Source organism: Jaculus jaculus, chromosome 1 (assembly GCF_020740685.1).
Source record: "Jaculus jaculus isolate mJacJac1 chromosome 1, mJacJac1.mat.Y.cur, whole genome shotgun sequence".
Classification (NCBI taxonomy): Eukaryota; Metazoa; Chordata; class Mammalia; order Rodentia; family Dipodidae; genus Jaculus; species Jaculus jaculus.
In genome coordinates this window covers 210138541-210210629 of record NC_059102.1, presented here as the reverse complement: position 1 = coordinate 210210629, position 72089 = coordinate 210138541, and positions in this window count along the sequence as shown.

The window sequence follows — 72089 nt, the reverse complement described above, 5'->3', positions numbered from 1 at the left end:
AGACAGTCAGCGTGTCTAGTGCCACAGGACGCTACATGGGCTACTGGGGGAAACGACCAATATCTGTCCAAGAAACTCATTGTCTAATCTAATTAGCAACAAATAACCTGACGTGATGCCCACACAAGTGCAATAGTGGCACACAACCATGGTGAGGAACCAACTACTCTTGATTTGGCTAACTGATCCACTCTGTGGTACTAGACCCATAGCTGGAGCTGGGAAAGAAGTCAGGACCATACCCAAACACAAGCCCACTCTACAATATCAAGCTATCATCAATCATGGGCTACAAGATGGCCTACACCTATCAAACTGTCTATCAAAAAAGTGTTATTTCAATTTTCTGGGTGCTAACTTACTCTCCGTTGGAGAATCTGTTTCTCTTTTTCAGATTGATGCAGATCCTATGGACAGAGCTGCCCCAACATACCTCAAAAGGGGCTCAACTGAAACTAAGGACAATTGGTAAAACAAGCAAGGGTGATGTTTTCCTGTGAACTGGATACCAGCACAAAGGGGAAGGAGACCAATGCAGAGGAAAATCAACTCCTACCAAATCAGAGAGCCAGAGCCTCAGAGGCCCCCAACACCTCAGCACTGAAGCAGACTAAAAATGAACCCAACATGGCTCAGGGAAATTTTGCGGAAGAGGGGCTGGAAAGAATGTCAGAGTCATATGTTGGGTCATGATTTGCAGAGACATTTAGCATACCAATAAGTGGGGACTAACTCCACAATGCACGACCCATTTACATCAACAAGGAGAGTCTAATGGGAGGGGTAGATCATAGATCAGCCTAAACAATGGTACCAAACTGCCTGTATTTGATGAAAAGAAAACTAATAAATCAAATTAAAATAAATAAATAAATAAAAATAAAAAATTTTAAAAATGCTTTTACACAGAGGTGAGGCAATTGAGCTGTGTAACAAAAAATAAATACATTGCAACTCAAAAAAAAAAGACTACATTATAGAAGACACAATCTAGATTAAGCTGTTTTATTACTTAAATAAGTCATTTTAAATCATCTCGCCATTTAAATTGCATTTACTTTGTCTTAATCTGCAACATGAATTATCATATTTCAATCTCCCAAATATTAAACAGAGAATCTATAGTAGAGTAAAATTATACAAAAAGCACTAACTTTTTACTCTCAGCAACTGGATTTGTCTTAAATAACCCTTTAAGCATGTCATTATGTGCTGGGCTCCCCCCGCAGGTAATGCTGAGGAAGGACTAGGCCTGCTGGTTCCTCCCAAAGGGTTGAGGAAGAGGATGAGTATAGACAGCCAGGAACACACCACCAAGCCAGGAGTCTCATCGAAGCAGGAACTCACTTTATTGTTACAGGCAGTTGCCTATATAGCATTGAGAACAAGGGTGGGGATTCTAGGATGGGGGGAGAGGTAAGGGTCAATAGTATACCGTGACTTTTGAAATGATTGGTTCTAAGTGAGTGCACATTACAACTCCTATGCAGAAGTAACAGGCCAGAGGTCATTAGGCATCTTGCTGAGTCATAGCTGGCCAGAGGCAAATGCCAAACTTTAGCTAGGCTCAGGAAGTTCCACTAGGCCTCACGTCCGGGCCTTTCACGACCCAACAACTATGGAACTAAAAAATGTATGTAGTTCTTATAATACCATGCAAGTTATAGGAATTGCAATCAGCTAATAAGGCCACAGTTTAACCATCTCAACAACCACAGGGAAAAAAAAAAAAGAAATATTTGGTTAACAATTTAGATGACTTAGCTGTCACATGTAAAACAAGGGTACCTTTGAAAGTCATTTAATTCTGGGGAAAGAAGGATACTGAATGGTATAACTAATACTAAAATAATAATAATAATAACAACAACAACGATATGTATGGGGCTGGAGAGATGGCTTAGCGGATAAGCGCTTGCCTGTGAAGCCTAAGGACCCCGGTTCAAGGTTCAATTCCCCAGGACCCACGTTGGCCAAATGCACAAGGGGGCACACGCGTCTGGAGTTTGTTAGCAGTGGCTGGAGGCCCTGGTGTGCCCGTTCTCTCTCTCTCTCTCTCTGCCTCTCTCTCTCTCTCTCTCTCTCTCTCTCTCTCTCTCTGTCATTGTCAAATAAATAAATAAAAATGAAAAAAAAAATTTTTTAAAAATAATAATGATATGTAGCCATTGCATTTTTTTAAAAAAATCAATAGGCTGATTCTCTCCTTACTTAACAGAACCTGTGTTTCTATGTGTCCCATGAAGGCAACAATCCCTTCATTTGGTAGGTCAATGACTGTCAGAAGCATTACAACACTGACCCTCATAGCATGCCAGGTGGCAACACAAATAATTGCCATTTGGAGATACTGAAAATAGGGCACAGAGGTAACATGAATAAAAATACCTGATTTGAGTTCAGTGCTTCTTATTGTCATTGTGGCTTCCACTGTATTTCTTTCTACAAAGGCATCTAGACTCCTTAAGTCACAGTCTCAGAGTAAAGAAGCTGCTAGGGAACTAAATGGCTGTGAGTTTTTGTTTCATTAATGTGTTCATCTAATAAGGTCACCACTGTCTTCTTCACACCTTTTGTAAACTATTTTTTTTCTTTTTTATATTTTACTTATTTATTTGTTTGAGAGAGGGAGAGAGAGAGACAGCGAAAGAGAAAATGGGTGTGCCAGGTCCTCCAGCCACTGCAAACAAACTCCAGATGTGGGTGCCCCTTGTGCATCTGGCTTACGTGGATCCTAGAGAATTGAACCGGGATCCTTTGGCTTTACAAGCAAATGCCTTAACCACTAAGCCATCTCTCCAGCCCATTGTAGACTATTTTTAACAATACTTCTTGATCATTACTTCTTACTGTATATTTAAATAGTTCCTGACTTGCCTATCATGGGGAACAGGCTAGGCATTGGCATTGTTTTAAAATCTCCCTGAGTGATTCTATGTACAAAAAGGTGAAACAACTTTTTTACTTTATACATTCTGTAGAAAAGTAAAAGCACACATGAATCTTGGTTTGTCCATTAATTTGTTTAATCTTTCACTTTACAAGATAATATAAAATTTGGTCATCATTATAAGCAGTAGTAAATATTATTTCCATAAGATATTCATTTATCCAGATCATTTCTTTATAGATCTATATAGACAATGTGAAAATGGCAAAACTTCAACACTGCATAAGAACAATATCCTTTATGTTAGTCAACTTTACTTCACTGTGACAAAATACCTAAAAGAAAATCGGCATAAAAAGAGGAAAAGTTGGCTTCTAGTGAAGATAGTGGAGTAGGAGCCACACCAACAATAACTAGAGGGAAGAAAGATCCAAGATAACATGTAAGTACTCTAGTACTCTTCTACCAAAAAAGAAGGCATGTAAGGAATTATTTCCCTTGGGGAATCCAGGAGGAAAGAACACCCAGCAACCGCACAACCACGCTACCAGTGAGTGCAGTGCCAGAGTTCTGAAGCAGGGAAGCCCCAGCTGGAAGCCGCAGCTGGGATCTCAAGGCCCTGCTTGTTAAGGGCTCCCACCAGCCAGGCCAGACCTTGCTTCAAACATCAGCAGGTCTACTGGGAAAGAAGTCTCACACTGAAAAAAGAATAGAAAACAGTCCAGAGGGGTGCATGCAAAGAGCAAGGGAGACTCCGAGCTAGCTTCCAGGGGCATCCCCCTGAACGAATCTCATCCCCAAACTTCCAGTGTCCACTACAACCCACAGGAGAGATCCCTGCCCCCCAGGTGGGCTTTCAACCCCCACCCTCTCCTGTGCAAGATCTAGGAGCAAGATGACACTCAGGAATGTAATTGCCTACCCACAGCTCAGGGCACCCTTTTGGGGTCCCAGTCAGGCAATGCCAGCACTACGGTCCACAAGGTCCGTGGGCTGATCACACATCAAATGGCAGGTAGCCAGTGGGTAAGACTGCGGCTCCCGACCCCCACCCCCCCCCCCCCCCCCCCCCGCCCATCCTCCATGTACTGGGTCCTGAAAGCACTGAGAGTTGGGAACTGGGAGCTAGAGCAGTATTCCCTGCCTGGTGCTCAGAACACCCTCTTGGGCGATTAGGCAGCACCTGCACTGTGGACACAAGGTCCCACGATTGATTAAGCACCAAATGTCAAATAGTGGGTCAGTAAAGCTGGATGCTCATGCCCAGGGGAGCTTCTTACTCCATCACTGAACCAGATCCTGAAATTGTTGTAAACGGGGAACAGCCACAACAGAGCTGAATTGCTGACCCATAGCACCCTACACCTTTTGTGGGAAAGACAGCACTGTGGCCCACAGTGTTCTGAGACTGATCGCACAAGAAAAGCCAGGCAAGGGGGTGGGGTATCACTGAGCGTCCAAGCCCAGGAAAGCTTCCTTCCTAACCCCATGCATACGGATCTGCACCTCCAGTGACCAGACAGATGCCATACTAGCAGGAATTACCTTATCACTGTGGAACCCCTTTCCATCGTCTACTCCTGGTGTGCTAGCACTGTGGCCCTCAGGATCCTGGGGCATAGTACACACCAAAGGTCAGGGAGTAGGTAGATAATACACCACCAAATCCAGGTGAACTCCACACCCTCCACAAGTACCCACCCCTGTTATCACTTTAAGCAGTAAGCTGCTACACTACCATAGAACCATCATCCTGCAGCCTGGAGCTCACAGAACTATTGACCTGCTTAGCGGCCAACACCAACCATAAGACTCAGATCAGGTCTGATCTAACTCCAAATCTCAGGCAATAAATAGCATTGGGAAAACAGGGCCCTGTTCTAACACTGAGCAGGCCAGACCTCCCAGGGCCACTCTCAGACATGCCTGGATACTACTCACACAAAGAGGAATCTCAAATGCAACTAGCCCAAGCAGGTAGATAGATGATGGAGTCAGGTTCAAACTGCTGGCAAAAATCACCTGACCAAGAGAAGCTTGTGGGGGATAAAAGCAAGAATGTCTTGGCTTATAGACTCAAGGGGAAGGTCCAAGATGGCAGGGGAAAGTGATGGCATGAGCAGAGGGTGGACATCACCCCCTGGCTAACATCAGGCGGACAACAGCAACAGGAGAGTGCCCAACACTGGAAAGGGGAAACTGGCTATAATACCATAAGCCCTCCCTCAAGAATACACTGCCTCTAGGAGGCTTTAATTCCAAAATCTCCATCAGCTGGTAATCTAGCATTCAAAGCACCTAAGTTTATTGGGGACACCTGAACAAACCATGACAATAGACAACCCTCCCCCCCTTCACCTCTACCAAAGATATCCAGGCCATATAGCAGGTACCATAAGAGCTACAATTGCTACACTGATAACAAAACAAGAGGGCATTCTTAAGATGGGCAACACCAATGCAAAACAAATAAAGCAAGACATCAAGCTGAGAGATCCCCACCACAAATGATTAGTCACTTAAGGGAAACCTACAATGAAATAATAGAGGAAACTCCACACATACAGTCCCATAATAAAACTATGATAAGCATATTAAACAAATTCAATGAGGCTATGAAAAAGCAGCTGAATAAATTAGAAAAGAACCTTCAGAAAGAATGTAAAATAGAATTTCAAGCATGGCTGAATGAAGAAAGTCCACAAAATGAGCTCAAAGTATGGATGCAGTAAATTCAAGCAAACCAGTAAGAAGAATTAAAGAGACATCTGAATGAATTGGAAAAGAACCAACAAAATATTCTCAATAGAAACCTCAATGTAATTGAAGAGAACCAAAATGAACTTTGCATATTGATAAAGGAAATGAAGGAGAATCAACAAGAACAAAAAATGAACCCAATGGTAAATAGAACAAACTCAAAGAGAACACAATCAAATGAAAATGAAATCAAAGAGACAATAAGAAAGTCAACCAGACAATAAGAAAGGAATTCAATAAGGAGATGGACATAATAATTAAAAATATAATGGTTAATAAAAATGAAATGTCTCTTTTAAAGGGCTCCCAAGAAAGCCTCACCAACCAACAGAATAAAGCATACAAGGGAGAGAATATTAGAACTTGAGGACAAGACAGAAGAACTAGTGTGAGAGTCCAAAAGTAATAAGTTCAAAAAAAAAGTACAAAAACTATATATATCGGAAACATGGGGCACATTAAAAAATATATATCCAGAGTATAGGTGTACATGAATGGGAAGAAATACAAACCAAAGGCATAAGTAAAATCTCCAAAAAACTATGGAAGAAAAATTTTCCAATCTCACAAAAGAAAGACCTATCAGATACAGGAGGATCACAGAATACCACACACACAGGATCACAGAAAAAATCCCCCAGGTCATATTATAGTTAAAAACTCTAAAAAGACACAGAGAGATTACTAAAAGCTATAAGAAAAATAAAAAGCTAATTACATACAAAGGTTAGCCAATCAGAATTACCTCTAATTCCTCAACAGAAACTCTAAAAGCCAGAAAGACTTGGAATGACTATGGCTGCCAACACAAAGTACTATACCCAGCAAAATTATCCCTCATAATAGATGATAAAAAGGAACCTTTACATGATATAAACCAGTTTTATAAATATATGAAAATGAAACCAATCTTACAGAGAATACTGTGGGTAATACTCCACACAAAAGACATGAACAAACATACTCAAGAAGCCAGAAGAGGGATACAAAAAAAGCATACAAAACCCAAGGAAACTCCAAACTCCACAAAACTTCCAACATGACAGGGATTAACTCAAACCTCACAGTCATAACTCAATATTAATGTACTTAACTCCCCAGTCAAAAGACACAGGTTGCATCAGAAATATTTATCGTTCTATTTGCTGTCTACAACCACCTAACTATCTGTGGTAGTTTGAATGTATGTCCCCCATAAACTCAAATGTTGTATTAAAGCTTGTAACTTGGATTTACAGCTGCCTGTCTGGAAGAGGTGTCAATGGGGAGATCATAGGGTCCAGTCCTAAGGTGTGTTTGGGAACAGATCTGATTTCCAGGCCAAAAGTATGCAGAGCAGTCTGACTTCTGCCTGGGTCCCTGCTGCTTGCTGTTTTTTGGGGCATGTGTGTGTGTGTGTGTGTGTGTGTGTGTGTGTGTGTGTGTGTGCTGGATCTGTAAGGTTGAAATAAACCCTTTCCTCCCATAAAATGTGTCTATCTTAGATGTTCATCTTAGCAATGTGAAAATGACTACAACACTATCAAAAATAGGCACCTCCTATGGGTGGAAGGTTGGAAAGTTATTTTCCAAGCCAATGGAAGCAAGAAACAAAAGTTGTAGCCATACTAGTATCTGATTTTTTAAAAAAGACTTTAAACCAAAAGTAATGAAAAGAGATAAAGAAAGCTACTTATTACTCATTAAGGGAAAAATCCAACAAAAAGACATTACAGACTTCCGGTTAAGATGGCGGCATAGGTACCATGCCAAAGCAGCCTGGAGGGAAAAAAGACCAAAAATTCTCAGCAAAATACACACTTTTACTAAAAAGCGAGGTGTATAGGAAACTGAAGTGACAGCGGAGAAGTAGTAGAGACCCAGAGCATCCAGAGCCCGCACAGGTCGGCAAAAGCGGCCCCAGCAGCTCCACCAACCACCGCCGCCATGGTGGGGCACACCAGAAAGCCGCCAGACTCGGCTCCAGCTGCAGGAAAAGCCAGGTGCAGGAGCTTCCCCTCACACCGTACTCTCCACAACTCAGGAATCGTGAAGGGAGAGCAGCAGTGAGCAACGGAGGAGCAGACCACGAGGTAGAAGAACACGTGGAGCAGCGAGAGAACCAGAGCAGCTGCGGCTCCCTCCCCTCCCCCACCGCCTGAGCCCAGCTCCAGTGAACAGAGCAGCATCCCGGGACCCGGCCACGCCAACTTGAGCCGACAGTGGGACCCAAGCAGGAGCAGAGTTCGGCAGCAACATTGGCAGCTCCGGAACTGGTACCAGCAGCCCCAGCAGCAGCAGACCCAGGAGCGTCAGCAGCGGCAGACCCAGGAGCAGCAACAACAGCAGACCCAGAAGCAGCAGCAGTTCCAGCAGTGGGGGTGCTGATCTGCCGGGCCACAGTTGCCAAGCTTGGTTTGCCCCGCAGGAAAAGCCAGTGCCCAGCTCCAGAAATCAGAACAGCAGCCCGACAACCCAGGCAGCAACTTGACTGAGACCAAAATCATCCAAAGTAACTGGGTTTGCACCAGGGAAGGGTCTCACTTGGTCACAAGCTGACTGGGATCCCTCAACAGATGAGAAATCTTAACCTCTGTGTTGATAGAGGATCTGGTTGTTATAATAACTACTCCGGCATACATACTTGGGGCTGTTTTGAACTGAATGGGTACAGTGTTTAGTTAACTTTTAGAATCTACTGGCATTTTATTCCACTCAGCCTACTTGAATACTCCCATAGCAGGGAAACTCAACCCCTAGGAGCACCTTTGTAGATACTCTGAGAGTCTTAAGAGCCACATCTAACACCTTGAGCTCCTACCCTGAAAATATATAATATCAAATCAATTGATACAGCTAAGAATACCCAGCTAGCTAGAAAATCCAAGCATTAACTTAATCCAAGATGCAAAAATATATACATTATAACACAAGAAACACTAAAAAGCAAGACGATATAAATCCACCTAAAAGTATTAATGCATCAGAAATGACCTCCAGTGAGAACGAGTTAGAGGAAATGCCTGAGAAAGATTTCAAAAGAATGATTGTAAATGTGTTCAAAGAAGTCAGAGAACAAATCAAAGGAGTCAAAGAGGAACTTAAAGAGGATATCAAAGGAATCAAAGAAGATGCAGGACGCCAATTTCATGAAATAAAGAAGGCAATACAAGACATAAATAAGGAAATAGAAATAATAAAGAAAAACCAGTCAGAATTACTAGCAATGAAGAACACAGTTAATGAAATAAAAAACTCTGTAGAAAATCTCACCAGTAGAATGGATGAAGGAGAGGACAGAATATCTAAGCTAGAAGACCAGGTGGCAGATCTAGTACAGGCCAAAAAAGAGAAAGAAAAACTTATAGAAAAGTATGAGTGGGAATTTCAAGATGTTCAGGACACTATGAAAAGATCAAATATTAGAATTCAGGGCATAGTAGAAGGAGAAGAATTCCAATCCAAAGGCATAGTAGGTGTCTTCAACAAAATCATAGAAGAAAATTTCCCCCAAATTGGGAAAGAGGTGCCAATACAAATATAGGAAGCCTTTAGAACCCCAACCAGACAAAACCTGGAAAGAAACTCTCCTCGCCATATTATAATCAAACTTCCAAACACACACACCAAAGAAAAAATATTGAAAGCAGTTAGAGAGAAAAATCAAGTTACCTACAAAAGTAAGCCCATCAGGATTACAGCAGATTATTCAACACAAACTTTTAAAGCCAGAAGGGCTTGGAGTGATATATTCCAAGTTCTGAAAGATAACAACTGTCAACCAAGGTTACTTTATCCTGCAAAGTTATCCATTCAAATAGACGGAGAAATAAGGATATTCCATGACAAAAGCAGGTTAAAGGAGTATTTTAAGACAAAACCAGCTCTACAGAAAATACTTGATAGAATCCTCCATGATGAAGAAAAGGAAAAGCACTCATATAAGGAACCTAGAAAAAACAAGCAATACTCAAATACTAGTTAACAGAAGAGAGCACAGGTAGAACCAGAACCACAAAAAATAAAAAATGGCAAACATAAATACACACCTCTCAATAATATCTCTTAATATCAACAGCCTCAATGCCCCAATGAAAAGACATAGATTCGCAGACTGGGTTAAAAAGTAGGAACCTACAATTTGTTGTCTCCAAGAAACTCACCTTTCTACAAAGAATAGACATTACCTTAGGGTGAAAGGTTGGAAGACGGTATTTCAAGCAAATGGGCCTAGAAAACAAGCAGGGGTTGCTCTCCTAATATCGGACAGGGTAGACTTTAGTCCAACGTTAGTCAAGAAAGATAAGGAAGGTCATTTTATATTGATTAAGGGCACACTCGAACAGGAGGACATTACAATCATAAACATATATGCACCTATCATGGGGGCTCCCAAATTCATCAAACAAACACTATTAGAACTAAGGTCACAGATAACACCAAACACAGTGGTGGTGGGTGACTTTAACACCCCACTCTCATCAATTGACAGATGATCCCAGGAAAAAATAAACAGAGAGGCATCTGGACTAAATGAGGTCCTAGAAGGAATGGACTTAACAGATATATACAGGACATTTCATCCAAAGGCTGCAGAATATACATTCTTTTCAGCAGCACATGGAACATTCTCTAAAATAGACCATATATTAGGACACAAAGCAAATCTTAACATATTCAGGAAAATTGAAATAATTCCTTACAGTCTATCTGACCACAATGGAATTAAACTACAAATCAGTAGCAAGAACGGCTATAGAGCATACACAAAATCATGGAAACTAAACAATACATTACTAAATGATGAATGGGTCAATGAAGAAATCAAAAAGGAAATCAAAAAATTTATAGAGTCAAATGATAATGAGAACACAACATACCAAAATCTCTGGGACACAATGAAGGCAGTTCTAAGAGGTAAATTTATAGCCTTAAGTGCCTATACTAAGAAATTAGAAAGGTCACAAGTAAATGACCTAATGCTTCACCTTAAAGCCTTGGAAAAAGAAGAACAAGGCAAACCAAAAATTAGGAGATGGGAAGAAATAACAAAGATTAGGGCAGAAATTAATGCAATAGAAACAAAAAGAACAATCCAAAGTATTAATGAAACTAAGGGTTGGTTCTTTGAAAGGATAAACAAGATTGATAAACCCTTAGCAAATCTGACCAAAAGAAAGAGAGAAGAGACACATATGAATAAAGTCAGGGATGAACAAGGTAACATCACAACAGATTCCAGAGAAATTCAAAAAATCATAGGGACATACTATAAAAGCATATACTCCACAAACTATGAAAATCTGAAAGAAATAGATGATTTCCTTGATCTATATGACCTACCTAAATTAAATCAAAATGAGATTAATCACTTAAATAGACCTATAACAAACATGGAGATCCGAACAGTTATCAATAATCTCCCAACTAAAAAAAGCCCAGGCCCAGATGGATTCACTGCTGAATTTTACCAGACTTTTATTTTTTTTATTTTTTTTTTAATTTAATTTATTAGTTTTTTTTTCAGTAAATACAGGCAGTTTGGTACCATTATTTAGGCTCATCTATGATCTACCCCTTCCCATTAGACCCTCCTTGTTAATGAAAATGGGTCGTGCATTGTGGAGTTAGCCCCCAGTTATTGGTATGATAAATGTGTCTGCAAATCATGACCCAACATGTGACTCTGACATTCTTTCCGCCCCCTCTTCCGCAAAATTTCCCTGAGCCATGTTGGGTTCATTTTTGGTCTGCTTCAGTGCTGAGGTGTTGGGGGCCTCTGAGGCTCTGGCTCTTTGATTTGGTAGGAGTTGATTTTTCTCTGCGTTGATCCCCTTCCCCTTTGTGCTGGTATCCGGTTCACAGGAAAACATCACCCTTGCTTATTTCGACAGTTGTCCTTAGTTTCAGTTGGGCCCCTTTTGAGGTATGTTGGGGCAGCTCTCTTCTTAGGATCTGCATCTATCCTGAAAAGAGAAGCAGATTCTCCAACGGAGAGTAAGTTAGCACTCAGAAATTTGAGATAAGACTTACTTTTTTGATAGACAGTATGGTAGATTTAGGCCCTCTTATACCCCGTGATTGATGGTAGCTTGATATAGTAGAGTGGGCTTATGTTTGGGTGTGGTTCTGACGTGTTTCCCGGCTCCAGCTATGGGTCTAGTACCACTGAGTGGATCAGTTAGCCATATCAAGAGCAATTGATTCCTCACCATGGCTGTGTCCACTATTGCACTTGTGTGGGCATCACATCCTTTACCAGACTTTTAAGGAAGAGCTAACACCATTGCTTCTTAAGCTTTTCCAGGAAATAGAAAAAGAAGGAATTCTACCAAATTCCTTCTATGAGGCCAGCATCACCCTGATACCAAAACCAGGCAAAGATAGAACAAAAAAAGAAAATTACAGACCAATCTCCCTCATGAACATAGATGCAAGAATTCTCAACAAAATATTGGCAAACAGAATACAAGAATATATCAAAAAGATCATTCACCCTGACCAAGTAGGCTTTATCCCAGAGATGCAGGGATGGTTCAACATACGCAAATCTATAAATGTAATACATTACATAAACGGGATGAAGGATAAAAATCACATGATCATCTCATTAGACGCAGAGAAAGCATTTGACAAAATCCAACATCCCTTCATGATAAAAGTCCTACAGAGACTGGGAATAGAAGGAACATATCTCAATATAATAAAGGCTATTTATGACAAGCCTACAGCCAACATATTACTAAATGGGGAAAAACTGGAAGCTTTTCCACTAAAATCAGCAACAAGACAAGGGTGTCCACTCTCCCCACTTCTATTTAATATGCCATAGCAATGAGGCAAGAGACACACATAAAAGGGATACAAATTGGAAAGGAAGAAATCAAGTTACCATTATTTGCAGATGACATGATTCTATACATAAAGGACCCTAAAGAGTCTACTAGCAAGCTGTTAGAGCTGATCAAAACCTACAGCAATGTAGCAGGATACAATATAAATACACAGAAATCAGTAGCCTTCATATATGCTAACAACAAAAACACAGAGGATGAAATCAGAGAATCACTCCCGTTCACAATGGCATAAAAAAAAAATAAAGTACCTTGCAATAAACCTAACCAAGGAAGTAAAGAATCTCTACAATGAGAACTTTAAAACACTCAAGCGAGAAATTGCAGAAGACACTAGAAAGTGGAGAAACATCCCTTGGTCCTGGATTGGAAGAATCAATATTGTGAAAATGGCAATCTTACCTAAAGCAATCTACACATTTAATGCAATCCCTATCAAAATTCCAAAGGCTTTCTTCATGGAAATAGAAAAACAATCCAAAAATTCATTTGGAATCACAAAAAAACCTCGAATATCTAAAATAATACTGAGCAACAAAAATGAGGCTGGTGGTATCACCATACCTGATTTTAACCTATACTACAGAGCCATAGTAACAAAAACAGCATGGTACTGGCTCAAAAACAGACATGTAGATCAGTGGAACAGAATAGAGGACCCAGATGTAAGCCCAAGTAGCTATAGCCACCTGATATAAAATGCCCAGAATACTCAGTGGAGAAGAGACAGCCTCTTCAGCAAATGGTGTTGGGAAAACTGGATATATATCTGCAGAAGGATGAAAATAGATTTCTCTCGCCATGCACAAGAATTAAGTCCAAATGGATTAAAGAACTTAACATCAGACCTGAAACTCTGAAACTGCTAGAGGAAAAAGTAGGGGAAACCCTTCAACATATTGGTCTTGGCAAAGACTTTCTGAATACAACCACAATTGCTCAGGCAATAAAACCACAGATTAATCACTGGAACCTCATGAAATTACAAAGATTTTGCACTGCAAAGGACACAGTGAAAAAATCAAAGAGGCAACCTACAGAATGGGAAAAAATCTTCGCCAGCTATATATCTGATAGAGGATTAATATCTAGGATATACAAAGAACTCAAAAAATTAAATAATAAGGAATCAAACAAGCCAATCAAAAAATGGGCTATGGAGCTAAATAGAGCATTCTCAAAGGAAGAAATACGAATGGCATATAAGCATCTAAAAGAATGTTCTACGTCACTAGTCATCAGGGAAATGCAGATTAAAACTACATTGAGATTCCATCTCACTCCTGTCAGATTGGCCACTATCATGAAAACAAATGATCATAAATGTTGGCGGGGATGTGGAAAAAAAGGAACCCTTCTACACTGCTGGTGGGAATGCAATCTGGTCCAGCCAGTGTGGAAAACAGTGTGGAGGTTCCTAAAACAGCTAAACATTGATCTACCATATGACCCAGCTATAGCACTCCTACGCATATATCCAAAGGACTCATCTCATTTCCTTAGAAGTACATGCTCAACCATGTTTATTGCTGCTCAATTTATAATAGCTGGGAAATGGAACCAGCCTAGATGTCCCTCAACAGATGAGTGGATAATGAAGATGTGGCACATTTATACAATGGAGTTCTACTCAGCGGTAAAGAAAAATGAAGTTATGAAATTTGCAGATAAATGGATGGACCTGGAAAGTATTATACCAAGTGAGGTAACCCAGGCCCAGAAAGCCAAGCGCCACATGTTCTCTCTCATATGTGGATCCTAGCTACGGATGATTGGGCTTCTGCGTGAGAATGAAAATACTTAGTAGCAGAGGCCAGTAAGGTTAAAAGGAGACATAAAGGGTAGAGAAAGGGAGGAGGATACTTAATAGGTTGATATTGTATATATGTAATTACAATGATTGTAATGGGGAGGTAATATGATGGAGAATGGAATTTCAAATGGGAAAGTGTGGGGGTGGGGGGGGAGGGAATTACCATGGGATATGTTTTATAATCATGGAAAATGTTAATAAAAATTTAAAAAAATATATAGCTCACAAAAAAAAAAAAAAAGAATTTAGGTGCTAATTCACCATGCTAACCTGATTGGAAAAAAAAAAAAAAAAAAAAGACATTACAACATTAAACTTGTATGCACCAAACATAGGCACACCAAATTTTACAATGCAAAATCTACTAGACAATAAACCAGAAATACATCCTAACACAATAATAGTAGGAGACTTTAGTACCCTGGTATCATTAATATACAGACAATCCAAGCACAAAATTAACATAAAAATAATGGAGCTAAATAATATCATAGATAAACTGGATTTAACAGACATTAACAGAATATTCCACCTTAACTCCACAGAATACAAATTCTTCTCAGCAGCACATGGAACCTACTTTAAAATAGATCATGCATTTGGGCATAAAACATGTCTCCACAAATTCAGGAAAATTTTCACAACTCTTTGCATTATATCTGACCACAACACAATAAAATTAGAAATCAACAGTAAGAGAAACAACAAAAAATACACCAACTTCTAGAGACTTAATAATTCACTGTTAAACAATGGGTGGGAAAAAAAAAAAAACAATGAATGTGCCATTGCACAAATCAAAAGGGAAATCAGTAAATGTTTAGAATTGAATGATAATGAAAACACAATATACCAAAGTGTATGGGACACAATAAAGGCAGTCCTGAGAAAAGGGAAGTTCACAGCATTAAATATTACAAAGTCAGAGAGAGCTTAAGTCAATGGCTTAATTATCCGTGTGAAAGTAATGATAAAGCAAGAACAATCCAAATCCAAAAGTACCAGATGGAAAGAAATAATAAAAGTCAGAGCAGAAATCAATGAATTGAAAATTAAGAAAACAATTTAGGAGCTGGAAAGATGGCTTATCAGTTAAGGCACTTGCCTGTAAAGTCTGAGGACCCAGGTTGATTCTTCAGTATCCACATGCACATGCATCTGGAGTTGGTTTGCAGAGACTAAAGGCCCTGTCAGACCCATTCTCTCACTCTCTCTCTCTATCTCTGTACCTATCTATCTGCCTCACCACACCCCTTTCTCTCCTTCTCTTAAATAAATAAATAAATAAAATATTTTTAAAAATAAAACAATTTTAAAAAATGATGAAACAAAGAGCTGGTTCTTTAAAAAAACAAGATTGATAAACCTCTGATCAAATTGATCAAAAAAACTCAAATCAACAAGTTTACAAATGAAAATGGAGATTTATAACAGATATCAATGAAATTGGGAGTATTATCAGGACATATTTCAAAATCTATGATCCACAAAACAAAAGTATATGGAAAAAATGGATCATTTCCTTGACACTTACCACCTACCAAAAATTAATCCCAGAAGAGAGGAATTACCTGAATAAAGTTATAACATCAAACAAGATTGAAAATAAAATTAAAAGCCTCCCAACAACAAAATGTCCAAACCCAGAAGGTTTCACTGCTGAATTCTACCAAGCCTTTACTGATGAAGTGCAACATTATTCTTGTTATTCCACACAACTGAAAAGGAGGGACTGCTCCCTGATTCCTTGACAGCATCACACTAAACCAGACAAAGACCCAATAAGAAAATGACAAGCTCATATCCCTGATGAACAAGATGCAAAAATTCTGAATAAAATCCTTGCAAACCAAATACAAGAAAACATCAAAAGTATCATATATCTTGATCAAATAGGTTTCATCCCGGGGATGTAGGGATGGTTCAACATACAGAAATTGATAAATGTAATACATCACATAAACAGATATAAAAAGAAAAATCCCATAACAATTTCAGTTGATGCAGAAAAGGCTTTTGACATAATAAAACACTTCTTCGTGATTAAAACATTGGAGAGCCTAGGAAAGATGGGTTCATATTTCAACATAATAAGGGTCATATATACCAGAACTAAAGCTGTATCATTCTAAAATGGGGAAAGAATCAAAGACTCCTGCTACGGTTGGGAACAAGAAAGAGGTGCCTGTTCTCACCACTGCTTTTCAATATAGTATTTGAAGTCTTGGCTCAAGCAAAAAGGCAAGAGAAATAAATAAAAGGGATACAAATTGGGAAAAGAAATTAAACTATCCCTATTTACAGATAACACAATTCTTTACTTAAGTGATCAAAAGTCTCCATCAAAAGACTACTGAAAAAATGCTTACATCAAAGTGGCAAGATATAAAATCAACACATGAAAATCAGTAACTTTTGTATATACCAATAACAAACATATAGAGGAAGAAATCAGCAAAGTAGTCCTTTTTACAATAGCTACCAAAAATATAAATATCTTGGAATATTCCCAGCCAAGGAAGTGAAAGACTTATGCAATAAAAACAGAAAAACTCTGAAGAAAAAAAATGAAAGAAGACATAAGAAAGTGGAAAGACCACCTATGCTCATGGATTGTAAAAATTAATATCATGAAAATTGCAATCCTACCAAAAGCAATATACAGATTTAATGCAATTCCACACAAAATTCCAGCAGCATTCTTTACAAAATTAGAAAAAGTAGTGCCAAAATTCATATGAAAGCACAAAAGGCTTCAGATAGCCAAAAGTATCCTCATCAAAAAGAAATCTTCTGGTGGCATCACCATATATGATTTCAAGATATAATATAAGCCATAGTAATTAAAACAGATGGGTGCTGACAAGAAGACACATAGTTCAATGGGCTAGAATAGAAGATCCAGATTTAAGTTCTTCCAACTACATTTACCTGATCTTTGACAAAGGAGCCAAAAATGCACACTGGATAGCCAGATATAGAATGAATCTGGACCCTCTTCTCTCACCATGTACAAAAATCAACTCCAAATGGTTCAAGGCCCTCAACATAACACCCAAACTCTAAAACTACTGGAAGAAAAAAGAAAAACAGAACACTGTAAGATATAGGCACAGTAAAGGACTTTCTGAATAAATCCTCATAGCCTAATTACACACTCAACCACTGAGATCTCATGAAACTCAAAAGCTATTGTATATATAAGCTAACAATCAACACAGTCAATAGACAACCTACAGAATGGGAGAAATTCTTTTCCAACTACACATCTGAGGCCTGATAAATAGAATTTATTAAGACCTCAATACACTAAGCAATAAAGAATCAAGCAATCCACTCAATAATGGGGAAGGGAATTGAGCAGAGAGTTCACAAAGGTATAAAATCAAATGGCTAACAAATGCCTAAAAAGGTGTTCAACATCCCTAGCAATCAGGGAAATGCAGGTTAAAATGACTTTGAGAAACAATCTCACCCAAGTCAAAACAGCAATCATCAAAAAGTCAAGTGACAACAAATGTTAGTGGGTATGTACAGAAAGAGGAGCCCTCATCTACTGCTGGTAGGAGTGCAAACTTTTACAACCAATATGCAAATCAGTACGGAGACTCCTCAAAAAACTAAAAATATGCTTACCATTTGATTGAGCTATATCACTCCTGGGCATATGCCTTAGAGACTGTACTCTTTACTACAGAGATACTTACTCAGCTATGATTGTAGCTGTTTTATTCACAATAATTAGAATCTGCAATCAGCCCAGATACCATAAATAGATAAATGGTTAATTAAGATGTGGTACATATACACAATGGGATTCTACTCAGTGGTAAGGAAAAATGAAATAATGAAATCTTCAGGAAAATGGATAAACTTGGAAAAAAATCACAAAAGGGAACTCACATAAGCACAGAAAGACAAATGCCATATGCCCTCATATGTGGTTCACAACCTGGAATACCCCGAATTTTAGGCATACCTGACAGCTAGAGAGACAGATAATACAAAGAGAAGCATTCAGAGGAAAAAGAGGGTGGGAGAAGATATACACAAAACTAAAGCCAACATGAATTACTATCATACAAACCTTTCTCCTTGATAGCAAACTAAAAAATACAACCCTTAATAGGAGTGTAGGGGAGATAATTGAGGCAAAGGTGCCCCAGAGAGGTCATGATAAAGCCTAATTCCAAAACCATTAGTTCTGGCTTGTAAGCCCCAGTTCCAGAAATGGGTTACACCCCACAGTTAGCTGTTGATTGGAGTGACCTATGGTGTCCCCCAAACAAGGCAAGGCTTATGTTAAAGTACTTGGTTACATCCTCAGCTAAAAGGTAACACACCCTATTGCTAAAGACACCATAGGCTGCCCACATAGAACTTCAAGAGATCATACTGGAACCTGGAAAGAATCCACTCCCTGGTGGCTAGCCCTCACAGTGATGGAAAGTGCTGCATAAACTGTTCCGGTAAAATTGCTACCAATGATGTCAACAAGCAGGGTATCTTGCCAGAGACAAAATCAACCAGCCAGACAAGATGTACACACCAGGGCAACAGTGGGGTTGAGCCTAGGTGTATAACCAATAGCTCTCTGATTGGCTAAGAGAGCACCCAATGGGAAGGAATTCAGATGGTACTAGGAATCAAGTCAGAATCCTACAGAGACAAGGGTCATGGACTCATGTGAGAAGCTCTCAATAGTTGGTCAAAAGAGAGGATACATCCATCAAAATCTCTCTTAACTATTCCTATCCTCTTTAACCCCTGCTATTCTCACTATCCATTTGGATAATCTGTTTTCTTTTTTACAGAAGGTAGAAAAAAACAGGAAGAACCAAAAATTCATCAACATGACAAGAAAAGACAGCTGATTCAAAAGATGAGATGGGCCATCTCTTGTGCTGGTAACAGGCAGGGTATAGGTGAATCCAGAGAGGAAATGGCAAATTAAGTAGGAATGCTTTTATCACAGAGAACCTGATAACCAGTGCGGTGGGGGGGGGGGGGGGAGGATGGCAGTAGATGTATCAAAGCAGAAATACAGTTGTTGAAAGCTTTACACTAAAATAAACTTATAATTCACTAGCCAAGGTTCAGGGAACACTGCAGAAGAGGGGGTGGAAAACGGGGTTTGAAGGAGTATCCAGAGGCATTAGCCCCCTCACAATGACTAACTACTGTTTCCATAACTCATAGCCCATAACCCCATGGTGAATAACCCCACTGAGGAGAGCCCTCAGTGTAAGGCAGGTGGGGTGGAACCAACACAAGATTTGTCTATACAATGAAGTTTCCAATTAATAAACAATTAAAAATTAAAAAGTCAAAAAAGAGACAAGGTTCATTCTGCTAATTTCTGTTTTAGTTTTTGATACTGAGGATTGAACCAAGGCCTTACTGAGAGAAAGAGACAGAGAGTATGTGTGTGTGTTGTATGTTACTGGTAATCAAATGCAATGCCTTGTGTATGCTATGCAAGTACACAAGTGCTCTACCATTGAGCTTCCCCTTAGCCCTCTTTAAAAATTTTATTTATTCATTCATTCATTTTTTTTAATTTACTTACCATTGCAAGTTCCTTCCAGCCCATATTTTTATGGGTAGCTTTCAAGGAAAGCATAGATGACATTCTTGGGCACAATATTTACTGTATCTAATCTATAACTATCATATACCCTACCAAAAACTGACTTTATGTGAATGCCAATGTAAATATATGAGGATTCCACTTATTAGTGATTCTAACTATAAGGACTTACACAAGCACCCATTTTATAATATTTTATATTATGTAATATTTTCAACTATCTACAATTTATCTTATTTTATACGATTTTTAACAGCAGCAAAACATGTGTATCAACAATCCAGAGTTAGTGTATCTTCAATCCAAAACTCTTAATAAAGATTCCTCACATATAGATTACTTATAAGAATTAAAATTTAATTATCCCTAATCAAGCATAAATTATTCATCTTGTTTATTCAGAATTACATCACAATACTATTTTCTCTTAAGCCATCATAAATAGCAACACTGATTACTGTGCAGAAGATATGCCATCTAAAAGAGTTCTAACTGATAGAAATTGACAAAAAGGGAGTTTCTATTGGACCATTGCTCCCAGATATGAACCCAGCATAAAGACGTAAAGGTTGTAATTTCACAGCAAAACATATCAGCAATGACAAATAATATTTTTTTTAATTTTTTTGATTGTTTATTTTATTTGAGAGTGACAGAGAGAAAAAGAGTGAGAGAGAGAGAGAGAGAGAGAGAGAGAGAGAGAGAAAGAAAGAACGGGCGCTCCAGGGCCTCCAGCCACTGCAAATGAACTCCAGATGCCTGTGCCCCCTTGTGCATCTGGCTAACGTGGGTCCTGGGGAATTGAGCCTCGAACCAGGGTCCTTAGGCTTCACAGCAAGCTTTTAACTGCTAAGCCATCTCTCCAGCTCTAATTTTGAAAGTATATAATTTCCTAAGGTACGAACACAGAGTTCATGTCTGATAACCAACTTTTGAAGTGTTCAGGCTATACTTAGCATTCTCAAAACTGTCATAAAAGAAGACAAATGGTAAATCATCTCCAAGTTTATAACCAACCAGACCAGGCTAGCTTCACTCCTGTGTTGAAAGAGCTCTTGTGGTAGAGGTGTGCTATTTTGCTGTGGACTTGGATATAATTATATTCTGTTATTCCTTCCCTAAAATGTTTTCCAAATATTAAAAATTTAAAACTGAGGCTGAAGAGATAGCTTAGTGATTAAGGTGTTTGCCTGCAAAGCCAAAGGACCATGGTTCAATTCCCCAGGACCCACATAAGCCAGATGCACAAGGTGGCATATGCGTCTGGAGTTTGTTTGCAGTGGCTGGAGGTCCTGGAATGCCCATTCTCTCTCTCAATTTTTCTCAAATAAGTAAAAAATAAACAACATGTAAAAAAATAAAACTTGCCAGGCATGGTGGCGTACACCTTTAATCCCAGCACTCAGGAGGCAGAGGTAAGAGGCTCATCGTGGGTTCAAGGCCACCCTGAGACTACATAGTGAATTCCAAGTCATCCTGGACTAGTGTGAGACCCTACCTTGAAACACAAAAAATAAAAAATTTAAAAAAATAAAACTCTATGGAGAACAAAGAGAAACCTATAAAATGGGAGAAAATCTTTGCCAGCTGTATATCTGACAGAGGATAAATATCTAGAATATGCCCAGAACTCAAAAACCAAACAATAAAAGTCAAACAATCCAATAAAAAATTGAGCTATGGATATGAACTGAGAATTCTCAAAAGAAATATAATTGGCCAAAAAAATAATATGTCTTCACTGCCCTTAATTATCAGGGAAAAACAAATTAAAACTACTTTGAGATTCTATCACTCCTGTAAGAATGACAACAAATGTTTGTGAAGGTGTGGGGGAAAGAAACTCCATTCACTGCTGGTGGGGATATAAGCTGCTAAAGACATTATGAAAATCAGTGTGGGAATTTCTCAAAAAGTTATCATATAATATATATAATATATACATACATCATACACATATGTAATGAATTTAGAAATAAAGAAAAGGAAATTATGAAATGTGCAGGAAAATGTGTGGATTTGGAATATATTATACTAAGTCAAGTAACCCAGACTTAGGAAGACCAATGCCACATATTTTCTCATACGTGGATCCTAGCTTTGAATTTTTAAATTTTTTATGTAAGTTGGAGTAAGAATCCGTAGAGGGCATGAACATAGAGAAGGGTTATGAAGTGGGGAGGGCTTAATGGGAAGAGATGGTAAATATGACAGTAGAGTAGCAGAATTCTAGGTATAAAAGTTTAACTGGGAATAAGACAGAGAAATAGAGGAGAGCAAGAAGGGGGGAAGGTTAAACAAAACTAAGATAGATTAAAGAACTACATGGAAAACTACTTTTTTGGCTTCCTAAAAAAATATAACTTGGCTGGAGAGATGGATTAACAATTAAGGTGTTTGCCTGCAAAGCCAAAAAATCTACATTTGATTCCCCAGGTTCCATGTAAGCCAGATGATGCATGCATTTGGAGGTCATTTGCAGTGGCTGAAGGCCCTGGCATGCCCATTCTCTCGCTCTCGCATTTCTCTCTCTCCTCTCTCTCTCTCTCTCTCTCTCTCTCTCTCTCTCTCTCTCTCTCTCCAAATATATATCCTCTTTCTCCTCACCTCAAAGAAGAATAAATTTAAAATTTTTTTTAATGTAATTTTATATAAGGAGTTTGAGTAAAAGTATACTGTGTAGGTGGATAATACTGCACTCAGAAATCATATGTTGTTATAGGAAAATCCCAGTACCAGGAATAGGATACCATCCAATCATTTGTTAGTTACGGAGGCTCCTGAGGTCCCCAAAACAATACATCTTATTGCCAATGCTTTAGTTGTCCACCAGCACTAGATGGTAAGACCCTCCTGCTGAAGATATCACAAGCTTTGGTTCAGGAGACTTAGAACTCGAGCTGTAACTAAGCTGGAATTCTCTTTCCTGCTAGCTAGCTGTCAGAGTGCTAGAAAGTACTATGCAGGGCTGAAGAGATTGCTTAGTGGTTTTGGCTTGCCTGCAAAGCCAAAGGACCCAATTTTGATTCCCCAGGGCCCATATGAGCCAGATGCACAAGGTGGCACATGCACCTGGAGTTCATTTGCAGTGGCTGGAGGCACTGGTACACCCATTCTCTTTCTCTCTTTCTGCCTCTTTCTCTCCATCTCTCAAATAAATAAAAAATATTTTTAAAACAAAGAAAAAAATAAAATAAAGTGCTATGTAGCCTGCCTGGGGAGAAAGCTGACATGCTTACCCAACAGCAGACCTTGCAAGCTTTATAACTGATAAGCCAGCCAAGATGTCCCAACTTGAGAAGTAGTGGTATGACTGTTGCAGTGGTAACCAACTACTATCTTATTCAATTTGAGGCCCAGTCCAGAGGAGGGAATTCATGTATGACACTAAAAACCTAGTCAAAAGCCTATAAATGGGAACTCTATAGGCTCAAGAAGGGAAGCTTAGAAGTTTACTGGATTTGGCTTAATGGATATGTTGTAACCATCAAATTGTCCTCTAGGTGTTTATATTTATGCATATAAATTTTTTTCTGTTCTCACCATTGGTCAGCGAAGCTAAGTTTCAGTTGGACATGTCTACTGGTAAAACTCAAAACTTAACAAAGTGCTGAGAATAAGTGACTGTGGAGTGCTCAGCACTAAATGAAACATCCTTATCATGCCCTCCAGGACACACAGAACATTGCACAAGATGGGGAGAAAAGAATGTATGATCCATAAAATATGAAGGAGTACTTTGGATGACGGTCTTCCAGGTATGAGGTAGTCATTGCATGCATGATCTCAATGACTGTAGTTGCCTACAGAAGACTACACAGTATTAGGTCCATCAACATTCCAAGATAAATGATAGAAGAGAGGGAAAGGACATTGAAGTAGGAGAGGGAATTTTTAGAAAGAAGGAGGTTGGTGGAAAAGGTACAAAAGAAGGTAAAGGGAGTGGGTTTTAATCAAAGTAAATTATGTACATGTATGAAAATCATCAATAAAAATGACTAATTAGCAATAATATAAGTAACTTCCTTGAAGGTAGTGACTTTATCTTTTCAAAATTATGTGTGCCCATTACATATAAAGAACTTTTGTAGAATCTGATAAATGTTTCTATTCTATAACTTATAGAAGTAAACTATAAAAGGATCCAAAGACAAAGTTTATCAAATAGCGATGCTTTCTGTGCAAGCATGAGGACACATCTGTAACCCCAGTCTTGTGTGTGCAGAGACTGGAGAATTGCAAGGGTTCAACCATCATCCAGTCTTACCAAAAACCTCAGCTCTAGGTTTAGTGAGACACTCCATCACAAAAATACAAAGTAGAAAGAGTGATAAGGGAAGTTCTCTGACATTCTCCTCTGGCTTTCATACACATGAGCATGGGGCATCCTCATCTTACACACATGCATATACTAGAGTACACACACACACACACACATACACGCACGTACATACACACCAAAATGAATAAAAAGAAGTAACCTATAAAGTTATTCATATATTTTACCATATTCTGTTTTAAACATATAGGGAAATTAAGGCACAGTTCTTTATAACTGTATAAAAGATCAGAATTGATATTAACTCAAGTACTAAAATTAAAGGCTTTTCAGATTCTACTCATGAGTCTTACCCACCAGATCATAACTTCTGCTTTTAGAAATCATTAAATTCTTCTTTAATTTAAGTAAAAAAGAAGAAGAAAAAAAAAAAAAGAACAGCTTGTTTTAAGCCTAGGGTTCTTTGGTTCAAGTGCCAAAATGGGAGGATTTGTCATAAAACTACAAAAAGAACTTTGATTAAAGAACTCCTAATGAAGATCTGACATTTAATCTGCTCTTTTATTACATAAGAACTTAAAATATTCTCTCCTTACGAGTTCACTTCAAATCCATTTGAAATAGTACCTGATCATAGGAATGTGACTGTATGCTGCTACTAAAAGAAGATAATTAAGCAATAGGTTCTGCCAAGGACATCACCACTATACAACATCCATCATCCCACTTGGATAGTTAATAATCTCAGTAATGTTGCCATGACATCATAATGAGAACTTTCATATCCTGCAGCTCCTTTGTCAAATGGACCTGCTCCAAGGTCAAATGCTAGCAGTTTTGTAATAAAACTCTCATATGTTTGCTGTAGCCCTTCAGAGGGTATTTCCCTCAACATTAGTGAAGAAAAATGCTAACAGAGCTTAGATGGTAGTCAGGCTCTGAGCTGAGAACAATCCCTTCACAGTCCAATTATCCTTAGGAACATTCCACTAGCAAGTATGTAGAAAAATGTGTGAACCTGTACAAAGTGTTATAGATGGTTATAGTTATGCATTAGCTTAGTATCAATATAGATATGCTGAGAGAATATTCTAAGAAATAGGACCATATTGAAGGGGTAATTTTTATTTTATTTTATTTTTTTGGTTTTTGAGGTAGGGTCTCACTCTAGCCCAGGCTGAGCTGGAATTCACTATGTAGTCTCAGGCTAGCCTCGAACTCATTGCATTCCCCCTACCTCTGCCTCCCTAGTGCTGGGATTAAAGGCATGCACCACCACGCCTGGCCTTAAAATATAAATTTCTATGAAACTGGCTTAGACTTGAATCCCTAACAAGTACTTTCATTTTTTTATTTTCCATTGTTTATAGTTGGCCAGCAATTTGTTTAAGACCAAGGAGTTATACAAATTTGAAATTCTTCTCAGTATATTGATCTCAATATACAACTCATCTCAATGAAAACACAAAAAGTAGAAATAGATTAAAAATATTACAATGATATTAGGTCTTCTGAACTCCAGTCAGCTGGTGGGTGTGTGTATGTACAAAAAAAATCTAAGAATGTGCCAAAAATATTTCTATAGTCAAAGAGAAAATTATTCATAGTTTTTCATATATTAAAACAAGCAATTCAAATAGTTTTTAATCTATACTTGTGGATATACATTGGTTTTTATTTGAAAGAACCAAGTTTCAATAAACCTGTGTGATAATAAAGAAAATGAATAAGCTACACCTTGTATTCTACAGGGAATAGACATTTGCCATCAAAGAAGCCCATGAAAAAGGCTTTCTGATGACTTGTAGGCAACATAGGTCACTCTCCTAAGATTTTCTACCTTCTATTCAGCACTTATAGTCTCAGGAGGATGGAGATAAAGATTATATCAGTGAAAGATAATATAGAAAAGGTATTTCATGGAATTAAATTTTTCAATGAGAAAAAAGCTACAGGAAAATAAAAAGCATTGAGTATTTTCTTGTCAAGCTTAGTTTTGTTGGTGTTACAAATAATGCTTATCTTTCTAGATAGGATAGAAATTTAAGGAGTTCTTGCTCTAAATAAAGATTTTGTATCCCTACAAAGAAGAAATGTGATTAAATTGTTTATCTATTCACATCTGTCATCACACCTAGCTCTAGGAACTCTGTAGGAAAGAAAAAATATATATATGTGTATATATATATATATATATATATATATATATATATATATATATATATTTTTTTTTTTACTCTCCATTACTAAGTTCATTTATGAGGACCCTCTACCTCCCCCAGTAAATGGATGGATAGAAAATCATGCAAATTTATTTCAGTTTTATGGGACACAGAGCCTTAGAAATTATGATCCTCAGAAACATGAAAGTTGTGTATTTTGTGCTAAGTTTAAAAAGAAATGGGTAGTTATGAAGAAGTGGGATTGGATAAATGGGCATGATCTAATAGGAATAAACTGGAGGGAACAGTTGGATAATTGGACCTGTTTATACAAATTTGTGTCTAATGCCTTTACAGGAAGATACTTCTTTCTTTTGATTGAAAGGTGGTTATCACTCACCTGAGTTTCTTTTGATATAATTCAGAGAAGGGAAAAAATTATTTTCTAGCTTTTAATTACATGATTGCAGGAGGGAGAGAGAAAAGTAAGCCAGAAAAGTACCTTCCTGCTTGTCTTGTTTTCTCAGTTGCCAAGGTGCCATCCTTGGGCACAGCATGTCTGGAATCTCATCTATTACAACTGCTTTCATTGTTGCTCTCCCATTAGACTCCATCAGGGTCATTGATTTTCATCTGAACCCTTACTTACAGAAAATAATATCTGACATATGTAGCCAGACATGCTGTACACTGGTGACCAAATGTGAAATATTTTCAAGGCTAGACTCAAAATGAAATCATAAATAAATGAGAACCCATGGAATTGGGTGAAAAAAAAAAACTATGAAAAAATGTAGAGTCCCCACTAGTAGAAAAAAATTAGATTAGTTCTTCTCAATGGGAGATATATTTTCTTACTTTATCTCAGCAATTATCCAAAGTTTACATGAGTTACAACAACAAAGGTCCCCAGAATCCACAAGAAGTCCCCACTAGGGGCTGGAGAGATGCCTTAGTGGCTAAGGTTCTTGTCTGCAAAGCCTCGGGTTTGATTCTCCAGAACCCATGTAAGCACAAGGGGGTACATGCATCTGGAGTTTGTTTGCAGGGGCTAGAGGCCCTGGCATGCCCATTCTTTCTCCTTTATCTCCCTCTCCCTCTCCCTCTCCCTCTCCCTCTCTCTCTCTCTAAAATAAATAAATAAATGAAAATTAAAAAAAAATAATTCTCCACGTAAATAGAGGTAATTATTTTGCATCAGGTATAATTTTCCCTCATGAAAGTTGAATTGGTCATTCTACTTATCAGTTTGATGACAATGCTTCTAAAATACAAATTAAGTCTTTTTCCTAATTGGACCTGATGGTTTAGTCTTTTTTAGGATAGACTGCTCTTAGATATCAGTTTTCTTAGTTTTTGCATAAATTCATTATTTTATATTCTAAACACTTGGTCCCATGTTTAATCTCTTTTACTTAAAAATATTTCAAGTTAATTTCAACTTCATTTCATGAAGGTGAAATGTAAATATGTGTATCAAAATAGTTTGTAAACTCCTGAGTTTTGCCTTCCAAATAAACAAAAAGACCCTCCACTTTACAACTTTATAATGACTGCTCCTGTAAGTTGCCTCTTTATCATGGAATAATGTCACCTTTAAAAAAATGACAAGAAAAAAAATGAAGGACTATTTATTATTTGATAGTTTTACAAAACTCCAAAAGAGCAAGAAAGAAAAGAATTTTCACTTACCTTCTCCTAATAGCACAGTTATTTCTCCCAACAACATCAGAAAATGCTACTGCTTAGAGTGTCTAAACTGCCTTAAAATCCCTTCTCTTTCACAATTTGCTCTTAGTCTGTTCTATCACATTTATAAACTTTCCATATGGCAGTGTAGATGAGGTTCCCTTTGGGTATATCTTGGAAATACCAAAAGAAATATCATATGTGATAAAATGTTACAGTTGTCTAATTCTTAATGCTTCAAATATTTCCCATGGTCTTTCAACTGTGACCTCATACATGGAGTTTCCTGTAGCTCTGGAATAATTTAGAGTTCCTTTCTTGAATTTCAGCCCTCAACTCAAACAGTTATAAACAAAGTACAGTTTCAATAGAAAAAGAATCAAAGGAGAAAAAAAGGGAAGGACAGAGAAAAACGACTGAGGAAAGGGTGAGAGGAAGAGAGGAAGGAAGATATCTATCCTAAAAGCAATGGATGTTTTCTCTTGAGGTAATTGAATTTAAATAAGCTACAGTTACCTATAGAGAAATGTCATCTGAATTTAAGAAAGTGGAGGACACCAAATATATTTGCCTTGAGTAATTATCTTAAAATATATCCCCAAGAATCAATGTTTGATACATTAGAGTCACAATCAATTGATAATTCTTAAGTAAGAAAATTAGTCATGTAAAAGAAGGGAAGGTTTCAGATTTTTTAAAATTCTAAAATAATTTCTAACAAACTTCAAAATTTTAGAGCACATAATTGCCTGTGGGGAATAAAATGAACTGCCACAATAAATGTTTCTATTGCTTTTTATTCAAAACTACTTAGACATAGAGAAGTATCTTGGTACTAGATAAATACACATTAGAAGTACATTAGAGGAATTGTATAAATGATGCCAAATTGAGTGGGAGAGAATTGTGATTTTAGCACAAAGTAGGATCCACTGGATAATAAATGATATTATATTTTATGGTTATAATATACAAACAAAAATATGAAAATTATTAAAGATTATTTCTATCCATAGTTCTAAGATATTTGCTTTCAAATTATAAACTGTTTTATACAAAAGCAAAGCAAAAACATCCCCATTACCCTCTGTCGATTTCTTTTATTCAATGTTTCCTTTAGGAGCTTTACTTCTCTTTCAATGGGTCTTATCATCCAAGATAAACTGAAAATTGAGCTGATTTTGAAACAGGTATTAACTGAACAAAGTCTACAAATTTTCACTTTTCTATAGCTAAATAGATTGTCCCCCATGCTCTGAAGGCTCTAGTGCCTTTTTTTACATTCTAATTTATATTTTATTGCATTATGAAAATAATACATTTATTTGGCAAAGTAACTAGACTACACATTAAAATAAAAGAAAATTCTGTAGTGTACAGATTATTTTTAAATGTGAAATAGATGCTTTTTTTTATTTTGAAGGTACTGAGGTTTGAAGAAAGAGCCCCTTGCATGCTCCTTCGCCAGCTTATTGTTTATAGTTTGAGATAGGGTCTCATTAAATTGCCCAGGCTGGGATTGAACTCACTCTGTGGTCTAGACAGGCCTTGAATTTGTTAACCTCCTGCCTTAGCTTCCTGAGTAGGGACTACAAGCCTGTACAACAGGACTCAGCTTTATTTAAATATTTTAATTCCTATCTAAATAAATGATTATTTGTACTTGAGACATTGAGAAATCTTTACATTTATTATTTCTCTGCATAGGATGAATATTTTACTAAGTGTGGGTGACAAAATCATACATGAATAAATGTCTACCTGAAAGGAACTCACACAGATCCACATAGATTTTCCATAAATGAGACAAACAGTGAAAGATCTATAATAAACCATGACAATGACCTATGAGTGCCCAGAAACCTGGAGAGGCTGATCTGTGTCACATCAGGTAAAAGAATATCTGTGAAAATCTTTTACAATACTTACCAGGGCCATGCTTGAGGTTACAGAATTTAAAGCCAAAAAAGTAAAGAACCATTCCTTGACAGAATAGGCACTGGGCAAATGCCTGTAAACCTGGGGTCCCAAGAATGGTCAAGCTTCTGTCCTTTACCAAATTATGGTCAGGCTCCTATGAGCTACTTTTTCAACCAATTTCCACCCGTAGGTCTTTTCCTCAAAATCCAGAATTCTGCTACGTCATTTTGCCAGCATCTCCCATCCTCTATGATCAATTTCCTTTTCATCCTTGTGGCCCCCAGGTGATGTCTGGTCAACTGTCCTGTCTTCAGCAAGAACCATGAGTAGGTTTAGGCAGAGTTCTTCTTGTCTCTGATGTTTCCTTTTGGTAATTTTCCATCATCGCCTCCTGCTCTTGGCTATAAAACCCCCACATAGCCATGTGGTATTTAAAGCTAAAACCACTCTGTGCTCTACTGCAAAACCCCATTGCAGTAATTCTACATCTCCTAAATAGTCTGCCTATCTGCTTTTTACTGTTTTCTCATTTGTGTTGTGTTTGATTTGTGTGTGTGTGTGTGTGTGTGTGTGTCTGTGTGGTGTTGTTACTGTTGTTGTTGTTTGATGGCATTATAGAATATACTAGGGGTTGAAACTAGTTTCTTGTGCATGGTAGGCAAGTACACTACAATTAAGCTATATCCTCAGCCCTCCTTTTTCTTTTAATTTGAAACAAATTCTTAGTAAGCTACCCAGTTTAACTTTTCATTTACTCTGTAGCCTAGGCAGACCTTCAACTTGTGATTCTCCTGCCTCAGGTTCATAAGTAGCTAGAATTACAGGCATGCACCACAGGAGTGGCTAGATTGTTTTCTTTTTTCACAATAAGATAGAGTATGATGGTATTAAATATGGTCGGTCTTTGATTATGGTTCCTTGCATAGAAATTAAAACTCTTAGAATTTCCTAAGTGATAGGAATATATTTTGTTCATATAAGCCCCTGTAGCCATAGCTGGATAGTTTCCAAATGAAAGCTGGCTATAAGATGATCTAACCATATAACCAAATAATTAAAGAGGGCTTTCAGCCAGTTTCTCCACCTCCATGGAGGTACAAGTTCTAGAAGTTGTGTTTAATCACCAATGGCCAATTAATAATCATCCAACCTACGTAATGAAACCTCCCATAACATTCCTGACCAATGAGGTTCTGAGTGCTTCAAGGGTGATGACCACATAAAGGTACAGAAGGTCACATGCCACAGAAGGCATGAAAGATCCATGAACATACCCCCATATTTGTCCTATGAGTGGAGACTTTGGTAGATCCACACTCACATACTTTATAATCAAATGATAATGGTAATTAAAGTATTTCCCTGAATACTGTGAATCAGTCAAGTATTTTTTTGTTGTTTATAAAATGTGCACTTTTATTGAACTTATATAAAGTCAGTGTATGAGCAAACCTCGGTACATTGCCAGGGAGACCAAAAGCCTCCATACATCTCAAGTTTGAGGCACAAAAAGGGGAAGTCATGGTAGCTGACCGTTCAAAATAAAGAAAAGATCTTTAAAGCTTGCAGAACATAATTTACCCCAAAGCAATGCTGTCACCTCCCCTGTGTAGACTCAAGGTGTAGACTGGTTTACCCTCCTTAGGGGATGTTGCATTCAGATTTGCATTGCTGGCAGAAATCACCCAACCAAGAGCAGCTTTTGGGGAAAAAGGGGTTTATTTTGGCTTGCACACTCAAGGGGAAAATCCATGATGGCAGGGGGAAACAATGACCTGAGCACAGGGTGGACATCACCCCCTGGCCAACATAAGGTAGACAATAGCAACAGGAGAGTACCCCAGATACTGGAAAGGGGAAACTGGCTATAGTATCCATATGCCTGCCACCAATAATAAACTGCTTCCAGGAGACATTGATTCCCAAGTATCCATCAGCTGGGAACCTAGCCTTCAGAACACCTAAGTTTATGGGGGACACCTGAACCAAACCACCACATTCCGCCCCTGGACCCCATAAACTGATAACCATACATGATATAAAATGCAATGCATTCAGTACTACTTTAGAAATCCACATCGTTTTTATATTCCCAATGAGGTTCAAATATAGTCCAAGATCTTTTAACTGAGCCATAATAACAAAACACAAAAAATTCCCCCTTCCCCTAAAGAAAACATAAGGGTACAGAAGAAACACTCCAACTGCAAAAGCTGGCATTGGGCATAACAAAGAAATACTCAACCAATACAAGATTTAAATAGGGCAAAAATCAAACTCTGGGGCTGGAAAGATGGCTTAGTGGTGAAGCGCTAACCTGTGAAGCCTAAGGACCCTGGTTCAAGGCTCAATTCCCCAGGATCCACATTAGCCAAATGCATAAGGGGGTGCACGCGTCTGGAGTTCGTTTGCAGTGGCTGGAGGCCCTGGCACATCCATTCTCTCTCTCTCTATCTTCTTCTTTCTCTCTCTATAGCTCTCAAATGAATAAATAAAAACAATTAAAAAAAAATCAAACTCTGTAGTTCCAAGTCCAACAAACTCTAGTCTCTGAAAAGTTTCCGAGTCTGATAATTCTAACCAGCAACAAACTCTGAAGTTTTAATTCTGCCCCTCGATCTAAACTACTCACAGTCCTGGAAAATATCATCAGGGCCAACTGCTCACCTTAACAGCCATCTCAGGGTCCTGGCATCTACACTGGGTCTCCACTGCAACCCACAATTCATCCTCATAGCTCCATCAGGTCTCCATGCAGGCATCCAGAAAACCTGCTTCATACTGCCCACAGCTATTTCCAAAACACAAGACCACATTGCAAACTCAATGGCCCTCTCTTTCCTGCATTTCTTATACTCCACAATATCAGGTAGGGTGCCAATTTATTAATCCAGTGGGGAATGAATCAGGCTTTGAAGAACAGGACACTCCTTCAGTGTTCAGACCCCTTCAAAAGAGTTTATATTCTTCCTTTTGCCCTAATCTCAAAGGTTGTAATCACTCATATAATTGCAGCTGAACCAACAGCAGTTTCACCCAAAGATTTCCATTTTTTCTATGTCATATCCCTCTGCTCACACCAGTCCATTTCCATGCACTGCAACCCTGCACAACTTCTTCTGACACAGGCAAATAGCAAGTTTCTCACACAAACTTCTTCTAGCCCAATCCAAGCAAAGGTATTTCTCACCCTCATTAGCCAAACCTCACAATCCATAGTTCTTACTGAATCCAGGTCTTTCAACTCTGACCAGAATAGTCCATCAAGCTGTACTTTCATTACTGCAAGGTGTCTCATAGGCCAATGTTCCAAATCCTCCCACATTCCTTTTGAAAATCAGTTCCAAAAGGCCAAAGCCACACAGCCAGGTGTCTAGCAGCAACCCCACTTCTGGTACTAACATTACTGTTGTGGTCAGGTTTGCATTGCTGGCAGAAATCACTCAACCAAGAGTTGCTTTTGGGAATAAAATGGTTTATTTTGGTTTACAGACTCAAGGGGAAGCTCCATGATGGCAGGGGAAAACAATGGCATGAGCCAAGGTTGGACTTCACTCCCTGGCCAACCTAAGGTGGACAAAGGCAACAGGAGAGTGTGCCAAAAACTGGAAAGGGGAAACCATCTATAACACCCATAAGCCCACCTGCAACAATACACTGCCTTCAGGTGGTGTTAATTCTCAAATCTCCATCAGCTGGGGTTCTAGCATTCAGAAAACCTAAGTTTATGGTGGACACCTGCATCAAACAACCACAGAAGAACAGGGGAAGCTTTTGGGAGGGCAATGAACTTATTGTAGCCACATATCTCATGGGATACTTGGAATGACTATGAGAAAACAAGAACAATGTACAAAGTCCTCAAGATGCATGCTATAGCTCACTGCTGTCACCTTTACCATACTAGTTTTTATTTTATTTTTTTTTACTTTTTTTAATCTTATTTTATTTTTTCTCAATTTTTAAAAATATTTTCCATGATTATAAAAAAATATCCCATGGTAATACCCTCCCTCCCCCCTTTTCCCCTTTGAAATTGCATTCTCTATCATATCCCCCCCCCATCTCAATCAGTCTCTCTTTTATTTTGATGTCGTGGTCTTTCCCTCCTCTTATGATGGTCTTGTGTAGGTAGTATCAGGCACTATGAGGTCATGGATATCCAGGCCATTTTGTGTCTAGAGGAAGCACATTGTAAGGAGTCCTACCCTTCCTTTGGCTTTTACATTCTTTCCGCCACCTCTTCCACATTAGACCCTGAGCTTTGGAAGGTGTGATCAAGATGTTATTCGGTACTCTAGTCACTTCTTTCCAGCACCATGATACCTTCTGAGTTGTCCCAAGGTCACTGCCATCTGAAAAGAGAAGATTCTCTACCCAAAGTGAGAGTAGCATTAATCTAAGGGTATGAATATTAAGAGAAGTGCTTACTGGGCAGTTTGATAAGCATAGTATATACATTTATCCAGACATCAGCAGATGTTACACCACTAGGGCTCATGACTACTCCTGTTTTAAGTTTTCAGTATCAGGGATGTATTCCCTCCCTTGGAGTGGGCTTCCAGTCCAATTGGAGGGCAGCTGGTTTCCACCATGACAGACATGCCACTATTGCACCCGTTGGCTCATTTGGCCTGGCTGGCCAATTATAAGGCTTGCAGTGTACACTGTTGAGTATCTTCACTGGTGGTATCTCTTTCTTCCATTGAACTGCATGTAGAATGGCTTCTTCCAGATTTCTGTCAGCTGGTCTACATGGAGGAGGTTGTCAGTTCAGTTCCAGCAGGATTTCTCAGTGGCCTTGCAGCCCAAGACCATACTAGTTTTTAAATCCCAAGTCAAAAGCTCAAAAAAACGAACTTTATTTTAAAAAAGTCATCTCATTTTCTGCACAAGTTAGGTTTTATCAAGAAAAAGTGTGAAGTTGGGAGTGGTGGCACATGCCTTTAATCCCAGCACTTGGAAGGCAGAGGTAGGAGGATCATCATGAGTTTAAGGCCACCCTAAAAGTACAAGTGAATTCCAGGTCAGTCTGGGCTATACTGAAACCCTACCTCAAAAGGAAAAGAAAAGAAAGGAAAGGAAAGGAGAAGAGATGAGAGGAAAATAATGGAATGGAAAAGAGAGGACAGGAAAGGAAAGGAAGGAAAGGAGAGGGGAGGAGAGGAGAGGGGAGGGGAGGGGAGGGGAGGGGAGGAGGAGGGGAGAGGAGGGGAGGAGGAGAGGAGAGGGGAGGGGAGGGGAGGGGAGGGGAGGGGAGGGGAGGGGAGGGGAGGGGAGGAGAGAGAGGAGAGGAGAGGAGAGGAGAGGAGAGGAGAGGAGAGGAGAGGAGAGGAGAGGAGAGGAGAGGAGAGGAGAGGAGAGGAGAGGAGAGGAGAGGAGAGGAGAGGAGAGGAGAGGAGAGGAGAGGAGAGGAAAGGAAAGGAAAGGAAAGGAAAGGAAAGGAAAGGAAAGGAAAGGAAAGGAAAGGAAAGATGTAACAGGGCTAAAGAGATAGCTTGTTTGCATACAAAGTCTAAGGATCCAGGTGTGATTCCCCAGAATACACGTATGCCACATAAGCACAAGGTGGCACATGTACCTGGAGTTCATTTGCAGTGGTTAGAGGCCCTGTGTGCCCATTCTCATTCATTCTATCTAATCTCTTTCTCATAAATTAAAATAAAATAAAATAAAGAAAGGATGTAGTGCATCTCAGTAACAGCATAGACTCATTCCTGGGGGATGATAGAGGTTCAGTCTCATTGTCATCCTGCTCACAGATCTACATTTGCTGAATATGGACAGTAAGGCCAGGAAGGAGTAGCTGAGCCACTCTGAGGACTTGCACTTAGGGGAGCTCTTGATGTTCATTTTTTTGGCACCAATGCTGAGATCTCTCTGCAACCTGTCTACAATGCCTGAGTGCATGGTGGAACCACTCTTCATACTGTATGTTGGCATACAGGTCCTTATGGATGCCAATGTTACAGCTCTTAATCAAGCTGCAATGTAGTTTCATGGCTACTGTAAGATTCTATAGCCAGGAAGGGAGTTTTGAAGAGTACCTTGGGATGATTGTCAAAAGTGATGACCTGACCATGCAGGAGCTGGAATGTGATCTGGTCTTTTCTCCGTTGGACCTGGGGCTTAGAGGGCTTTGGTCAGCAGCAGGAAGTGCTTCTTTGGGGTCATGTGCAGCTTATTGTACATGGTATGGTGCCACTCTCCATGTCTCAGTGATGCCATGTTTAATGGAGTACTTCAAGATGCTTCTCTTCATCATCTTCATAGAGATGTTTCTGGACCATGTCCATACTCACACCCTCATGCAGTGGGTGTACCACAATGGAAGAGAAGATGGCCAGGTGAGCAACTTCACCCACAAATCCTAACTTGCACATGCTACAGTGGTTGTCACCAACAAGCACAGCAATAGCATCATCCATGTAGATCTGAGTGGTGGGCATGGACTACAGCTGAGGAACTGTGATTGGCCTGTGCTTGCAGAGGTGTATGCTGTCTCAACAGTCTTAGTGAAGTTCTGGACTAGCATGTACCTGGGATTGTCATATAGGAACCCCTAAAATTCTATTCAACTAGGCAGAAATATAGGTAGACTATGCACCCTATTTGTGATTGACCTCTTTAGTACAGCAATCCTTTTGGATCATGCTAAACCATAAAGTCTGCAATCTTAAGCTAGTATTCGAATTTTATTGCTAAATTCTCCATTGATGGAGAAATGTAGAATTCATTTCAGACAAATACCATATATTTGGTGTTAGGGAAAACTCCTCTCCTATACACAAATGAACTCAATTATTCCCCTGCCATTCCATCAGCTGTGCATGTAGATAGAAGAAATGTTATGAGCAGCACAAAATGTGCACACAAAATGTATTAGCCATTCCTTGTCTGAGATGTAGTGTTTGCGACAGCACATCACAATTTTTCAGTTATTGTTTTATCACATTTTTGTTATTTGGTACTTAGTTCTAGCAAATAATAACAAAACTTTCTATCCATGAACCACAGTCCCTGGCTGTCACTCAAATCAGCTTCGTCCATTCATTCAAGCAGGCATTGAAGGATCTCCTAGCCCACAGTAAACCTTGTGATGCTGGCCAGAGTCACAATATACAGCCTACATGTAAAGTACATTCTCCTTTGGAAGTAACAGTTTGATGTAGATTCTGGAGGATCAAACTACTAAAATTATAATTAGTTGTTTCTCTAATAAGGAAACTACCAGAATTTCTCAAACAATATAGCCAACATAGATAAGAGGAAAATTTTTCTTCAAAACTAACATGTTTCTGCCTTTATTTTGAGTGACTAAAAGTATCTACTTTGAAATATTATTAAAATACTTAAGAACAAAGAGAGCAAGAATTTAGCAAGAAGGAAACGGTTTGCTCCAACTGGAAAAATACTGCTACAGTTCTAAATAATGGCTCAAGAGAACTCATGCATCCCTGAAAAGCTGAATACAGTCTCACTATATTTCAGAATTAATAGGGAAGGAAGACCAGGGATACCTGAAACCCAGCCACAATGATTTCCCATCGTCATTTATGCCCCTGTGCCTGACAGATTATATAAAAGAGTTATTAGCAAGTTAAAGTAAGATGATATGCTTTTCACTTGATATTTTTTCTCTGCCCACACAAAACAGATCACTTATTTTCCTGAAAAGACTTTCTTCTTGGCTGCCCTGTCTGTCCTGTTTCTCTCAATTATATTGTAATTTAAAGTGATGTGCTCTCTGTCTCTTCCACCGCAAATTCCAAAGTGCAATAAGCTACCCAATTCTTCTCTCTGAGTACTTCACCCAGCTACTTGGCCCTGATAATTCTTTTTCTTTCTTTTCTTTTCTTTTCTTTTCTTTTCTTTTCTTTTCTTTTCTTTTCTTTTCTCTTCTTTTCTTTTCTTTTCTTCTCTCTCTCTCTCTCTCTCTCTCTCTCTCTCTCTCTCTCTCTCTCCCTACCTCTCATCTCTCTTTTTTTTTTTTGCCTAGGCTCATGCTGCCCACTCCTAGTTGGCCTTCTCTATCCCACTTCTACTTCACTCAGCCCAACTGTTGCTGCTTCTAACATAATCTTTTACAAAAAAATAATTGGCATGTGTCAGTCTCCTACAAAAAGAATCCTCTAGAGACTACTTAATGTAAAAGGTCAAAACACATTCAAGAGGTCAATGCTTATACCATGTCAAAACATAACTCACAGGGATGGAGAGATGCTTAGAGGTTAAGGCATTTGCCTGCAAAGCCAAAGGATCCTGGTTCGATTCTCCAAGACCCATATAAGCCAGATGCACATGGGGAGATGTGTCTGGAGTTCATTTGCATTGGCATGGCCATTCTCTTTCTCTCTGCCTGGAAGACCTGGCATGCCCATTCTTTCTCTCTGCCTCTTTCTCTCTCAATAAATAAATAAAATATATTAAAAAAACACCATAGCTCACTATCTCTCAAACTGTGTCACTATTCACTTAAATTAACCCCCTCTTCAAACTATTTCTTTCATACCTCCAGAATATATAGTATGTATTATACACACATAACCCTTTGGAAATGGAGTCAGAAGTTCTCAGAAACAAGTTGGCTGAAATTTTAAAGAACAACCTCCATGACTCTTTTCACCTCACTTAACATGGAGCTGGTAGAGGTTATCTTTAGCCTCTACAATCATCACAGTACTGTCTCAACAAGAACATCACTTGTCTATAACGTTTTTGGGGGAACCTAGCATACTGTATGAACTATATGTGTGGGGCTATACAACAATATATGAAGACATATACAAGTCATGAAATACACATATTTTTATATATGTATTTATTCATATGTATATAAATGATTTATTTATATAGTAGATTATTAAACATATTCAGATTTAATATATGTACAATTTCATTAATTAGTAATCATTTATAATTAATATATATCTAAAATTTATTATACAATATTTAAATATTATTTATGGTGTTATATAATAAACTATGTTTTATATATTTACATACATATGCATATATTCATACATATAATATTATGTATAGATTCACATGAAAGAAAACTTTTCTCCATACCTGGCAATAGGCTTTCATCCTAATGCTTTCTGTATGTACCAGATGCATGTTTAGAAGACAATAATACCATAACAGAAGTGTAAAGAACACAAAGAGAGAACAGTGAACCCAGACAGGCCGAAGTGTGAACAAAATTTAAAACACATTTTAAAAGAGCCAGATTTAGTTATTAAGGAATACTGTAATGAAATCTCTGCATATAGACAATATGCTAAGAATTTGCCTAAAAGAAAAAGAGCCAGGATGGACTTCCTCATTTGTTTAAGTTTTGTTCTTCACACATATTTAATATATGATGCTATTGTCACTACCTAGTATGACCTCACCAAGCCACTTCTTTAGTCATACGTGGTGTCCACCAGAGAATTGCCCACAAAAACTGAGTTGACATTCTCCTTCTGCCAACCTTCTAGTCCTTAACAAACATCTCCAGGCAAGATAACCATGCACACCTCACCACATGTTCAGAACTAAAAAAGCTAATGCCAACCAGCAGCAGAATAACTAGTGGTGCCTATCAGTGAAACACATTGTCTTTACCTTTAAAATGAGATGCCTAGACAAGATCTGCAAGTGCTCCTTTAGTTCTAAAATATTCATGTTTGAAGAACTGTAATTCTTGACTGTTGTTATTCTATTTGGATAAGTTGATAATGACACTTAATTTAAAAATTGAGAATAACATCTATGTTTCTGTTGACAAAGATATTAAAACTCAAGACTTTAAGGATAGGCCTAATATACAAATAAATCAAAGAGAACCACTGCTCTCCTTGCACAACTTACCCACACTAAAAACATCGGTGCTTAAAGAAGATTATCAACTCCAGTTATTGGTCCTGCAAAATCCAGTTTTTGAAAACAATACCACTATAAAAGCAGTTTACTGGGCAGCCTACTGGGAATATTTGTCCCAGTTCTGAATGAGATTCTTCTTTTTGTAACTTCACATCTCAGAAAACTAGTTTCTATGAAGCTCCTTGAAAATCAATTCTCTGGCTGGTCAATACAATAAAAAGCTGACTGGCAGGTTGCAAGTATCTCTGGTACCTTTGGAAACCATCCCTCTTGCCACATGTTAAAATATCTTCAAACTGTTATTTGTTACCCAGAATTTTAGTATGGCTAAATCCTGTAGGTGAATTAAAAGCACACCCCAGTTAATGTCACTCCTGTCTTACATTTCGTTCCCACAAGCTGTTGCTAGAGCTATGAGACATGCTGATTGGGTTCATTTTCTTTTGCTGATGAAGACTGCCAAAAATTTTTCAAACTGCTTAAACAAGAAGAAAATAGGGTATTTTAAAAGAACTAAAAGCAAACAAATGTTTGCTTTGGCAATGAACTTTTTTACCCAAAACATTTTTGTAGTCCTAAATGCAAAGCCAACTTTCTATCTGTAGTGTTTTAATTCTCCAACCTACTCTTCCCCAGCCTACACCCACCTTTGCCAACCACACACACACACTCATGCACACTCACATGTGCCCATACATACATAATACTTTAAGAGGTTGGCAGTAGAAAGAAGGTAAAAAAATAAACATGAATGTTTGAAATATGTCACCTCAGTACAGCATGTGTCACTCCAGAAAAGGGCATGTGATGAAGACAAAAATGGCTCTGAAATCTTTCAAATCTGAAACATCTCCATGGAAGGACCTGGGAGAAGCTGCTTCCATCAAAGAACACCAGGAAGCAATCACAGCCTTGGGGAGCATGGGGAGCTCCTGTTGCAGCTGTGTGACTTGGAGACCCTTTTGCTCTGTGCACAGAAACTTTCAGCAAAGAGCATGAATGAGAAAATGCAGTAGTACCAAGGTTGGTGCTTTCTGTTGCTAGGCTCTTCCTTTTGCAACTGGTTTAAACCAGGATGGAAAACTTTTTTCTTCTTTTTCTTTTTTTTTTTAATCAGAAAGAAAAGAAATAGACTTCTCTCCAGGCCTTCAGTATGGCTGGCAATGACTGCTGTGGCAAATTGCTCTACGAACAAAAGGTACACATTGAGACTAAGCATTTACAAGAACAAAGCCCTGAAACTTTCTCTCAAAGAATGTTGCAGGGGGGATATGAGTAAATTATAGAGCACAAAAATGATCACAGCCTCAAAAAATGTTTCTGAGCATCAAAACAAGTGAGATGACTCTGGAATTACTGACAGCTTTAGAGTATAGTATTGGTTCTAAAAATGACAGTAAATAAGCAATGTTGTGAGAGGCCTGTCTTCACTTCACCCATGATTACACACTCTCCAATGCTACACAGCTATCCAAGAATCAGTCCAGAATACTAGTAGCTACTGTTCTATGTGTGTCTGCAATGACCACATTACAGACTGTAACAGAAATGTCTAAGGCCACATGCTCAGTTACATACCGACACATTTACATTAGTGTATATTAACAGACAAAGGCAATTTCTTGCCCAGCTGAAAGTGGATGAGGAGTGAAGAGATCCAAAATAATATACTATTTAATTTTCCATAGAACAATAAAATTCCTTTCTATTGTATAAAGATAATGAAGCTAGGCATGGTGGTGCATGCCTTTAATCCCAGCACTCCAGAGGCAGAGATAGGAGGATCACCATGAGTTTGAGGCCACCCTGAGTCAATATGGTGAATTCCAGGTCAGCCTGAACTAGAATGAGACTCTACCTCAAAAAACAAAAAACAAAACCAAACAAAAAAAAGAAATGAGACCATGAGACAATCCAAAAGATCCACTGATTCCCTTGCTTGAAGTCAACTGGAAAGCCAGATATTCTGGGTAAAATGCACAAGAGATGGTAAGGGAATTGCATTTCACCCATAAATGAAGAAAGAGATTATACTGCCTAAAACAATGCTATTGATTAGAACTCCTGGGGGAATTCTTATCAACAATGTCTAAAAATAAGAGTAAATATATTGGCTCAAGGAAGGACTTCTGAGGACCAGTTTGAGGGAAAGTTTTCTATCAACTAGGTAGGTGAATATAAACACAAAAGAAGAAATAAGTGGGATATGGTGGTACACATCTTTAATCCCAGCACTTGGGAGGCAGAGATAAGAGGATCTTTTCCACAATTGCAAGGCCACCCTAAAACTCCATGGTGAATTCCAGGTCAGCTTGGACTAGGGTAAAAGCCTACCTTGAAAAACCAAAAAAGGGGGCTGGAGAGATGGCTTAGCGGTTAAACGCTTGCCTGTGAAGCCTAAGGACCCCGGTTCGAGGCTCAGTTCCCCAGGTCCCACGTTAGCCAGATGCACAAGGGGGCGCACACGTCTGGAGTTCGTTTGCAGAGGCTGGAAGCCCTGGCGCACCCATTCTCTCTCTCTCCCTCTATCTGTCCTTCTCTCTGTGTCTGTCACTCTCAAATAAATAAATAAATAAAAATTTAAATTAAAAAAAAAACACCAAAAAAGGGGGTGGGGGGAAAGAGGAGGAAGAGGAAGAAGAAAGAAAATAGGATAAAGTAGCTATAATGAACATTTTCCTAAATGGGACGGACTGGAGAGACAGTTCAGCAGTTAAGTTTCCTTCCTGCTTAAGCATAAGGGCTTGAGGGGGTCTAATACTGCCAGAGTTTGAATCCCCATATGCTATGAACGACTGGTTATGCTTATGCATGCTTATAACCCCAGTCCCTCAAGGAAGCAAAGACCTAAAAATCATTGCAGCCCTGCAAGCTCTGGAATCAATAGGGATTATGGTGCAAAAACAAGACTTGGCCAAAGCCCAGTGGCATGGCACACTGGAGGTTCCATTCCAATCACCAGAAGCAAATAACCCCTGCTGCAGGTGAGAGTTTGGGGCTCTACATCACAGCATATTAGGCACACACACACAAGTAACAAAAATTGTTCATAAATGATATGGAGAAGAAAAATGCTGGTCAAGGGAGAAGTAAAAGGGAAATAGGCAAGTAACACAGTACTGTGACAATAATAATGCAGAATGAAAGGGCTTATAAATGCTCACAAACACAATGGATACTAATAAAGATCACAAAAAGAGACAGCTTTACCTCTGAGTCCATAGTTATTTTGCTAGTCTAAAAGTCTCATTAAAATGTCCAGGGAGTCAAGCAGCTGCTTATTGTAAATTCCACTTTCATGAGAATGAAGGAGAGGAAAACAATGAATCCAGAGTTACTTAAGGGAACACATTACAGCAAATGTGACCCAAAAAAATGTACAACTAAGACCCAGCTGAACCTGAAGCATCAAGAACAGTTTGGATGTTTCTGTTTACTAAGGCAGGAATTGTATGTTATAATGGTTTTGAATGTCAATCTAAAATAGTTGGAAAGAATAGCATTGATGCATGTCAAGATGAAATCAAACCACATGTGTTCTTTTAAAGTTCATGGAATTATCACTGGGAAATGTAAAATCTAATATAGTGTTTTTCATGTATAAAGAACAAGATACTCTTTTTACATTTATATTTAATATTACGTGTGCAAGTACAATTAATGTACATAATATATAAGTCATATACTTTATGTACTCCTAAATCAGATAGTAAGAGTCAGTCTGATATCCTTGTGGGATTTCTAGTCATGTCTGCAAATGGAAAATAAACTTCAGCAGGTAAGGATGCTTGGTGCAAGGTAAGCTGGATGCCTGAAAGGTGTGGGGGGAAAATGTACTATAGTGGAAAACTTGGGACAGGAAAGAAGCTGCTAATTATCAGATGGTGCCGTGATATATTGCAGGTGTCAAGAGCAAAGGAGCAAAGTCAGTGCTATTTTTGCTACTGAGATAGCCAGCCTTCAGAAAGGGCCATGTTTGCTGGTAATTTAACCTGAAAGATATAAATCATGACTGAAAAGCTCCCTGCATCAGTAAAGGAGAGAAATTTCTACAGTCTAGCAAGGTTTCTGCAATAAAAGGCAGGTTTCCGTAAATAGGAGATCAGGAAAAATAATTATCAATCAAAGATAACCCCCTTGATTCCTGACTGAAGTGAAATTGGAGGTCAGCAAAGCCTGGAAAAGGAGAGGACGGCATCACTCTGCAAGTTTAAAGAACTCACCATTAGAATTCGGCTTTACAAATCTTCAGCTGTATGTGATTTTGAAACATTAATGATTTAATGCCTGCCAGACAAAGAATGTCAAAAATCAAAGACAGATAGAACTATATCACCAGCACAAAAATGGAGGCTGACATCATAATGATAAAAATCAGTCCTGGGCAAAAGTATGCAAACTATAATCATGACCCAAAGGATAATCTCATGACATGCTGGAAGAATACAACTGGCAATTGGTGAAAACGGAGTGATCCGTAACATCTGACTGCCAGAGAATTGGGAATTCACAAAGCATAAAGTCAGGCGCCCCCACCCCCTAGTCCTTTACTATGCAAATATCATGCAGTACTCATCCAAGTTCTTGTTCTAGATCATGATTTTCTGCAATGCCTCTCTGCTGCAGCCTGCAGGGGAGACAGTCTGACCATATTACCAAACCAAGACCATATGGGCTATTTGAGAATAAAACAAATTTTGGCTTCAACTCACCATTCTTACAATCTCACTTAAAATCAGTGAAGTCTTTTGAGAAATGGGAACAATCTAACATGCACTCAGTGATTCATCACTAAGCATCTGTTGTGTCCAGAAAATTAGATTTTGTAGAGGAACAAAAAGCTCAAATTATTAGCAGCTATTAAACCAAAATTTTTCCTAAATAACTATTTTTTTCAGAGCTCAGCTCTGAGACCACATAGTGAATTCCAGGTCAGACTGGGCTAAAGTGAGACCCTACCAAATTAATTAATTAATCAAATAAAATAGAAATCTCAATAAAGCTACAAGAAAAAAAAACATAACAACAAAAGATTTAAGAGGGAATGAAGAAAATAAGGGAGGAAAATAAAGGAAAAGAATAGAGAAAAGCAAAAGAAGGCATGTTAACCCTCAAATGAAAAGTCTGAATGAAAATAATAATATAGGTAGGTGTGGTGACACAAGCCTTTAATTCCAGCACTTGGGGGGCAGAAGTAGGAGGATCACTGTGAGTTTAAGGCCACCCAGAGACTACATATCCAGGTCAGACTTGGCTAGAGCAAGACTCTATCTTGGGGGAAAAAAAAAGACCAATATAAATCTATGTCAGAAAATCATGTCTGGCATACTAAATTAGTCAGGGCCATATTCTCTCAGTGATGCATCAAGCAACCCTAAAGTTTCAGTCCCTTAATAAAAGTCCATGCCTTGTTCATGCAGTCATCTACTCAGTTGCTTTCCTTGGCTGATCTCCTACAAGTAGTGACTATGAGAGATGAGCTGCTTTCATGTTATTACTATAGCATATGAAGAAGCATTGCCTAAGTCTCCACAGAAGGAAAAGAGAAATACAGGAAATTGCTTATATCAATTCCATCCACATACCATTGGGCCAGAGCAGTCATTAGCTCCCAACATAAGCATAAGAGAACCCAGGACATGTTATTTTTGTATGTGGCCCTAAAGAAACATATTGAGAAGCCATACTTATTACCAAGAAACATGTGATCTGAATGAGCAGACAAGCACAGCTATGCAAAATCATGACACTTGTGTAGGCAGAAGATAGCCTTTCCACGCAGAGGGAAACACATGGACAAATTTGAATGAGCATTGGGACAAAATATTAGACTGATCTGGCTAAGTCAGTTTTCCAGTAGCTGAAAAGTGAGAGATGATCAGATAAGTAAATGTAATAGATTTCAAATGATACAATGTCCATAAAGGGCTTTGACTTTTCCCTTTAGGTAATAAAACCTATGTTCATGGCTCCTGGCTATGAAGAGTGACATGTAAAGAGTACACATTATCCACTGAAGAAGGAGACACTGGCAGTAGGAAATCAAGCTTTCACAAGAGTGGGTGCTGGGCTTGGTTCTAAAGCTTAACTACATGTGTAGATTTGGACAAATCCATCAAGCCCTTGTATCTCAGATTAAGACAGGCAAGCATAAGGACATCCCCACCACTCCAGGCATTCTAGCTTCCATAATATTTTTCTGTCCCTTCCTGCTAAGACAATACTCAACACCTCCCTCCTATGAAGGGAATTTGTAGTCAGGCACATCCCAGTAAGAGAGAGAAGAAAAACCAGTTTAGACAGACAGGTATTAAATACACAGAGCCATGGGGATCAATCTGTCCTTATGACTTGTCAAGAAAATATTACCATCTCATGTATACTCGTGATAGGGTAGGTATACCTTTCCTTAAAATTGTAGATGTATAGCCCTTGTATCTACAGATTATACAAACTTGTATACTAGCCCACATGTCAATCAGGGATCCACCCTGGGGATCACCTTCTTCCTCTACCTAGACTCATAAATAAAAACCTCTGAGCCACTTCCTTGGAGGACACTGCACCCTTGCAGCTATCTGCCCACTACTGTTTCCTTCTCATCTAAATTTTGCCATGTCAACTACTTATGGATGCTTCTTCAGTTCTTCAATTAAGTTGCTAAGAATCTTTTGGAACCCTAACCAGTAACAAAACATCCAAACTTTTTAATCAAAAGAATACAAGAAAATGTTATCACTGATACATATAAGGTAAAATTTGGGAGCCCATTTAACAAAAAGGAAGAGTTCAATTTTGGACAAATCAATCTAAATTGAAGCTAAGAAGTCCAGTGCCCTATAAAAGATCAGAGCTGTAACCAAACAAGATTCAGAAAGTGACCATAGTTTAAAATCAATTCACAAAGAAAGAACTTAAATAATACATGAAGTAAACAGTGTGGTCCCTTTCAGAGATTTGGATTGCTCTAATGTAAATTTAAATTAATTAAAAATAACTTTCTAGTATCTGAATATATTTATCTCCTTTTTTCTAAAGTACATAAAAATGAGCATTAACCAGTATTAACAAGTATTTGAAAAAAACTGTTTACAAATGAAACTAGTGCTCGGGCCTTTACTGTATCAATACACTTTTGCTGACAGTTTTAGCTCAAACAAGCAGGGCTCAATCTAATCCTTGGAGCTTTCTGAAACCCCAGATGGCTCTGATTCCTATCTTCTCATCACCTCCCAATGCCACCCACTTTCTTGGATGTTTTCCACTTTGGGTGAGTCAAGGTTTGCTGTTTCTGTACTTTCTCTGGATATTAGCTTTCTTCCTTACATGTTCTAGCAGTGGGTCAAAAAGGAAGAAGTAGGGAGGGAGGTATTCATAATGTACGACTGGGCTCTGGGATAGAGCAGCACACCTTGAGCTGAGCAGAAAACCTTCAACCACGGAGTCACTGGTTCCTGAAAGTTCTTGGCAATGAAAGAGCCCAGTTCTTTGGTCTGAAATACAGGTCTGAAAATAAAACAGAAGGAAATGGAATGTAAAAATAAAGTAATGTAAATTAAATGCAGTAAACAAACAAAAACAAAAAGAAATGTTATAGGATTTTACAAACTCTTGTTAAGCATCCAAATTCCAAGACACTCTCAAACTAAAACTTTTTCATAGCTCTTTGTGCCTGGGGCTTATTTCCTAATTCAGCACTATAATGAGATCAAGTTAGTGAAAGCCTACACTGGAAAAGTAAAATACAATGCAAATTGATCTTTCACGCTGTAGTTAATTCATCTCCTAAGACATTTGCAAAAGCTCTTTTCACTGACTCCAAGCATTGTCTATAGGGTGCTTAGCACCAAGCTATGAAATGGCTTTGTGATGAAAAGCAACTAATAATCTTAGACGAGAACAAGCAACTGAGCCAAGCTCACTTATCACACTTATCACAGGGCCTGCTGCAATACACTTCTCTATCTTAAAAGCAAGATATGGAAAAGAACAGATTACCAAAGAAACTCATATATTCCAATGAGAGGTTCACTCAGTCTTTCTTTCAGCATCCTCTGTGAGAAGCATTTGTGAGATACATATGCCCTGGCACTTACCCAAAGAGGGGTTTTGGGTTAAAACATAATTTAGCTGGGTTGAGTCATGGCATCTCCTAAACAGGCCTAGCCAGGAGCTAGACTGAGGACAAGAAGCACAATTCATGGTGGTCTGGTGCTGAGTCCAAGTCACGTAAGATTAGGTAAGGAAGCATTACAGCCAAAGCAGTAAATCATAGGCCATCACCAAGGCCAAAGACAGGCTCCTGCAACAGATGCCAGTGAACCCTAGGTAGAAACTAAGATATAATTAGGCAGGTAGGAAGCCCAGTGATGAATGTTCTGAGCATTGTTGTGAATACTGATGGACACTCCTGCTTGTCCTTGTTTCTCAGAGGCCACCAAGTACATATTGGTTACTTTTCAGCACTGTGACAAAATACCTAACAGAAACAACTGAAGGGAGGAACAACTCTTGGCTCATAATGTCACAGGATGTTAGTCCACCATAGTGCGGAAGGCATGGTTAAGCAGCTCCGTTCATGGCAGTGGGAACATACAACACAGACTACTTATGGCCAACCAGAGCCACAGTGGCAGTGGGGACCAGGGTCCAGTCATAATCTTGAAAGTCCTGCCCCTGGTGATCTACTTCCACCTCTTAAAGTTTCCACAACTTCACAAAATAGCAACATCAGCTGGAGAACAGTAATTCAAAACATAAACATGGAGGGGACATTTCAGATGCAAGCCATAACAGTGACAGATCAGGGCAGACATGTAGGGAATATTTGTCTGCAACTCCATAGCCAAGTCCTTCCCACTTCCTTAGCACTTTGACCTACTAAAATCTCTCAAAACTCATTTAATCTAAGATATTCCTCTTGCAACAAAATGTTTACAAGAGAATTATCATATGAGGGATCCTTCTAATGCATTTCCAAGAAAAACCAAGGCAAGCAGAATGCCACAGCTCAAAGACATTTAAAGGATTTGGATCAAGGGCTGACAAGGGTTTTCTATTAAGGATCCGATTGTAATTATTTTAGGTTCTGTGGGAAAGAGGCAGAAATCAAAGTTATTATATAGGCATAAGTAGAAGAAGTGAGAAAAGTAAATTTCCATAGCTTTTCTTGGCATAATTCAAAATACACCACAAAAATCAGTCAGCCCACATGTTGTAAGGTAAGTTGAATTTTTTAAGAGGGAGATAACATTTTGCTTCTTTTGGGGTAAAAATTAGGTTTCCATAAACAAATCAATCTCAAATGCCCATCCATAAAAACCTTTCTTAGCTCACACTGCTACACATATACAGATGGAAGCTGAGTTTGCCCCTGAGCATTGTTGTTTCCACTTCTTTCTTTATACTAACTTGGCTAACATATGTATAAGAAATCCGAATCTCAGAGATCCAAGATCTCACAAAAATGAACAACTGTGTATCCTAATTCCAGTGCAACACTGTCATCATTAGAGACTCAGACTAGCTGTGCTGCTTTACATATGTGGTCAGATACCAGTGTCCAATGACTGGACACATATGTTATTCTTGTTTGACATTGTAAACAGATTCTGGGCCTCTTGATGGTGTTTGTGGATGGGATAAACAGATCCATGGATTCTGAGTAAAGTCTATTGTTCTCTATAGTGTGGATGGACTTCATCCATGATGGACAAGGCCTGAATAGAACAGACTGACCCCCCCAAATAAGAAACTGTGACAGCAGACAGCCTCTGGATTTGAGTTGTAGCATAAGGTTTTCTATCATTACCAGACTTTTGACCTACCCTATAGATTCTAGACTTGTAATCTTCAAAATTATGTGAGTAGATTCTTTAAAAGAAATTTCTCTTATCTCTGTTTCTGCCTATTTCGCTTTCACACACCTATGTATCCACACAGACACAAATGCAAACACACACACACACACACACACACACACACACACACACACACATACTCTATTTGGTAAACCATGAGCAATACACTAACAAAGATATTCATTTTATGGATAAAGAAAAAATAATGAAAAAAGAATCTAAACACACATACATTTATGCAAGTTCTGCAAATCTTAAATGTCTCCCAAAGGTCCTTATGCTATGGGCTTGGCTCAAGCCTGTGGCACTAATGGGATATGGTAGAGCCTTTAGGAGATAGGGCCTAGTAAAAAGAACTTAAGTCACTGGGACATGCTCATGGAGGGGATATTGGAACCTCGGCCCTTGCTCCAGTTTTTGTTCCCTGGCAACACAAGGTGAGCAACATGGTCCACCATGTTCTTCCCTCTGCAATGCTGTTCCCAGCCATAGGCCCTAAGCAGTGGCATCTTCACCCTTCAACACTGTGAACAAAACTATGTCCTTCTTCAGAATGACACTTTTCAGATATTTATAATAGCCACAGAAAGTTGATCAGCACATGTGACAAAAATTGTGTGAAGAACCAGATGCAGTAGTGCATGCCTGTCATCCCAGCAGTTGGAGGATGGAAGCAGGAGGATCAGACATTTAAGTATGTCTATCCTTGACTATGTAGCAAGCCTGTGCTACCTGAAATCCTACCTCAAAAATATTACACAAAGTAATAACTAATTCTGTTCTAAATGTATCATATTTCATACATTTCATCAAAGTATTTGATAATTGCCTACAAGACAGGTGAGACTTCATATGGGCATTAGGAAGAATGAAATCTTATCTCTGGGTGGATGCCATGAGGAATAGCATTAGAACACATAAGAAAATAACTTACATTATAAACTAAATGTTTACAGGAAGTACCATGCATGTTAGGACCCTCTTATCTAGATCACAGGAAACAGGAAAGTCTCACTTGCTGTCTGGATTTCCTGCGGAGAATTCATTTGTCTCTTACCACTTCAACTATCCTCTCCAACAGCCAGGACAGATAGAATGTTAATATAGTACTTCCTTCCTAGCAGACTGTAAAAGTTTCCTGGAAGAAATAATTTCTAAGGCCCTATGATTCCAGCTACAACTTATTAATGGTACCCAGAACCAACTTTTGTGGATGGATCTGAACTATCATTAGAACTACAAAAAGGCTGAGTCATGTTCCCAAAGCCATACAACCTGGTATTTTCAAAGCTGAGACTTCTTATTCTGCTTCCAACAGTAATGAATATTTCACCACAATATCCTGCCTGGCTTTAAACAAAATCAACCAAACAACAAGGTATGGTTTGGAGATGAAGAAGACTAAGAGGAACAAGACCACCTGGCATCAAGAGGTCCTCATAATGTCAAGATAAACAAGAAAGTTTAGGGAGCAGTTACCTCTTAAGAATGAAGTAAAGGGGCTAGAGAGATGGCTTAGAAGTTAAGATGCTTGACTGCAAAGCCAAAGGATCAAAGTTTGATTACCCAGGACCCACATAAGCCAGATGCACAAGGGGGTGCACACATCTGGAGTTTTGTTTGCAATGGCTGGAAGCCCTGGTGCACCAATTCTCTCTCTCTCTCTCCCTCCCTCATTTATCTGCCTCTTTCTCTCTCTCAAATAAATAAATTAAATTAAATTAATTTTTTTTAAAAAAAGAATGAAGTGAAAACAAGCCACATTAGAGGTGAAGAAGCAATCAGGAAGAATGGCTGAAGAAGGCTGTGAGCAAAGACAGAAAGAAGTATGAACCTGGCCACTCAAGGACAGAAACAAATCACAAGATGGGGCTAGTGTCTGGCTGCCTGCTAGAACCTAACTCAAGAATCCTACCTATCTTGCTTGGAAAGTTGCATTGTTCTCATATAAACTCAGAAGAAAATATGGCTAATAGTGTAGATGAATACTAAGTCTTCAGACCTAAGCTATTTTTTTTAATTTTTTATTTATTTATTTGAGAGCGACAGACACAGAGAGAAAGACAGATAGAGGGAGAGAGAGAGAATGGGCGCGCCAGGGCTTCCAGCCTCTGCAAACGAACTCCAGATGCGTGCGCCCCCTTGTGCATCTGGCTAACGTGGGACCTGGGGAACCGAGCCTCGAACCGGGGTCCTTAGGCTTCACAAGCAAGCGCTTAACTGCTAAGCCATCTCTCCAGCCCCCCTAAGCTATTTTTTTACCAGTACATTTTAGGGTTCCCCTAAGCCTTTTCTGGTGCCAGGTACACCTCAATGTTCTCATTATCAGAGTCAAGTTGGGTGTTTCTGGAAATCAAGTTACGTGTTTGTAACAAGGCAAATCAAGAGATAATCTACCTACTTATCTTGAAATTTCAATTATCTTAAAATTCTTGAGATATCATACAAGCATCAATTTCAAAGAAATTTTCCTTTAAGCTTACTTAAATCAAGAGTAATTTTAATTTTTTGTTATTTATTTATTTATTTAGTTAGTTAGTTAGTTAGTTAGGTAGGTAGTTAGTTAGTTATTTGATTGTGATGAACAGAGAGAGAAAGAGGCAGATAGATAGGTAGAGAATGGGCACGCCAGGGCCTCCAGCCATTGCAAAGGAACTCCAGATGCATGCGCCCCTTGTGCATCTGGCTAAAGTGGGTCCTGGGGAATCAAGCCCTGAACCGGAATCCTTAGGCCTGACAGGCAAGCACTTAATCACTAAGCCATCTCTCCACCCCAAGAGTAATTTTAAAGAGTCATCTTAAAAATTCATATTAGAAAGAAGATGTAAGAGGGATATAATGTATGATAGCTTTGGACTGTCTAGAGCTTTGAAAGAGATAACACAAGTTTTTCAGGCCACAGCATATCATTTCTATCAGGACAAAAACCTGTAATAACATCAATGGCATTATCCCCATGTCAGGCTCTCATCTGAAGGCATCCAGTAAGTAGTGACTGATTGGCTATACAAAATCATCAGAGATTCCTCATCAGTCATGATCTGTCCTTTTACTGAATACATTGACTTTATCAGAACTTTGTAGCCCTGTTTTTTATTTCTCTAACATTTTGAAGTCTCAACTTGATAGCAGAACAAAAAATTCTATGCAAATGTTTCCGAAAACATTTAAGGAAAACAGAAACAAACAAAATATCTTTTAGATTTGTTATCTATTTTTATAAGACAGCATGCTTCTGGATATTTTGCAAACATTAACATGTATGAACTAGAAACAGCCAGCATTGAATTGAGGGAGGTAACTTTTTCCCCTCATCTTTTTAAAGATCAAATCACTGAATTTTATTCTCTTCTATTCCCTCTAGGGAAAACAATCTGCCAATGTTTTTCTGAAAGATGTTAACAATATGAAGAAATATGCAAAACAATTAGACAAAAATGGTGTTCAGAACTTAACAGAAAGTAGACATCAACTCTCACAGGAAATCTCAGAAATGGTATTAAAAATTCTAGTCATTTCATTTTTCACAGAGCAGCACAGCATGTAGTTAGTTATTGAGTACGCTTGGTGGGGGGCATACCAAGCACACAAAAGGCTTCCTTTGTTCACACTATGGGTTTGCACTGTGCTCTGAAGGCTTTCTTCCAACTCATCATCATAGTTTGTCCAAAGTCCTTGTAAGAAGCAATGGGGTCTCTACTTAAACGTCTTGTGAACTAGGTCTGTCAGGACAAGGTCATCTTACTTATCCCTTAAGAATTAGAGCCCTGTGGATACTATTTTGTCTGTTCTTTCACCAGACTCACGTTCTTCCAGCAGGCAGATGCCTCCCAGAAGGAAACCAGATGCCAAGAGCCACGGGGAACTCTTGAGCAGTGCAAGCCAAGCTGCAGGAGCTAGGAGGAGAAAGCTTTGTGTAGTCCAACCCACACCAGGTTATATCTTTAATGTCAAGAAGGATGGATGCACATTGTGAATACAGAAAACCATCCAGGCTGAAAAGCAGGTTATAGACAGGGAGCTCAGCCAAGCACTCGAGTGCTAGCTTTTCTCACTGGCAGCAAGCTTCCAGTGGAATCAACATTCCACCTGAAGGCTTCTGAAGGATCTGCTGAGGTTAGGATCTTAGAACAGTCTGTGGAGGTTTTTCTTCCACTCACCCCAGACTTAGATCCAGCTGAGGAGATATTTCTGTAATTCAAAGCTTAGGATAACATCATAGTTTTATACCATTAACCTAAAATGTATATGCCTCCTTGATTCAAGTGAATCAATTTAGAATAAACCTTGGAACTCAGGTCATAAGACCCTATTTGGATTCCTATGGAATGTTAACTTCCTGGCACCATGGTTTAGGAAGATGCCAGTTTGAAACCTGAGTTTCCACACTGACCCAGCTCTGGAATAATAATAATAATAATAATAAACCTCCCTGTGTTTTATTTTCCATCTTTTCATAGGATAATGAATAGTAAGTATCATGCCATCTTGCCTATTACACAGAATAATGTCAGTTAATATATTTCATACTACTTCAATTTACAGAAATTTACAGAAATAAGACACTGAGGTGAGGCCCAATCAACATTAATACAGTAGCAACTAAGTGTGTTAGGCTTTAAGATGGTGCACAGGCAGTCTGGTTCTCTTTCCAGTCCTGTGCTAACACTTCATTAGCAATGTTTAACCTCTGGTGGGTAATCAAGTGCTCTGACAGAAGTCTCTTCTTTTGAGAGAACTTGTAGGTCTGTCTTGATCAATAGATCACTGTGGGTCTTAACCACATCCTGGTGCTGGGAGCTATAGGCCAGCACCAAGGAAAAGAAAGAAGAAAAAGAAGAAAACAGGAGAAATTTAAGGTGAGGAGAGAAACAACCCATCACACTTCACCAGGGCCCCAGCTGAAACCATAGAGGAATTGGGGAAATGAGCAAGAGTGCTGCTTTCTCAGTGAACCTGATATTAGCAAAGGGTGAAGGAGATAGACACTGAAGATACTCAACACCTACTAAAGCAGAGATCCAGCGGCTTCTATGAGACCATCACTGATGCAGACTTAAAATGAACCCAACATGGCTCAAGGAATTTCACGGATGAAGGGGCTTAAAGAATGTTAGAGCCACAAGTTGGGATATTATGCACATAGACATTGCCTCTTCCCCATAACTGACAGCTGCCCCCACAATGCATGACCCACAATTCCCATGGGGATGACCAGCATCTCCAACAAGGAGGGCCCTTTTGGAGGGGAAATGGGGATGAGGGAAAGGATGGTACCAACATGGGCTGTTTATATACTGAGTATGTCCATAACTGATAAAAAAAAAATATACATTTAAAAAGGGAGCATAGCATGCCACAGCTGGCAGTGAGGGGAAAACCTGGGACTCGTCAGAGGCATAAAGAGTACAGAGATAGTACAGCCAAGACCTTGATTACCACAGTGGTGGGAAGTTATTAAGTAAATACATCCCTAATTAGGGAGGGGAAAAAACACAAATGCTAAGGTTGGAGAATTTGTAAGATGACTTTGCACTACCTCAGCAGCTGGAAAAGATGGGGAGGGCAATGCAAACAACTTTGGCTGTTACCTGGGCCCTGTGATTAATGGATGTCAAATTATCAAGAGTGAAATCTACAAGAGTTGGTCAGAACACCCCACCTTGTGAAGTCAGTTTGTTCATGTGACAAGTGAGGGATGAATTATGAGTGGAAGAGACATATATTACCTCCTGGTAAAAGTGTAGTTCGGGAAACATCACACCCTTCTCCCCTGCAACAGGGATCAATAAAACATGCTCCGGGATCATGGTTTCATCCACCAGCAGCCCTTGTAAGTACATGTAAGTCCATGTTGAATAATAGTAGATGTGCAACACAAGTAAGAAATAAGCTTGGGATAGGGCACTAAGGCATTAGAATGATTATTCCATAGCAAAATCTTGCCTTCGTTATAATAGCCTTGAGTACAATAGCTTTGGTCAAGGGTGAGGGTTCAAGTGCTGTGAAAGTAAGACCTCAGGCCTCTCCTCCCCCTTCTACATTCTCTGACCTTCAGTGAGCCACCTTTCATTTTCTGGTGGAACATAGCTGAATTACTTCCAAAAAGGCCTCCCACATACACAGTGAAATGAATTTGTCACTCTGCCCCTTTATGGTCCCTACTGCTTTTAACATAAGGCAGGCACAATTGAGTTGATAAAATTGGAAGATGACAATGACCTATCCGGGTAGATAAACTATGCTGAGTGCTGGGTGAGTCCAGAGTCCATGAGGAGAAAGACAAAGTTTATAGCTGGTTATCCTTGGTTTAAGTAAACTAGCCTTTGTTTCTACCACCCTTGACATGCTTCATGGTGCCTATAAGTCAGGGCTCTAGTCTGTATCAATTGCTTGCCATCCTATTTAAGTATCTGTCATATTTGGTAGGAAAAGTGAATATGCATATTTTTATAAAAATAACAAAAAGTCATAATTCTAAGAGATCATATATTCATAAAGTCTTTTTTTTCTTCCTAGCTTGCATGGCAATTTGCTCTTCCATGGAGTCAGGAAATCATGCTAGTGTACAGAACACAGAAATAAGAAAGAAGATTATTAGAAATATAGCCTCATCCACAGATGCACAAAACTGACTCTCAAATATCATCTGAGTAAAGATTCTCCCACTTGTCATCTGGGAGAAAAGACATGGTAACCAGCCATTCTTGCTACACATGCATTAGTTTGGTATCATTACAATTTTTGCACTTACTGTATTATGATACCCATAAGTTGCAATTTGGATATTTATTTCAGTTTATCATTGTTGATACAATAGAAAAACCCACCACCACCCATAGCCAATAAGATAAAATCCTGTCCTCAGCCAAGCTTCAAAATGTTCTGTTTACTAAGGAAATCTGCTTATGCAGTCTTACATTTTAAGTCAAGTGTTACATCTTTTACATTTCTCTCTCCCAGTGGCACTATTCCCCTATCACCTGATGTGATGGTGTACCCTATGTTTTCTTTGCAGCCTCTCATTTTGAAGGGTTCCTGGTGGCATGGTGACCAAGAAGTAAAGTGGGGAGTTTTACGCAGACCCTGTACACATAAAACCATGAACTTTTCTGATACATAGATCATTGATTGCCACAATAATGCTGGAGCTATCACAAACCCTTGGTGTCATATGGCAACTGAACTTTCATTGCTGATATATCTAGGTGCTCAACTAAGAGGCACAACTTATCCTGCCTGGCTGAGAGTGGGCAAGCAGCCAACTGACCTAGGATGACTCCCACTGGGACAACTAGAGAGGCTTAGCTCTGTTCCATCTCATTAGCTGGCAGCTAACTTAGGGGTATTCTCCTGGTCAGCAAAGACTCAAAAAGCAAGCAAACCCAATGAACCAACAACTATCAAGCCTTTGCTTGAATCCCATTTGCTAATATCCCATTGGTCACATGGTATAATATTTACGTTTGTAAGTCAATTTGACTCGGTCACAGGGTACCCAGATATTTGGTCAAACATTATTCTGGTGTGTTTATGAAAATGTTTCTGATGAAACTAACATTTAAATTGACAGGCCGGAGCTGGAGATATGGCTTAGTGGTTAAGGTGCTTGCCTGCAAAGCCTAATAACCCTGGTTAGATTTCCCAGTGCCCATGTAAGGCCAGATGCACAAAGTAGCGCATGTATCTGGAATTCGTTTGCAGTTGCTAGAGGCCCTGGTGTGCCCATTCTCTCTATATCATTTTGTGTCTGTATATATCTCCCTCTTTGCTTATAAAAGAATAAATAAAAAAATAAATATTTTTTAATTGGCAGACTGACTAGGTCAGATTGCTCTACCCTATGTGAGTGAGAATAATCCAACTAGTTGGCTAGAACATAAATGCTGACTTCTTGTAAACGGCAGGGACCATTTCCTGCCTGACTGCCTGCGAGCTAGAACAAATGTCATTCTTTTTCTTTTTCTTTATCTTGCTTCAGCATTTAAACTGAAACACCAACTTTTTCTAGAAACCTGCTATATTTAGATTAGAACTTTTTCACATTTCCTGAGTCTACCACATGTTTATTGCAAGTATTAGAATTCTCAGTTTCCATAATGACATGAACCAAGACCTAATAACATACTTAGAATATGTTATTTATACTTTCCAGGAGGATCTTGACCAATTCACAGGTCAAATCCCAAAGTCAAACTTGGAAGGGGACCCTATGAAATTGCATGGCAAAGCCTTAGCTATAAGAAACATTAAAGATCTACTACCATACCTACAATCTACTATAACTATCAAAAGGACAAAAACATATTTTCCTACATTAATTTTCAGCTACCAGAAGTTTACTAAAGAGTAGTAAGCACCTCAACCACTGTGGGAAAGGACAGGAGGTTATGAAAAAGGGAGATTCTTGCTCATCATTCCAGCCCCAGGAACAGTGGGGCCCCTCTGTGTTTGATACACACAAAGTTCTTATCCACCCTAGGATGTCTGGATCTAAGAGATAAGATAGCACATCCTAAGCCATTACAAGACATTTAGCACATATATTTGATTTTCTGGGAATCTAACTTTAATTATATATATATATATATGTTACTCAACTTTGAAAGGAATAAAAACCACTGTATCTGGAAGCAAGGACCTGCTTATAACTAAGCCCTTTCACTTAATAATGCCTATGTGAAACTAATAGTAGCTAAACCTTTAATGTTTTTGACACAGAAAAATCATTTGGTAAAGTTAATAAAGCAACTATAAATTATCTTATTTTACATAGGAAATATAAAGAATTTAGATGATTTGCCCCAAATCTGAAAATTCATTAGCAGAACAAAGAAAAGATTATATTGCTTCTGAATCTTCAATCAGGATGCTCTCCATGGCATAATGTGGTCCCTCACTGAATCATTTACAGATGGACATCAAGACTTTGGAGAACTGGAGTAATCCTGAGGTTGGTCTGTGCACTCAGAGGGGCGTCAGTTCTTCTAAAGCATTTGCTTAGGCTTGGGTTAAAAAATGCTTACTGAAGACTTTCTTCTTTCTCTTTGCTGAGGACTCTGCTACATTATGTATATACTTATGAGCAATGTCATCACTGGCATATGTTGGGGGTGGGGAACAGTGAGTGCAGTTGAACCAAATATTTGGAAAAACAGATAGAAATGTACAACCTCATGTACAAATAGAAGGGGAAAAGTGAGTACCAACCCATCACAAGAGACCTAGAATGGGCAGAGGACAGGAAGGACTTTCTTGGAAAGCAATGCTTTACTGGAGTTAATGAGATAAAAGAAACAGTACTTCCAGCAGAGCATTATGAAGTGCAAAGTTCTTATATCTAGGGGAAAGGGAGAGAATGTAAAAGATGGAAGGGAAGCCAGTGTGATCAGAGCAGAGTAGCTCATGAAAGATGATTCTAGAGGAAATAGACAAAAACAGATCATGCATGGCCAGGAGACAATTTTAATAAACTCCTACTTCATCCTAAGAGAAATTGCATGATGTCATAATGCACAGCTCTCCTCTATACCATCACACCTGAGCCAACTGCCCACCCTTAAAGGAAGAGCTCTGCTTTCTGGATCTCATCTGGAGATGGTACAGCAAGAAGCTATAGCACACTTCAGCCATAAAATTGATGCATTTCACTAAAATATTTCCATTTCATGTTCACCAATTTGGCATTTTCTCCATGCCACTCCTATCCTTTTGAAATGGCGAGGGTGCAAAGAAACACCACATGTTAGTCAGCCTTTGGTTTCTGCAGTAAAATATATGGGATTATCAATTTAAAAGGAAGAAAGGTTTATTTTAGTTCGTGGTTTCAGGGATTTTAGTCCATGATGGCTTGACCCTGTTGTTTTGGACCTGTGACCTCAGAGCACATTATGGAAGCACATAACAGAAGATGCCTGTTCACTTCATTTTATCCAGGAAGCAAAAAGAGAAAGAAAGGGTTAGGATCCCCATCTCCTCGTCAAAGGTACATTGCAGTGGCCTAACTTCCTTCCCTTGGACACTACCTCCTAAATGACCCACCATTTCCCAATGGCACACAGACTGAGGGCCAACCTTTACCACATGTGCCTTTGTGCAACATCCAATGTCCAAGCTATAGCACACAAGAAGGAGTAGAACAAAGAGGTTGGCTTCCACCAACAGATACGATCCCTCAGCTGAGTTGCAGACAGTGATAATGGGCACAGTAGCTCACTCCTTTTACTCCCACATTCTTGTGCAATAAGGAAGCTCACTTCTGGGACTAGAAATACTTCTCTGCTCAAGGTGGCAGCAAGAGTTACTTGTAACTTGATAATCCATGCAATCAAAATTTTAATTACTATAGTCTTTCTCTGGTAATTTGATCGAGTTTTCCATGTGAAATGAATTTCTGTTTAGAATTTTAACTTGTATGGGGGAAAAAGTCCTTGAAAGTCCTATGATGCATTTTTAAAATAGGGAAATGCCAGTGAAATATGAGAAACAGAAAGAAATTAAAAGACATTAAAAATCTATTGTTTATCCTCTATGCCAAAGTAATTTTTAAATGGTAATTACACCTTTAAAGAGCATCTAATTAGGCTGGAAAAGAACTCTGGATGAATATAGAGCTCTTAATCTGACTTCAATTGATACACAATGATAATATTCAAGACTAATTTCTGAAGCTGTGACTGCTTGACTGAGCATCTTTTTGTATGAGGCTTTTCCAATCTTGTGCTTATCAGAAGCCCTGTCATAGCTCATGGAGGGAGAATAGAGCATTAGAAGCATATTTAAAGACTCTGTGAAAAGTACTGTCAGATCTAAATGACTTCCAGCTTATGGTTTGTGGTCAAACAATAATGTTAAGCTATGGATCTTCAACATATGAAGCTCCTAATCTTTTCTCATCCAGAAGGCTGAAGAGAAGCTGGTGACTCAAGGGGCTGACTGACAACTCTTAAGAACCATCATCTATCTTATCTTCTTCCTCATTGTCAGCAACAAACCATACTTAGGGCTCACTGCATGCATTATATGTTAAGTGCTGGTCCACTTGAATGATTAACACTGTAAAACAGTTTAAGAAAAAGATATTTGTGGTCATTCTCAAATAAATTCCCAAGTGTCCTAACCAGCTTATTAAGCAGGGTCATTCATTACAAATCTGTTAAATTTGCATAAAATACACTCTGCACCACTCTAAGACACAATGACAACAGCCCTTTGAACCAAGGCTCATAAGTTGCCTTAATGAGTTAGATCAAAATTTTAATGACCCAGAACTGAACCACTCACATTTACTACCTGCACAGATGTTGAGTGCTGCTAATGAGAAGATTAGCTGGTAGTGGCCATATAATGCCCTTCCCATAAATTCTATAACTGATATACATGCTGGTATTTAATATGTTTAGTCCTTCGTAAGAAATTAAGGAGTTTATAGTGTTTTATAACTCAAGACTATTTTATTCTTTGAGAACTTGACCTCATGTCTCAGTACTTTGGCTCCTGATCACTCCATTAAAGGTATATTGACCTTGATATTCCTCCTACCTCCTTTTCTTTCTCCATTTCTTCCCTCCATTTTCTTCTTTCTTTTATCTCAGTGCTATACATCAAACCCAAGGTCTCATGCATATTAGGCAAGCACTGTCACTGAGCCACATCCCTCGGCCACCTCATGACCTATACAGTTGTACAAACTCAGCCTGCAACATTACATAGGTTGGGGTCCTCAGAGTAATACACACCAAAATGATACAAATGGTATTTGACATGAAATAGTTGTATTGATGTAGATATCTGAGGGAAAATGAGGAGAGGCCTTGGGAAGCCAAAAATGAAAGGAAGGAAGACAGAAAAAGTCTTAAAAATGTGGTACAAGCCTGAGAAAATTGGCAAGACAAAAAGTGAAATCCTTTAGGCCAGGCTGTCCAAGAGCATGATCCTTTATCTCCCAGCATGTCTGCCTCTGAATCCTGCCCTCCTAAGACACAGGCCAGCAACTGTAGGTCTCAGGGTAGCAACAAGCTAACTAATACCAAGGCCATCACAGGTTCTCTTTCTCTAAAAACCCTCGGCAGACCTCCAGAGCCCTGAGCACCATCCTCTCAAGTCAATCACAGGCTCAATGGGTCCAGGTACTTCCATACTGCAATGCCACCCTGCAGAAGTGACAGTCCTGACCGTATGTCCTGGTCTTCATCAGTGTGTCCAAAACCTCTTACCTGACTTAAGGAAGCATTAATTTGGCTCACAGTTTCAGAGGCCTTGGTCTCTTATGACTTGCCCCATGCACTTGAACAGAGCCTCACAATGATGGCAGCACATGGCAGAGAAGAGCTGCTCACTACATGGCCGAATAGAAAGAGCAGGGCATGGTAGGAAGAAGGCAGAGTTAACATGCCCCCAAAGACCCACCCCCAGGGACCCACTACCTCCTGTCCACCTCCCAAAGTTTCCACCACCTCCCATGCTAATACCACCAATTGGGGATCAAACATTCAAACCATTTAAATTTAAAATATGAGTCTATGAAAGACATTTCAGATTCAAACCACAATCCTACTCCATGTAAATTGTAAAGCCCTCAGATTTCCTCACTTCCCACCATTTCTTACTCATGTTTCTCTGCTTTGTTTCATATCAGATATAAACATATATAGATTTATTTAATATTTAAATTTCTTGGCTATATTATAAATTCAATGAAAGCAAGGACTTTAACTGATACATTCCTAGCACATAAAAAGACACTAGTTAGCATATGTATAGATATATAGAAAGAAATACATTAAATTAGTACATGAATGAAAACTTGAATAACAAAGCACATTAGGAATTTACTATGGGGCTGGAGATATGGCTCAGCAATTAATCTGCTTGCTTAACAACACCCGTTTCAATTCCCTAGTACCCATGTAAAGCCAGATACATAAAGTGGAATATGCATCTGGACTTTGTATGTAGCAGTTAGAGGCCCTGGTATGCCCATTCTCCCATGACTATCTCTCTTGTCTCTATCTCTACTTGCAAATAAATTATACGTGTGTGTGTGTGTGTGTGTGTGTGTGTGTGTGTGTGTGCATATATATATTTGAAAAACAGTTCATTATAAAAAAATTTACTACATACTAAACAATACACACAGATAAAAAGTACAGAATTCTTTCTCTATTCTATTACATGAATAGATTTGTTGCACACAAACATGACATCTGGCTAATTATGTAATGCTATTAGTAGAAAGCCAATAAAGTAGATAGGCTCTAATATGCCCTTAATAATCTCCATCACCTGGTATTCACACTGTTATTTAATTCTCTCACTGTTGGTCTAGAGTAACATGTCACTTGTGTATATCTAATATAATATACCAAATGTGTTAGGATATCCCTTCAGTGAGTAAACCATACAAGACTGTGCTTCTGTGTTGTCTGTACACTCCCTTCCTGGTGGCATTGATGAAGCTGGACAGTAAACTGGTGAGTCCTATATGGCTAAGAATTGAATCCAGTAGCCGAAAACCATAAATGAATCCTGCTAGCAACTGTGTGAGACTGGAAGTAGATGAGGCCCCAGCCATGGCCAACTTCGTAACTGCAGCCAAATGAGAGACTATGGCATAGACTGTGTCATTTGCACCACATTCAGACTCCTGACTACAGAAACTGAGATAATATATGTGATACTTCAAGCAATTATGTTGTAGTAAATTTTTAGACAGTAATAAAGTACTAATCCAGTCAACTTCCACGAATCTCAATAGAAGGCCTCTGATGTGTTTTTAGGTCAAAACTGCAGTTCCTTATGGACAATTGTCTTCATTTATAAATGAAGATGTTGGACAGGAAATATCTAGTGCTCTCATCCAGCTACAAAATTCCTTGATTCTGTTACTTAGCCAAGCATCAATTATAATCCTATCAAAGATGAATATTCTTGAGTATTATGATAGCACTCAAATAGAAAATAGTTTCATGTAGGCTGTTCTCATTATCCACAACATTGTAGAGAAACTTAACATTTAAGAACATCTTCTTGTTGTAAAAGTAATCTCAAAAGTTAATAAATGGGACTTCCAGTCAAGATGGCATCCACCTGGCCATATCTCACCTCACAGGGAAATAAAGAGATGTAAAAAATTATCTCAAAATTATATGAAATGGTAGAAGGCCTCAGATATCCACACACATCCTCAGCAAAAGGAACACCTCTGGAGGTATCACCATACCTGATCTAAAACTATATTACAAAGCCATAGTAACAAAAACAACATGGTACTGGCATATAAACAGGATTATACACAAATGGAACAGAATCAAGAACCCAGGCTTTGGTTCAAGTAACTACAGCTACTTGCTTTTCAACAAAGGCCCTAACAATGTAGACTGGAAAAAAGACAGCATCTTCAACAAATGGTGCTGGACAAACTGGGTAACCATATGCAGGAAGATGAAACTAGATCCACACATTTTGCCATGAACAAAAATCAAGTCCAAATGGATCAAAGACTTCAATATGAGACCAGATCCTCCTACTACTAGAAGAGAAGAAAGAAGGAATTTTCCACAATATGTGAGTGGGAAAAGACTTCCTGAACAAAACCCAAGTAGCTCAGAAAATTAAACAATCACACAACTATTGAGATCTCATGAAGCTGAAAAGTCTTTTCACAGACAAGCATACAATAAGCAGAGCCAATAAATTACCCACAGAATGGGAGAAAATTTTTACCAGCTATACAACTGACAGAGGCCTAATTTCTAGAATTTACAAAGAATTCAAAAACATAAACAATAAAAAGTCAAACAACCCACTCACAAAATGGGGCAGAGAACTGAACAGGGAGTTCTCAGAGGAAAAAATACAAATGGTAAACATACAGTTAAGAAAATGTTCAACATCCCTAATCATCAGGGAAATAAAAATTAAAACAACTATGAGGGTCTTCCAGCCAAGATGGCGACTGCCTAACTGCACTGCACATCCCTGGGAAAGAAAGGCAAGACATTAAGGGTTCACTGGGTCTTTTAGGAGAGAGCAATCTCCAATATATTGCCAATGGGAGGGCACAGAGAGGACAAAACAGGCAACCACTGATTCCCTCATGTGTGGGTAGCCTACCGCTCCCCCCAAACAGCTGCCATACCAAAGTCCAACCTTCAGGAAACTCCTGCACTTACAGTAGGAAAAAGGTCCCAGGCCAACATAGTTCCACTTGCCTCAATGCACAGGGGCGATCGCCCTGCTACCCCAGCCCACGAGTGACCTTGGCCAGGCTATGCCTGCTGGCCCATTGGAGCTCAGGCTCCTATGATCAATTTACCTGCCAAATGCGCTGATCCCTGTTTGTGCAAGCTTAGCCTGCTTTGCCCACTTGCTTACTCACTGCTTTGGCTACTGCACACGCACACATGAGCACAGGCCCATTGCAACTCCCCATGAGAGTTCAGAATGTCTCTGTCTGTTGCTTGTGCTAGCTCAGTTACCACCCCTCCCTGCCTGCCTAGCCGGCCGACCACCATTGTCCAGTTGTGGGTGAACTCAGACTGCTTCTAGGTCCCAGTGTTCCACCACACCAGAGTTTGCTTCAGTGCTTGGTGCCTCAGTGTCCCTTCTAGCACAAGTGCAGGCAGCTTTGGCTCATTACTGTATGAGAGCTCAGGCAACCATGCCCCTCAGGCTTTTCGAGTGAGAGCCAAAGCCCAGGCTGCTTGGCAACTGCCTCAGGCTACTTCAGCTTCCCATTATGCTTGAGCCCAGGCTAATACACCCACCTATGTGTCCAAACACTGCGATATGCAGACCACAGCACAAAAGAAATAACATGAAAAATCAAATGCAAGAATTTCACATTACATCACCCAGTATTACAGTGAAAATCTCTAATCAAAACATAGAAAAGTCATTAGGATGAGAACACCAAAATGAAGCTATGAGCAATGCAACCCTGACCAAGGTACTGGTAGGACTTGCAGAAAAGCAACAAAGGATCAATAATCGTGTGGATGCTGCCATCACTAGAGTAGACCTAATAGATAAGAAAATGGAAGGAGTTCAAAGACAGTTAAGAAATTTGAGGGAGAGTGAAAAAAAAAAAAAAAAAGAGGACCTCAAAAATCAGCTGGCATTGCTAAATCAAGACATAAAGAAATACAAGGATGAGTTCCAAGAATCATCAAGAAATTTGGAAAATGATATGAAAAGGGAGCTTGACAGAGGGATGGAAATTGTACGTAGAAAAGTAGTAGAAAATGCAAACCGAATTAAACAAGTTCAAAACTCTCTAGAAGCTCTCAAGAATAGTCAGCCATGTGGAGGATAGAAAGTCTGATCTGGAATACAAGATTGAAGAAACAGTTTAAGAGTCCAAAAATTTGAATAAGTTCAAAAGTTTCTATGGGACGCCACCTCCTTTTTTCTCCTCCTCCGCTGCAGTTTCCTGGCTGCTGTCGGGGCATGCAAAGCTGAGGGCCCCAGGCTAGCGCGCCAGCCATTCCCTGTCGGTTGGCCTCCTTAGCTAAGTTCCACCCCAAGGGGTTTGGCCGGGTTCCCCCTCCTCCGGCCTGGGCAGGGCCGTGGATCACCTCAGCAGAGTGGGGAGGGGGCCCAGGGGCCATGGCCTGCACTGTCCACTCTTGGAGGCTCCTTGGTGAAGGTGACCCTCCAGGGACCAGGACCTGAGGCTTGCCAGCCCCGCTGTCCCATTGGAGCCCAGACAGGTGCTGGCCAGGGGCAGTGGTCTGGGGGAGGGGGCACGGGTGATTCAGCACTGGGCCAGGTGGAAGTGGTCAAGGAGGCAGTGGAGGGGGAGGGGAGCACTCTCCACGCCTGGACACCTGAGGTAGCAGGAGCCCAAGTGTGAGGTGGAGGAGAGGAGGCCATGGGCCTGTACAGGAGGGAAGCCAGCCGACACCCCTCCTCCCCCGCAGCCATGGAGAACAGTCACACAAAGACGGTGGAGGTGGTGCTGGGCCACTTTGGCATCAACAAGAGCATGGGGCGGAGCCTGGAGCAGGTGAAGAAGCTCAAGGAGAGATGGGGTTCCAATGAGATACCTGCTGAAGAAGGAAAAACCTTGCTGGAACTTGTGATTGAGCAGTTCGAAGACTTAATGGTTAGCATATCTTTTGTTTTGGCTTGATTTGAAGAAGGAAAAGAAACTATAATGGCCTTTCTAGAACCTTTTGTAATATCTGTCCAAGCAACTCATGGTCTAACCTACTTACCAGCAAATAACCGGTCGTGATGCTCACACAAGTGCAATAGTGGCACACAGCCATGGTAGGAAACCAACTGCTCTTCATTTGGCTAACTGATCCCCTCAGTGGTACGGGACCCATAGCTGGATCTGGGAAGCAAGTCAGAAACACATCCAAACATAAGCCTGCTCTCCACTAGCAAGCTACCACCAATCATGGGCTACAAGAGGGCCTACACCTATTAAATTCTCTATAAAAAAGTAAGGGTTATCTCATTTGTCTGTTGATAATTTACTCTCCGTTGGAGAATCTGCTTCTCTTTTTCAGATAGACATAGATCCTAAGGAGAGAACCACCCCATCCTACCTCAAAAGGGCCCCAGCTGAAACTAAGAACAATTGGCAAAACAAGCAAAGGTGCTGTTTTCTTGGGGAACCAGGTATCAGCACAAGGGTGAAGGAGATCAACACAGAGAAAAATTAACTCCTACCAAATCAGAAAGCCAGAGACCCAGAGGCCCCCAACACCTCATCACTGAAGCAGACCAAAAATTAACCCAACATGGCTCAGTGAAATTTTGCGGAAGAGGAGGCAGAAAGAATGTCAGAGCGCCATGTTGGATCATGATACGCAGAGACATTTATCCTACTCATAACTGTGGGCTAACTCCAGAAAGCATGACTCATATACCTCAACAAGGAGGGTCCAAGAGGAAAGGTAGGACATGGATGACCCTAACAACGGTACCAAATTGACTGTATTTGCTGAGTACAGAACTAATTAATTAAAAAAAAACAACTATGAGATTCCACCTTAGCCCAGTAATGATATCAAACATTAAAAAATAAAATGAAAAAAAATGCTGGTGAGGTAGTGGAGAAATAGGAACCTTCATTCACTGTTGGTGGGAATGTAAGATGGTACAACCACTATGGAAAGCAAGATGGAGACTCCTAACAAGGTTGACTATAGGGTTACTAACAGACCCAGTTATTCCTTTACAGGGCATTTACCCTGAAAGCTCCATGCTTCAGTTCAGAGAGATTTTCTTAACCATGTTTATAGCTTCTCAATTTGTAATAGCTAAGAACTGGAATCAACCCAGATGTTAATCATTAGATGAATGGATAACCAAGATGTGATATATCTACATGAAGAAATTCTACACAGCTAGAGGAAAAACTGACACAATGAAATCTGAAGAAAAATGGTTGAACTTGGAACAGATTATTTTCAGCAAACTCACCCAATCAGAAGTGCTAACATAACTAATTAGCATCTCGAGGACTGGACAATGCAGAGGGTAGGGTGGGACACAAAACTGGACCTAAATGGAACTGGTACCTTAAAATCCTATATCTTGAAAGACAGACTAAATGGTTAAATCTTCATCAGATCCTTAGAAGGAACACCTGAACCATAGGGCCCTGGAAAGGGTATGATGAAGACTAATCTTAATCTTCTCCTGTCTCTCCCTCCCTTTCTCTCTCTCTCTCTCTCTTTCTCTCTCGCTCTCTCTCTGTGTCTCTCTCTCTTTTATATTCCCTATTTTTTTATTGCTTCTTTTCCCTTGGCTCTGGCCTGTAACTCCCAGTACTAGGATGTGGTTAACATCCACAATGAGCTGTTGATCAAAGAGACCTAAAAGGTTTCCTAAAAGCAGACAGACTTCTGTCAGAGCACTTGATTACCCACCAAAGGTTAATGGTATGACCCTACTGCTGAAGACACCATATGTTGTTGGTATATAACATGTAGAGACCTGGCTGGAATCTAGAAGAGAGTCAGACAGTTAGCGTGTCTAGGACCAGAAGGTGCTACATGAGCAACTGGGGTAAATTGGCCAACATCTGTCCAAGCAACTCATGGTCTAAGCTACTCAGCAGCAAACAACCTGACATGATACTCACCCAAGTGCAATAGTTGTACATAGCCATGGTGGTTAACCAACTTCTCTTGGATTGGCTAAAGGATCCACTCATTGGAATGAAACCTATATCTGGAACTGGGAAACAAGTCCAAATTATATCTAAAAAACAAGTTCATTCTCCAATATCATGCTCCCACTAATTTTGGGCTACAGGAGGGCCTACACCTATTAAATTCTCTCTAAAATAATAATGGTTATCCCACTTATCTGGTGCTGACTTCACTATCCACTGGACATTCTACTTCTCTTTTTCAGAAGGATGCAGAACTTGAGGAGAGAATCAGCCCATCACACCTCACCAGGGCCCCAGCTGAAACCAAGAGTAACTGTGGAAATGAGCAAGAGTACTGCTTTTGGTGGACCTGGTATCAGCACAAGGGTGAAAGAGACACAGAGAACACTCAACTCCTACCAAACCAGAGATTTATAGACAAAAAAGGCTCCCAAGACCTCATCACTGAAGTAAACCTAAAACGAACCCAACATGGCTCAGGGAAATTCACAGAACAGGGCATAGAGAGATTGTTAGAGTCACAAGTTGGGATATTATGCACAGAGACATTGCCTCTTCCCCATAACTGATGGCCCACAATGCACAACCCACAATCCCCATCGCTTTGGAGGTGGGAAGATAGGGAGGAGGCTAACAATGGTACCAATATGTGCTGTTTACACACTGAGAATGTACATAACTAATAAAGAAAAAAATTAATAAATGATAAAAATTAAATTCACTCTTAGTAATTCTGTCATCATGATCATATTTTGATGGCTTCTTTATTAAAGTCATATGTACATATATTTATACACAAAATTAATTTTACAAAATTAGAATTATACTACATACTCAACTTTCTATTTTATTTCAATTAAACATAATGTCAAAAATTTTAAATTAAAGCCAGATGTATGAATCATAAAATAAATACAGATGTTTCAACAAAGTAAGGTATTCAATGAACATTTTTTTATGTTCTGCAAAAACATGATGTTAGACATCAATATGCAATTGAAACTGGAAGCTCCCTCCCTGTTGGCTAGGTTTCAAAGGTGTTATTCACTCTGCTAAAGTAGAAAAGTCATCAATAGTGATACCCAGTGGTGGAGCTGTGTGATACACAACTGATCAAGCAGGCAAGGTGTGAGCACTGTGTAATCTTGGCATGACTGTTATGTAGGTAACCCACTGTTTGCTAACTATACTTAAAGCCTACCCTATGAGAGGAAATTGATTTCTAGTACTAGAAACCTAGCCAAAAGACTTCCTATGGCTAAGAAGTCATAGGCCCTAGAAGGAAAGCTATTACTTGCTTGGCTAAATCGACATGTTATATCCATCAAATGCTTTCCAAATATTTATATTTATTCTCATAAATTAGTCATCCTCTTGGCTTTCTTTAGTCAGAGAAGATTCCTTTTGCAACAATTACTGTGGAAACTCAAACCTCATCAAAATGATGAGTGACTACTAAGTGTTCAGCTCTAAATGGGACATCTATATCACCTTCTCCAAGGCTCAGGTAACATTGCAGAAGAGGGAGTAGAAAGAATTTTAGAGCCAGAAGATGAGAAGGAGTGCTGTGTGATGCTATGCTCCAAGCATGATTCTCATGAACTCACTGTGGTTTTCTATACATGACCTGCTTAAGACTAGGTCATCATCTTTCTGTTATGGATGGTGAAGGGGCTTATGGGGTCCCACAGCTTCCTAGGGAGGTATTGGGAATTAATGCCTTTGGGAAATGGAGAGAAAGTTTCTTCAGTGGTGTGGCCACTAGCAAGTTGCCCATACTCCAGTAAATAACATCCCACCCATACTCATACAAGAAACCCTAATTAAATTCAGTGGGTCAATGGTAGTTTGAATGTAAAATATTCTCATGTGGTCAGTCTCCTGTTTTTGTAATTAAGCCTCATACTTAAACCTCAGCTGGTGGAACCTTTGAGATGTAAAACCTTCTTGGAGGAGGTGTGTCACTGAGGGCCGGTCTTGGGTTTTATATAGGCTAACCCCCGTTTGCTGTACTTAGTGCATTCTTTCTACTTCCTTCCTACTCATGTGGAGGTGGGATGCCCAGCTGTCTCTTCCTGCCATTCTTTCCCTGCCATGATGAAACTTCCCTTCTAAATTATAAGCCTAAAACAAAACCTTTCCTTCTGTAGGCTCCTTCTATTTGTGAGTTATGCTCCAGAAATGAGATGGTAACTGATACAGTCACAAAGAAAAATTACATCAAAGTAGAAATGGACTAATTGGGAAGTAGAAAGGAGAAGATGAGAACAAAATGGTAATGAGTGGTGAATATGATCAAAATATATTATATACACATATAAAGTTAACAAAAGGATGAATTTTTTAAAATTTTAAAGCCATAATTTTATCATCTTAATAATTGGCTAACATACTCATTCCTCTTATTGACTATTAAAATAGTTACTAAATTAGCATTAATTGTGTATTCATTATTTATTGCAACTATTAATTATCATAGAGTATTAATTATATCTAATTATAACTTAATTTTATTTACCTTAGTTATCACTATTGTTAATCATAGTAATAGCATATTAACATTTATTTATTTTTATTGCATTCTGCCACCTACTTCCAGAGAATATTCTCAGTGAACATCTTACCAGTGATGTTTGAAAATTCTCATCACAATGCATCCTCAACAACTGAGTATTTAATGGACATAAATATGTGTATTTTTCATCTGTATTTCTTTCTTTGGTTCTTGTGCTTTTTGACACTGTTAAAATATAATTTCAATAAAAACAGCACACCTACTTAATGTATTTGATGAATTCACACACGTGGAACCATGACACAATAAAGGTTCATTAGCCACACTTCTTCATTGAGATAGGAAAAGTCTTGTTATATAGCCCAAACCAGCATCAAACTATCCTTAATCCACCAGGTTCAGCTTCCCAAGTGCTGAGATTCCAAGCATGCATCACTACACCTGACCATTATTCAACTTTTGGGCCTAGTTTTCATTTTATGTTAACTAGTATTTCTTTCCAAATGAACTTTAGAGAATAATAAGTTAAGATGGCAGCATAGGTACCACACCAAAGCAGCCTATGGAGGGAAAAAGCCAAAAAAAAAAAAACCAGCCAAATACACACTTTTACTAAAAAGTGAGGTATATAGGAAATTGAAATGGCAGCAGAGAAGGAGGAAAGATCCAGAGCAACCAGAGCCCACACAGGCCAGCAGAAGTGGCTCTAGCAGGTCTGAGAGACCACAGCAGCAGTGTGCTAGCCAGCCACCAGGCTTAGCTTGAGCCACAAG